This window comes from Spinacia oleracea, chromosome 4 (genome assembly GCF_020520425.1).
Source record: "Spinacia oleracea cultivar Varoflay chromosome 4, BTI_SOV_V1, whole genome shotgun sequence".
NCBI classification, from domain to species: domain Eukaryota; kingdom Viridiplantae; phylum Streptophyta; class Magnoliopsida; order Caryophyllales; family Amaranthaceae; genus Spinacia; species Spinacia oleracea.
In genome coordinates this window covers 144,590,976-144,663,064 of record NC_079490.1, presented here as the reverse complement: position 1 = coordinate 144,663,064, position 72,089 = coordinate 144,590,976, and the positions used below count along the sequence as shown (strand labels likewise).

Sequence of the window (72,089 nt, the reverse complement as noted above, 5' to 3'; positions counted from 1 at the left end):
TCTCTAATCCAGCCACTTAGGTCCCTTTAGATCATGCATTACAAACCTTAAGTAAGGTCGTGTTGACTTTCTTCCAATCGACTCGATCCCTAGCCTGCAAGTTGCATGGAAGGAAAATATATATGAGTACCAAAGTTTACACTCACGATATTGTCTTTACATTCCATTGAAGCATAAAATTAAAAGATATAGTTGCAGACTATAGAGATAATTAAGTACGTTGTTGACCTATAACGACCCAATGAGCCTTAAATGTGCATACGTAGATTAGAATGAGTTTTAGAAAGTTAAAGCTATGTATATTAGTCATGTAATAAGAATCAAATGAGTCCTTAGGTTCTTTAGTTCAAAGTTGGGAGCGGAAATGTCATTTTAGCTCTAAACATGACCTATAACGACCTAATGAGCCTTAAATGTGCATAAATAGATTCGAATGAGTTTTAGAAAGTTTTAACTATGCATATTAGACATGTAATAAGAATCAAATGAGTCCTTAGGTTTTTTAGTTCAAAGTTGGGAGCGGAAATGTCATTTTAGCTCTAAACATGACCTATAACGACCTAATGAGCCTTAAATGTGCATAAATAGATTCGAATGATTTTTAGAAAGTTTTAACTATGCATATTAGACATGTAATAAGAATCAAATGAGTCCTTAGGTTTTTTAGTTCAAAGTTGGGAGCGGAAATGTCATTTTAGCTCTAAACATGACCTATAACGACCTAATGAGCCTTAAATGTGCATAAATAGATTCGAATGAGTTTTAGAAAGTTTTAACTATGCATATTAATCATGTAATAAGAATCAAATGAGTCCTTAGGTTCTTTAGTTCAAAGTTGGGAGCGGAAATGTCATTTTAGCTCTAAACATGACCTATAACGACCTAATGAGCCTTAAATGTGCATAAATAGATTCGAATGAGTTTTAGAAAGTTAAAACTATGTATATTAGTCATGTAATAAGAATCAAATGAGTCCTTAGGTTCTTTAGTTCAAAGTTGGGAGCGGAAATGTCATTTTAGCTCTAAACATGACCTATAACGACCTAATGAGCCTTAAATGTGCATAAATAGATTCGAATGAGTTTTAGAAAGTTTTAACTATGCATATTAGACATGTAATAAGAATCAAATGAGTCCTTAGGTTCTTTAGTTCAAAGTTGGGAGCGGAAATGTCATTTTAGCTCTAAACATGACCTATAACGACCTAATGAGCCTTAAATGTGCATAAATAGATTCGAATGAGTTTTAGAAAGTTAAAACTATGTATATTAGTCATGTAATAAGAATCAAATGAGTCCTTAGGTTCTTTAGTTCAAAGTTGGGAGCGGAAATGTCATTTTAGCTCTAAACATGACCTATAACGACCTAATGAGCCTTAAATGTGCATAAATAGATTCGAATGAGTTTTAGAAAGTTTTAACTATGCATATTAGACATGTAATAAGAATCAAATGAGTCCTTAGGTTCTTTAGTTCAAAGTTGGGAGCGGAAATGTCATTGTAGCTCTAAACATGACCTATAACGACCTAATGAGCCTTAAATGTGCATAAATAGATTCGAATGAGTTTTAGAAAGTTTTAACTATGCATATTAGTCATGTAATAAGAATAAAATGAGTCCTTAGGTTCTTTAGTTCAAAGTTGGGAGCGGAAATGTCATTTTAGCTCTAAACATGACCTATAACGACCTAATGAGCCTTAAATGTGCATAAATAGATTCGAATGAGTTTTAGAAAGTTAAAACTATGCATATTAGACATGTAATAAGAATCAAATGAGTCCTTAGGTTTTTTAGTTCAAAGTTGGGAGCGGAAATGTCAAACAAAGAGGCAGGGCTGTGTTTGATGACATAAAACCTAATTAGAGAAATTATTAGAGAAGTGGAATTAATGCAACTATCTTACTTATAGTTAGAATTCTTGGAAAATATAATCTCGGTTTGTATTTGCAAGAACAGGCACATTGGTAATGTCTAATTCTTATTTAAAAGAAATATGTTCATATATCTCAACCAGTTTTTTCATAGCAAGCTAAGGGAGACTTGCAGCATCAAGAATGATGAGAGAGGGAAACAAAATGATCCACTTTTAGATTTGGAAATAGGAAATGGGTTTTTTAAAGGGTAATGATATATGCAGCTTTTAAGTTGTAAATAAGCATTTAATGCATTTCCTAAATTGAAAGTAATTTTAGGAATGCATGACAAAATCATGTGTGAATAGCTGTAATTAATGCTTAGTTTAGGTTAATGTTTCCATTTTTTATATAATCTAGATTAAAAAGAATTATAGAATGACAAACGTAAGACTGAAGTGAGGTAGATAAATACCTTACACTTTTTTGAGGAGACAAAATTATTGGAGGGATTTATTATAAGAAAGTCAAAACCATGTTGTAGATGGGATGAATTCCTCAACTAAGCATAGTTTATGAATTCCTCAACAAATTATGGGAGGCCTTTCCTCTCATGTTACAAGGAGGGAAAGGTAGCGCTAATGCAAAAAATAAATGAAAGTTGTAAGCACAATACAGTCAGTGAGAGGAAAGGCACGCAGCACAATACAGTCAACTAATTATTGGAGGCCTTTCCTCTCATGTTAGGCGCAACATAGCAAAGGTTCTAACTCCAACTAGAATAAAGATGTATTCCGCTAAGAATGGGGAGGAGGAAGGGAGATTCAAGCTCGTTCCATACTTCGATCTTAATAATCAGATTATAATGAAGGTCAATGAAGTTTTTTTATCTGAGACATGTCATCAAATTATCCAGAATGGAAACAAGAACAAATTGCTATCAGATCAGACAATCCAAAACCAAGACACTGTTTAACTCTTTAAACAGCAGGCAAAGCAACAATTAACCAAAATATAATAAAATTACCTGCAGTCTCTGGATGTTGAAGTTAGACAGTTTCAAGAACCGAGAGCATTAAGACTGGAGTATAATGGCCTTCATCTCAGCACCAACAGACAAGTCAGCACCATCACAGAAATCTCAGCTTAGTTCTGAAACTTTTAGGATGGCTCTTGCTTTCTCTAGAACATATAAAGCAATTAAGCAAAACACGCACCTAAGGTGACACTGTCAGGATCACCTTCTCGGCATCACCAAAGCAGTGGAGAGAGACCGTGCCTTCTTTGACTTACCATTATCTCTTATGGAGCAGGCCACTTCAATACTTCATAGCCATTTTGGCCACTTAAATCAACTCATAACAAGAAATAGGTAGAGATTCTAAATTCACTGAATCATATACTAACCACACAGGCACGCAGATAAAAAGGGAAAGATTTTCATAAAATGTTGAAGAACTTTGTGAGAAATATCTGAAAATTACACTTTTAGGAATGAAAGAAACGTATCTTACAAGGATTTACAATTTGAACAATACATCCCTGACTCACCTATTATGATGAGATCAGACATGAAATAAGTTAGAGATCTGCCCCTTCCCTTTCCAACTACACACGGGTTGATGGTGATCTCCAAATAATGAAATTTAAGTTGAGGCATAGTGACATACCAGCAGGTCAAACAGTATGTATCAGGTAATAATATGATAAGCAATTAGATGACCCAAAACCAAGACACGATAGAACCAGTAGCCAAGCCAACTACTAAGAACCGTATACTAACTAAGAACATAGACAGAACAAAAATATTGCCGAAAAATCCTAATCCCCAATTTTTCGCAATTGCAGATTTCAAACAACAGCATCAAAAAATTGTCAAGATTTCTACAAACAAATATGAAGAAACTATTCTATTTCCACTAAACTTCTACAGAAATTTAGTCATCGATTCGCAAATTTGACAGTAAATCCAAACAAAAATTGTAAAAAATGAAAACAAGTTAAACAGATTTAAGAAGAAATTGAAGCTTACTTAAGAAAATTGCTTGAGTTGATCGGAAATTTGATTGAGTTTCCGGCGCTTTTCTTGATGATCTTCTCAACAGCTTCAAAAATGTCACAGTATGAGTTTGCGTTGGAAGCTAGAGATGTGAAGTACGACGACCAGTTTGGAAGAGATGTCGCAGCTAGCTTATCTGTTTGGCGGTGGTTTTGATTTAAATTTAATGTGTGCCTATTGAGGCGGGCAAATGAAGGCCCCCTTCAACAGAAAGACCCTATTGAGGCGGGCAATTAAAAGCCCCCTTCAACAGCTTCTTTCTATTGAGGCGGGCTAAGAAAGCCCCCTTCAACAGCTTCTGTAGAAGCGAACACCACAAAAGCCCGCCTCAACCTGTTAGTAAAATATTTGACCCGCGTTGACTAAGTAGCTATTGAGGCGCGCTTATGTATGCCCCCCTCAACAAGGGGGCTACAACAGGGGTTTTTTCCACTAGTGTGTACAAGGCGACTCAAGACTCAACAACAAAGCAAGCAATCAAACATTAACACTTCATTTTAATACTTTAGGATTTGTGATCAAACATAGGACTCCAGTGATATTACTCCCATTGTTCCTTCTCAAAACACTGTTTAAGATAACCCGAGATTGCCAGTTAACAAGCGAGGTGTGCCCATAGCACGAATAGTCCTTAGTTCAATTCACATAGACTTCCCAAACATACTCTACACAGCGGTAGAATAAATAATGCACTGCGGCATAACCACTTGGCTCAAAGTATGCTAGACATTCCGTACAATAGCATAAACATAAGCTTGCATGTGAAACACTCAAACATGCATATAAATTTGGACAACATGCTTGACATAATTCAACGGGATTAATAAAGGTCACAACATGATTGTTCACAAGGCTTCATAAAGAAATAATATCTCATAACATGCTTGTTCACATATCAAACATGAATTCACAACACTTCAAGTCCACACGATTCACAACCAATAAACATCACATAATCCTCATGGAATAGGTGGTCACCTAGTCATGTACGTACCTTGAATACCTAAGTACGGGGGCCACTTTGCGAATCAAGACTTAAAGCTAGAAATCACCTCCTATAATTAAAATAAGGAAACTTAATCATTATCAATGTTTACTAAATTTTCAGCAATTTTTATAGATTCTAAAACCCTTGTTTTAATTAGGAATCAATCATACTTTATTAAATTAATAGTCTCAAATTGGTCAATTCAAGTCCTAGTACAAAAACGTTGACTTTTGACCTTAAAATCATTAAAACCAACACTTTAGGGCCTTATAATAAATCTGAAAAATTAAGTTAAATCCCATAATTTAAATTGGCATTAAATTATGTGAATCGATTGCCTAATAAGTTGGGATTAAAACCCTAACAATAAACAATCATAAAAATCATGTTTTGTTTTGGTCATAAAAATTGACCAAATTTAATTAATTATTAAATCTGAAAATAATAATTCACATAATAAAAATCATCCTTCATGAATTCAAATACGAAAAATATCACAATACGGTGTTCATAATCGTTCCCAGCAATTTAATAATCAAAATCATTAATAATATCATAATTTCAAAATACGGAATTGAAATAGAATAGGTAAGGAAGAAGAGAAATATACCAAATCGGCCTATAGCACGGTACAATCACGAATTTTATGTGATTGGGCGCAAAAAGATTAATCGGAACAAAGAACAATACATACACAACACACGAGTGGGCGTGTGTGTGAGTGCGGGTTCGAACAACAACAGCAGCAACGGAACGCACGAGCGCGGCAAGGCACGCGTGTGCGAGGGAAGCAGCAAGGCAAGGCCTCGGCTAGGCTGGGTTAGGCGCTCGTCGCTCGATGCAATAACCACAACAACACATCACAACACAACAAGACGTTGTGTCTGAGCGACGAGGGGCGAGAGAGAGCGAGCGAAAGAGAGTGTGCGAGAGGAGGGGCGAGAGGGACGCGTGCTGTGCGAGGGCACAAGCACGGGCAGTGAGGGCGAGCAGCGAGCAGAGCACGAACTCGTGCTTGCTTGCAGGTGAAGGCACGATCGAAGGGAAAATGGCGGACGAAGGAGAGGAGAGCAAGAGAGGAGAGAGAGAGAGTTCTGAAAATTAAAAGGGGATCAATTGTGAGGGAGGGTTATATTTATAGCTTTCCCATCCCTTGTGGGCTTAGGTTTAAGGGTTTGACATTGGGCTTTTGCAATTGGGTTCGGGTTAGGATTAAAAGCTTTAAGGCTATGTTGGGTTTACCAATTGAATGAAATTGGGCTCGGAATGTATTTAAAACATTACCCAATAAATTCCCGAACGAATGAAATAATAAATTCATTTAATTTATTTAATAAATTCGGGTTTTCGTAAACAATTAATAATTAAATTATTTAAAATAAAATACATTTAAATCATATTAAATGTAATTAAATTCATAAAATACTTTATAAATATAATAAAATATATTTATAAATTCCGAAAAATACGAGGTATTACATCCATATCATAAATGAAGTCACCATGGAAGTAGAGTGAAGAAGAAGGGGAAGATCTTGGGGTCCAAGAAAATGAATGTGGACTGAATTAGGAGACAAAGGAGTCAAACATGTACGTGGAGAGGAGGGAAGAGGAAAATGACAATTTTTCTCTTGGGGGCATTTTGTTCATTTTACAAAGTTAGACAATTTCTGAATTTTGGTTGTTATTTTTGGAAATTGATTGAAATAGAAATGTTTTATTAAAACAAAATTTTAAAATAATTATTTGTAAAATGTCACTAATGTAAATAAATTTAATTTTAATGATGAATTTATCGTTTAAAATATAACGTAAAAATGTTTAAATAACAGAATTTAATCATTTGTAAATACTATATTTTAGCTCGTGCTACGCACAGATTCTATTAAATTTTTAAGTTAAAATAAAACTCATATAAATTTATCAACTGCTATATTTTATATATTACATTAGATTAGTTTTTGATTTTGGATTGAATTTCACTTTAGATTTATTTTTTTAATTATTAGAGTGTTTGTTTTTGGATGAAGTTGTATATGCGTAATATTAGTAATTAATGGATTACAGATTACCCTCTTTACTACAGCTTACTTTGTTTGGCGGGCCCGCAATCAGAAGAAGTTCCAGACTCGTATTCCTGATCCTGCCATAGTATTCAAGGAGATTCAGTTGGTTGTTTTTTCTCGTTGCTTTATGTTAAAGAAACTCAGAAAGATTAGTCATGAGTTGTAATTTTTATTTATTTTTTGGTTTCCTAGTTTGCGGGGGTTGACTGTTGTTAGGCTTTTCCCACCTTGAGTTTTGGGGGTTTTTTTGCCGTTTAGGTTGTTTGTGTTCTGTTTTGATGTTAATACAAGTAAATATATTCTGGAAAAAAATATTAGTAATTAATTAATAAAAATATCTATGTGGTACCTAATTATTTATCTACGTGACACACGACTTTTTTAATTCAAAAATAATTTTGAAATCTTATTTTTCATTGGCCGAAACCATTAGCTTTCCTACGTGGCGCACTATTATTGGATTAGTGTTTGATTTTGGATTGATTTTTTTTTTTAAGATTAGTGTTTGATTTTGGATGAATTTGATTTTAGATTTATTTTATTGGAGGGAGAACGATTGGGTGCATCTTTTACCCGCCATATAAATGAGTGAAAAGTGTGTAAGCACTAGTCTTGAATTCCATATGCACTTGTGGTATTCTCCGCGTGACGATTGCTAGGGAAAATTGATGGTCGAATGGATTTGATTAGTTGACATTGATGCATATTTGTTGGATTTTGCCTTGAATCGTATCAATTGTTTTGAAATATGTTTGGGGTGAATTTTTGATTTATGTATTCATCGATGATGTCTTTGCTTAGGGACAAGCAAAGATCTAGCATGGGGGAGTTTGATATGTTCGTATTTTATAGTGTTTTTACCCCCGTTCTTCGTTGATTATTGGTTTTAACTGTGCTCTCCGGAGCCATTTTTAGTACTAATGTGCTCCTTGTAGTGTGTTTGTAGTTTCAGGTTCATCATTGTAGGAATTAGCATATTTGTGTGAATTTCCTACTCATTTGAATCACTACAAGAGATTATGTACTTTCGAGAGCACAAACATTGAGTTGGAAGAATTTTCAAGCAAAACGAATAGTGAGAGAAGTAGAAAACCGAATCTCGTCCACTCTTTTGATCATAATTCAAGTTATACAACTCTAAGTGCAGCGATTCAAATTGGGTTGGATTCTAGACTTTGAGAGTTTTCCAACGAGTGCTCACTCGTCTAATTCCAACTTATAACGAAAGAGATATGGTGTTTTGTGTTAGGTTATGATTCATATGACAGTTCATAAATCATGCGGAAAAACCATAAAGCCAGGAAACATATTATTTACACATAATCATTTAGCATAGTTTAGATGCATACTCTTTGTTGCGTGCCTTCCCTAGCTGCGCCCGAACCGAACAAGAACAAGTCTTTAGGACTCCAAGTGTCGTCCCTCCGTAGATAGTCCACAGCACGTCCGGATCCGCCTTAAGATTGACCAACTAGAATCGCCCTTAAGGTTCTAATATTTTCGGTTAGGTAGGCAAGAATATTGGCTGATTTTTCTGCTTAAAAATCTTAGTTTTGAATACTTAAAACTTGTGTATAAATAATGACCCCTAGGCCTTTATTTATAGAGTTATGGAAAAGGAATCGTAATCCTGGTAGGATACGAATTAATTGAAATTAGAATCCTACATGAATTCTATTTAATTAATTTATCCAATTAGGAATAGGAATTTAATCATACACTAACTCTTGTAGATTTAGGAATCACGCATGAGCACAAACTCACACACACACGGCAGCCACAAGGGCTGCCCATGCGCGTGCGAGCAGCAGCCCACGCAGCGCGGCCCACGCATCCGTGGCCTTGGCGCGCGCTGGGCCTGCCTTGCGGTAGGCCTGGGCGCTGCCTTGGCTGGGCTTGTGGCGCGCGTGCTTGCTGGGCGATGGCCCGGCTTCGTGCTGGGCCTTCGTCCGGCAGGCCTCGTCCGATGCTAATTCGTACGATACGCTTCCGATTAAATTTCCAGTTCCGGAATTTATTTCCGATACGAACAATATTTAATATTTCCGATTCCGGAATTAATTTCCGTTTCGAACAAATATTTAATATTTCCGTTTCCGGAATTATTTTCCGATTCCGGTAATATTTCCGATTCTGACAATATTTCCGTTTCCGGCAATATTTCCGATTCTGGTAATATTTCCATTTCCAATAATATTTTCCGATACGTACCATGTTTCCGTTTCCGGCAACATCTACGACTTGGATAATATTCATATTTCCGATACGATCCATATTTCCGTTTCCGGCAATATCATCGTTTTCGGAGTATTCATTTCTTGCCTGTGACGATCTTAGCTCCCACTGAAACCAAGATCCGTCGGTTCCGAATATTCATAGATGGAGTATTTAATGCCATTAAATACTTGATCCGTTTACGTACTATTTGTGTGACCCTACGGGTTCAGTCAAGAGTAAGCTGTGGATTAATATCATTAATTCCACTTGAACTGAAGCGGCCTCTAGCTAGGCATTCAGCTCACTTGATCTCACTGAATTATTAACTTGTTAATTAATACTGAACCGCATTTATTAGACTTAACATAGAATGCATACTTGGACCAAGGGCATTATTTCCTTCAGTCTCCCACTTGTCCTTAGGGACAAGTGTGCATTTCCTAATTCCTTTGTCGCTCGATGCTTGCTCTTGAACATAAGGTAAGAGTTGTCATCCTTATTATGTCCAGAGGTGTTCCTCGGTTTCAGAGTTCAACTGATCAAATAAACAGATAATCATAGCCTATGATTCATCCGAGCACGGCCATGCATTTCACAGTTTCTAGCTCTCCGAGTGGCCTTGTACAACTTTTAAGCATCTCATCCCGATTTATGGGAGGACAATCCCAATCTTGCGATCTTGAGATTAGACTTCGTTTGATAGGTGATTACCTGAGCGTTGCCTTTATAGCCTCCTTTTACGGTGCGACGGTTGGTCAACGTCAAAGCAACCAGTTCTCAAACAAGTAATCTCAAATCACTCAGGTATTGAGGATTTAGTGTCTAATAATTTAATGAAATTTACTTATGACAGACTTTCATCTCTTACAGTAAAGTTTCATAGGTCTTGTCCGATACTAGTCTTCCCAAAGTAAGTATCTATGCAAATGATTATGACATTGCCATGTCCACATAGTTCAAGAAACAGAACTACTAGTCATCTTGCATTCTAATCGTCTAACGTTTTCTATGCGTCCAATTTTATAGAAAACTCCGTTTAGGGACCATTTTCAACCTTTGACATTCAAGTTCACTTGATAGACATTTCTTAGTCACAGGACTGGTCCTGACAGTCTATCTTGAATATATCGTCAAGTTGAAGGGACTCATCATTTAATAAACCACAAATTAAATGGAAAAATGAATTCCTTTCATTTATTGTGAATGATTAACCAATAATGTTTTACAAAGATTTAAACTCTAAAACTTTAAAACATTAAACAGAGACATCAAAGCCATTCTCCAATATGCTTGATTCCCATAGCTGCAGTGTGCGAGTTGTGCTTCGCTTGCGGCAGAGGTTTAGTTAATGGATCTGATATGTTGTCATCAGTTCCAATTTTGCTTATCTCGACTTCTTTTCTTTCAACGAACTCTCGTAGAAGGTGAAATCTACGAAGTACATGCTTGACTCTCTGGTGGTGTCTAGGCTCTTTTGCCTCTGCAATAGCTCCGTTATTATCACAATACAGGGCTATTGGTCCTTTAATGGAGGGGACTACACCAAGTTCTCCTATGAACTTCCTTAGCCATATAGCTTCCTTTGCTGCTTCATGTGCAGCAATGTACTCCGCTTCAGTTGTAGAATCCGCAATGGTGCTTTGCTTAGCACTTTTCCAGCTTACTGCTCCTCCGTTGAGGCAGAAGACAAACCCAGACTGTGATCTGAAATCATCTTTGTCGGTTTGGAAACTTGCGTCCGTATAGCCTTTAACAATTAATTCATCATCTCCACCATAGACCAGGAAGTCATCTTTGTGCCTTTTCAGGGACTTCAGAATGTTCTTGGCAGCAGTCCAATGCGCCTCTCCTGGGTCTGACTGGTATCTGCTCGTAGCACTGAGTGCGTACGCAACATCCGGGCGTGTACATATCATAGCATACATTATTGAACCAATCAATGATGCATATGGAATCCCATTCATTCGTCTACGCTCATCAAGTGTTTTTGGGCACTGAGTCTTGCTTAGAGTCATTCCATGAGACATGGGTAGGTAGCCTCGCTTGGAGTCCGCCATCTTGAACCTATCAAGCACCTTATTGATATAAGTGCTTTGACTAAGTCCAATCATCTTTTTAGATCTATCTCTGTAAATCTTGATGCCCAATATGTACTGTGCTTCTCCTAGATCCTTCATCGAAAAACATTTCCCAAGCCAAATCTTGACAGAGTTCAACATAGGAATGTCATTTCCGATAAGCAATATGTCGTCGACATATAATACTAGGAAAGCAATTTTGCTCCCACTGACCTTCTTGTATACACAAGATTCGTCCGCGTTCTTGATGAAACCAAAGTCACTGACTGCTTCATCAAAACGTATATTCCAGCTCCTGGATGCCTGCTTCAATCCGTAGATTGACTTCTTTAGCTTGCATACCTTTTTAGCATTCTTTGGATCCTCAAAACCTTCAGGCTGTGTCATAAACACAGTTTCTGTTAAAACGCCGTTTAAGAAAGCGGTTTTGACATCCATCTGCCATATTTCGTAATCGTAATATGCAGCGATTGCTAACATTATTCGAATAGACTTTAGCATTGCAACTGGTGAAAAGGTTTCATCGTAATCCACACCGTGGACTTGTCTGTAACCTTTTGCAACCAATCTAGCTTTGAAAACTTCAAGTTTCCCATCCTTGTCCTTTTTCAGTTTGAAAACCCATTTGCTTCCAATGGCTTGGTAGCCATCTGGCAAATCGACCAAATCCCATACTTGGTTTTCAGACATGGAGTCTAATTCAGATTGCATGGCTTCTTGCCATTGCTTGGAGCTAGGGCTCGTCATAGCTTGCTTGTAAGTCGCAGGTTCATCACTTTCAAGTAATAGAACGTCATAGCTCTCGTTCGTCAAAATACCTAAGTACCTTTCCGGTTGAGATCTATATCTTTGCGATCTACGCGGGGTAACATTTCTAGATTGACCATGATTCTCACCAGATTCTTCTAAAGATCTCTGAGTTTCATCCTGAATGTCATCTTGAGCATTCTCTAGAGTTTGTTGTTCGACTCGAATTTCTTCGAGGTCTACTTTTCTCCCACTTGTCATTTTGGAAATGTGATCCTTCTCCAAAAAGACACCATCTCGAGCAACAAACACTTTGTTCTCAGATGTATTGTAGAAGTAATACCCCTTTGTTTCCTTTGGATAGCCCACAAGGATACATTTGTCAGATTTTGGATGAAGTTTGTCTGAAATTAATCGTTTGACGTATACTTCACATCCCCAAATCTTAAGAAAAGACACATTTGGAGGCTTTCCAAACCATAATTCGTATGGAGTCTTTTCGACAGCTTTAGACGGAGCTCTATTTATAGTGAGTGCAGCTGTATTTAGTGCATGTCCCCAAAATTCTAATGGAAGTTCGGCCTGACCCATCATTGACCTGACCATGTCTAGCAAGGTTCTGTTCCTCCGTTCTGACACACCGTTCCATTGTGGTATTCCAGGAGGAGTCAATTCTGATAGAATTCCACATTCTTTCAGATGGTCATCAAATTCATAGCTCAGATATTCACCGCCTCTATCAGACCGCAGTGCCTTAATCTTCTTGCCTAATTGATTCTCTACTTCACTCTGAAATTCCTTGAATTTGTCAAAGGATTCAGACTTATGCTTCATTAGGTAGACATAACCATACCTACTGAAGTCATCAGTGAAAGTGATAAAGTAGCTGAAACCACCTCTAGCATTTGTACTCATTGGTCCACATACATCTGTATGGATTAAACCCAATAGTTCATTTGCTCTTTCTCCAACTTTAGAGAAAGGTTGCTTTGTCATTTTACCAAGTAAACATGATTCGCATTTACCATAATCCTCTAAGTCAAATGGTTCTAGAATTCCTTCCCTTTGAAGTCTTTCTAAGCGTTTCAAGTTTATATGGCCTAATCGACAATGCCACAGATAGGTGAGATCTGAATCATCCTTTTTGGCCTTTTTGGTATTTATGTTATATACTTGTTTGTCGTGATCTAATAAATAAAGTCCATTGACTAATCTAGCAGATCCATAAAACATCTCTTTAAAATAAAACGAACAACTATTGTCTTTTATTATAAAGGAAAATCCCTTAGCATCTAAGCAAGAAACTGAAATGATGTTTTTAGTAAGACTTGGAACATGGAAACATTCTTCCAGTTCCAAAACTAGCCCGGAGGGCAACGACAAATAGTAAGTTCCTACAGCTAATGCAGCAATCCGTGCTCCATTTCCCACTCGTAGGTCGACTTCACCCTTGCTTAACTTTCTACTTCTTCTTAGTCCCTGTGGATTGGAACATAAGTGTGAGCCACAACCTGTATCTAATACCCAAGAAGTTGAATTAGCAAGTATACAGTCTATAACGAAAATACCTGAAGATGGAACGACTGTTCCGTTCTTCTGATCTTCCTTTAGCTTCAAGCAATCTCTCTTCCAATGCCCCTTCTTCTTGCAGTAGAAGCATTCGGATTCAGAAGTGGGTTGACTGACCTTCCTCTTTGCAGATTTGGCGCCAGTTTGCTTAGTTGGGCTGGCCTTGTTGCCACCTTTCTTAGCATTCCTCTTCTTTCCAGATTTCTTGAACTTGCCCCCACGCACCATAAGCACATCCTGCTTATCACTTTTGAGCGTCTTTTCAGCGGTCTTCAGCATACCGTGAAGCTCAGTGAGCGTTTTGTCCAGACTATTCATACTGTAGTTCAGTTTGAACTGATCATACCCGCTATGAAGAGAATGGAGGATGGTGTCTATAGCCATTTCCTGAGAAAATTGCTGATCCAGCCGACTCATATTCTCAATGAGTCCAATCATTTTGAGAACATGTGGACTTACGGGCTCGCCTTTCTTAAGCTTGGTCTCAAGAATTTGCCTATGAGTCTCGAATCTTTCGACTCGAGCCAGATCTTGGAACATGTTCTTCAACTCACTGATGATTGTGAAAGCATCTGAGTTGATGAACGTTTTCTGCAGATCCGCACTCATGGTGGCGAGCATTAGACATTTCACATCCTTGTTGGCATCAATCCAACGATTGAGGGCTGCCTGAGTGACCCCGTCGCCTGGAGCTTCGGGCATCGCCTCATCTAGGACATACTCCTTTTCTTCCTGCATAAGAACTATTTGCAAGTTCCTTTGCCAGTCAAGGAAGTTTTTCCCGTTCAACTTCTCCTTTTCGAGAATTGATCGAATGTTGAATGAATTGTTGTTTGCCATATTAAAAACTACAATTGAAAAGAATAAACAAATAAATAACCATTCACAGTTTCTCTTAATAAACTTAAATTCTAGCATACATGCATAATTCAATGTTTATTAAGCATTTTATTCAAGTTATGTGTTCCGGCAGGTGTGAATAAAATGATTCCAAGATCCTAAAATCATTGAAGAACTAAGCACAGTTTGTCGACTTAATCCTAGAACATCTTAGGTAAGCAAAAGCCTTTTGCTAATAGTCTAGAAACTATTCTTGGTTGATAGGTACGTCTAAGAACTTATTAGGTAAACCTATCGAATTTTGCCACGACATAAAAGGACTCCTTACTTATATCGTTGAGTTTCACCAAAACTAACATGTACTCACAATTATTTGTGTACCTTGCCCCTTTAGGACCAATAAGTAACACCTCGCTGAGCGAAAACTATTACTAGATTGATGTAAAGGATATCCAAGCAAGTGTATATTTTGGCATGGCACCTTTTAACTCAATTTTTAAGTTTGGAAGTTAAGGCTCTTACTATGTTGGTTAGATTTTAAGTGAACTAAAATCCTTAATCATGCAACATAATCAAGCTTTTGATCTCATGCATTTTAAGACATATTTAAAGCAATAAATAACTTAAAACATGCATAAGATATTTGTGATCTAGTATGGCCCGACTTCATCTTGAAGCTTTGACTTCAAAGTCCGTCTTGAAAATCTCCGTGGGAGGCACCATTTTCTTCAAATAGGATAAGCTATAACTAATTACAACTATTTGATGGTTCGCAGACCATATTTGAATTGAAAAATAACTTTGGTACTTTAGACCAATTACATTCAAATTAATGGTACGCAGACCATATTTTCTATCCTATTTGGGCCATACTAGTCACTTCATAACCTGCAAAACAGTACATATACAATATATACCATTCACCCATTCATTATCATGAATGGCCCACTTAGCTGGTTAGTAAAACACATTATGCATCACGTAAACATTTGCAGCAATTAATCAAGGGCACCAATAATCTACCAATTATTCAGTCCTTATTAATTCTAATCAAGTTGTTTTAACCTTAAGGATTTGTAGACCTAATCAAGAGTTTATGACTAAAAAGCGCTCCCACTTAAACCAATAAATTCATATGCTTTACCAATTTTAAACATAAAAATGTATTTCTAGTCCAACCGGAAACATACAAATTTAATTAAAATTTAAAGCTCATATCAATTTATAATTGAATCCAAAAATTTAATTTAATTTCAGTCGTATTTAAATTAATTCATGATTTTAATTTTAGTAAAATAATTAGAATAAATAACATTTATTATAATTATAATATTCAAAATTAAAATCCAAGAAAATAATTCAAATTATTAATTTTAAAATCAATTAAAATTACGTGAACTGAAATTTTCAAATTAAACATTCAAAACGATCTAATCGTAACGCAAACACCCTACGCGTTGCACGCCCATGGGCCGTACGCACACAGCCATTGCTGGCCATGTGCGCGCAGCCCATGCGCTCGTCGCATAGCTGCTGCTGCCCTATCGCAAGCCTCCGCACGCACTGATGCTCGCTGCGCGCGCCAGCGCTCATCGCACGCGAGCTATCGCTCGCAGTGCGCGCGCGCGACATCGCTCGCTGGGCGCGCGACATCGCTCGCTGGGCGCGCGAGCCATCGCTCGCTGGGCGCGCGACATCGCTCGCTGGGCGCGCGACATCGCTCGCTGTGCGCGCGAGCCATCGCTCGCTGGGGCGCGACATCGCTCGCTGGGCAGGCGACATCGCGCGCTGTGCGCGCGAGTAATGCTGGGCGCAGCGCTCGTGGCACGCGAGCTTGCGCTCGCTGCGCGCGAGGCTGCGCGCTCTTGTGCGAGGCAGCGCGCGTTGTGGCGCAGCTCGCTTGCTGCCCACACGCGACTGCCTTGGCTCGCCCTTCGCCCATGCCCATTCGTTCATTGCTCGTGGCACACGACACAAGGCAGGGCTGCTGCCTTGTGCTCGTGCACTACGCCCTTGCTCATTGCATTCGTGCCGCACGGGTGACGAGCTCCCTTGCTCGTCGTCGCATGCCCGCATTATACAACACCCCTTAAGGGTAACACGAAGCGTCCATTGCTTGGTGCGTGCAAGTTATATGAACGAATCGCATAAAAATTTAAAATTTATATTTAAAATTAATGACAAATTAATAAATATTATTAATTTCATAATTTTAGGGCGAAAAATCGAAAATTTATTATCCAATTGATTTACGATTGTTATGGATTCAAGTCTAGGTCATAAAAATTTAAAATTTATCGTAAATTTACAATTTTTATGGTGGTTTTTAATCATAGGTTTCTAATTAAATTACAATTAATTATGAAAATCAAATTAATTCTAAATTATTCTAATTTTCAACAAATTAATCATAATTACAAATTAGATTGCATAATTAACAAGACTAGGCATTCAAACTTGTTAAACATATGCAGTAGGTCAATCAAAAATTCAAGATTTATCAACAAGAATCGCAAATATTTAATTTAACATCTTAAATTTACGAAATTTTGCATTCGAAAAACTAAAACCTTCGAAAAGTCATAGTTAGGCTTCGAATTTGAGAATTCTGGGTTCGGCAGAAAAATACTCTTTTTGTCAAAATTTTAGAATGCCTTTTACATGCGGAATTGACACAAAAATCACTCGATTTGGATGAGTAACGAAGAAACTGCCGAAAAACTGCGTACGTATAATTAAATAAACGCAATTTGCAATTAATTAACAATTACGAAAATTAATCACCCCTTTTAATTCTTGCAAATTTGTAATATTTAACCATGTTCATGCAATTTAGATTATGAAAATAATAAGGGGCTCGTGATACCACTGTTAGGTTATGATTCATATGACAGTTCATAAATCATGCGGAAAAACCATAAAGCCAGGAAACATATTATTTACACATAATCATTTAGCATAGTTTAGATGCATACTCTTTGTTGCGTGCCTTCCCTAGCTGCGCCCGAACCGAACCAGAACAAGTCTTTAGGACTCCAAGTGTCGTCCCTCCGTAGATAGTCCACAGCACGTCCGGATCCGCCTTAAGATTGACCAACTAGAATCGCCCTTAAGGTTCTAATATTTTCGGTTAGGTAGGAAAGAATATTGGCTGATTTTTCTGCTTAAAAATCTTAGTTTTGAATACTTAAAACTTGTGTATAAATAATGACCCCTAGGCCTTTATTTATAGAGTTATGGAAAAGGAATCGTAATCCTGGTAGGATACGAATTAATTGAAATTAGAATCCTACATGAATTCTATTTAATTAATTTATCCAATTAGGAATAGGAATTTAATCATACACTAACTCTTGTAGATTTAGGAATCACGCATGAGCACAAACTCACACACACACGGCAGCCACAAGGGCTGCCCATGCGCGTGCGAGCAGCAGCCCACGCAGCGCGGCCCACGCATCCGTGGCCTTGGCGCGCGCTGGGCCTGCCTTGCGGTAGGCCTGGGCGCTGCCTTGGCTGGGCTTGTGGCGCGCGTGCTTGCTGGGCGATGGCCCGGCTTCGTGCTGGGCCTTCGTCCGGCAGGCCTCGTCCGATGCTAATTCGTACGATACGCTTCCGATTAAATTTCCAGTTCCGGAATTTATTTCCGATACGAACAATATTTAATATTTCCGATTCCGGAATTAATTTCCGTTTCGAACAAATATTTAATATTTCCGTTTCCGGAATTATTTTCCGATTCCGGTAATATTTCCGATTCTGACAATATTTCCGTTTCCGGCAATATTTCCGATTCTGGTAATATTTCCATTTCCAATAATATTTTCCGATACGTACCATGTTTCCGTTTCCGGCAACATCCACGACTTGGATAATATTCATATTTCCGATACGATCCATATTTCCGTTTCCGGCAATATCATCGTTTCCGGAGTATTCATTTCTTGCCTGTGACGATCTTAGCTCCCACTGAAACCAAGATCCGTCGGTTCCGAATATTCATAGATGGAGTATTTAATGCCATTAAATACTTGATCCGTTTACGTACTATTTGTGTGACCCTACGGGTTCAGTCAAGAGTAAGCTGTGGATTAATATCATTAATTCCACTTGAACTGAAGCGGCCTCTAGCTAGGCATTCAGCTCACTTGATCTCACTGAATTATTAACTTGTTAATTAATACTGAACCGCATTTATTAGACTTAACATAGAATGCATACTTGGACCAAGGGCATTATTTCCTTCATTTTGAAGATAGGAGATCGTGCAGTTTGACGAGCCGGTCGCCCGATGGGGCGACGACAACCCCTGGCACGACTCATTTGTTTATTCTTCCGTTTTTTTTGGGCAAACTATAAATACTAAGCTCTTAATATTTTGTAGAAATCTTATTTTCCGGACTTTTAGTTTATTCCTTAGTTTTATTCTCTCTCTAAACTTTGGTTAATTACTTTTATTATTCAATTAAAGTTTCATTCTTTAAATTTCATCCTTCATTCTTCAATTCGGTATTGGTTTATTTCTTATTTTATTATTCAATTTCAATTATGCTTTGATTAAATATGCTTGTTTGGTATAATATAAATATGTGTGAGTAGTTTATTTTCTAAGGTTTAGGGGATCCACGAATGTATGATTGGGATCGGATTGGGTTTATTATTGATTGATAATCGTGATTTCTATAGTCTGCTTCAATTGTTCGTCAATTCTGTTCGGCCGGACTATTTTGATTGAGTTTGATTAACCTTAGATTCTGCACCGAGAGGTATAAATCTGATGTTTATGATCAGTGACTATTAGATAGGGATTTATTTCTAGTAAATTGCGAGAGCCTGCTAGTTGTATTTCCTAAGGAATTCATAATATACGGGAGATGCATGTTTTCCTAGTTATGATTGTTAATTGTTTATTATTGCCCGTTGTCCAATCATAGTCTGCATTTATGGTGAACCGTTGCCCTAGACTCCCTTAATATTGTTTTTATTTTGTTTAATTATCGCCGTAGTCATAATACTCAAAATCAACCCTTTTTACCAGTTACTCATAGTCCAGACTTGTTAATTAGTAGTAGGAAGAACAATGTTTCTCTGTGGATTCGATCCTGACTTCCCTTGCTATTTAGTTAGTGAATTTAGGTTTATTTTTTATTAGGTGATACGACTTTAGCATGTCAATCACTTGAAACAACAAATTATCAATGTATTATTTGACCATTAAATATATCTAGTTTTGTATTTGTACAAATTATAAATGTTAATATTATGAAAATAAAGCTTTTGCGTGGGTTCGAAGAGGTGACCTCCTTCTCCCTCCTTCGACGCCATGGCATACACACGTTCAAAAGCTAAGAAATCCTCTAATGGAGGAAGCAAGAGTAAAAACCAGACTACACAGTCGAATGCAAAGGTCCACACCAAACCTAAGCCACAGTTAAACCTTGAGAAATCCCCTGTAATGGCGACTGATGACGATTTTTCGTTGCACTCAGAGGAACACCCAGATGTTCGAGAATTCGATTGTAATGAAATTTTGGCACCCAAAGCTGGTCTTCAACATCTACAACAGCAATCACAAGTGCGAGGCGATTTCAATGCCTGGTTGAGTGCCCTCCACAGTGGTAAGGATGTTCGAACCCATTTTCAATCAAATTCAAAATATGGCGCGAACAATGCTGTTTTGCCTGATTTTATGCCTAATTCGATGCTTGCACATGATTCTGATGTGACTATTAATGATGAACCCCCATTTTTGAATAACAATGTTGCTCAGTTGGAGTCATCCCCTGTTTTGGTTTCGATTTATTTTGATGATATTAAGGAAGAGGTTGAGTTTTGGGAATCAGTTGTTGTATGTTATGTGTTAGGGTCTAATCCCCCCCAGAATGTTATGGAGGGGTATGTGAAACGAATTTGGGGTAAACTTGGGGTGGATAAGGTGTCACAGGTGGGTTGGGGGATCTATCTGGTTCGATTTACCACCATGGAAAACTGTTCTAAAATCTTGAATAATGGCCCTTATTTCTTTGATTCCAAACCCCTGGTAGTGAAGCCATGGCCAGCTGATGAGAACTTCACTAAGGAAATTGTCAAAACTGTCCCAATATGGATCCAGTTGCTTGGGTTGGATGTGAAGTATTGGGGGGATAGAAGTTTATCCAAGATTGTGAGTCCTGTGGGAACAATGATGAAAGTGGACCAGGCAACCAAGAATAGAGACAGGTCAATGTTTGCAAGGGTGATGATTGAGGTCAAAGTGGGCCAAGATTTCCCTTCTGTGATTCATTTCCAAAATGAGAAAGGTGCAAAAGTTGACCAAAAAGTCAACTATGACTGGATTCCTCTCACTTGTGCTCACTGTGGGGGGATAGGTCATGACAAATATAACTGCACTAGGAATAAGAATGGCCATACTAAGAAGGTGTGGGTGAGGAAACAGGTACAGCCTTCACAATCTGTTGAACAAGTGGCTACTAGGGAGGTTCAGAATTCTACTGGATTCACTCAAGCAACTAAGTTCAGCAAAGTGGTGGGTCAACAACTTAGGTCAGTGATCACTACCAACTCATTTCAAGCTTTGTCTGTGTCTGAGTGTGAAAGGGAAACTGCAGAGGTGGTGCAAGGAGATGTGTTAATGGGTGTTCCATCATTAGGCAGGGGTGTGACAGCCCCTATGCCTAATGGATAACATCCTCTGCTGGAATGTAAGGGGACTAAATAGACAAGATAAGCAAAAAGAAGTGAGACAGATGATTCAGTCTCACAATATTGGTCTATTTAGTCTCTTGGAAACAACGGTGAAGGCTTCCAAGATGGGCAACTTATACCTTTCTGTTTGTCCTAATTGGTGCTTCACTTCTAACCTCAATTGTCACAAGAATGGTAGGATTGTTCTGGCTTGGGACCCTTCCCTATTTGCAGTGAACATCATTTCCATGTTAAGCCAGATCATTCATTGCTTCATTACTCCTAGGAACACAGGTTCTGGTTTTCTTTTGTTCCTTTGTATATGGGTTGAACACTCCTGCTGAGAGAGAAGAGTTGTGGGCTAGCTTAACTTCTTTTGCCACCAGATGCAATGCAGCCTGGGTAATCATGGGTGACTTTAATGCCATCATGAGTATGGATGATAGACTTGGCTCTCTTATCAGATTCAATGACATCAGGCCTATGAAACAATGCATGGACTTGTGTCAGCTTACTGAGGTTAAGACAGTTGGTAGACACTTCACTTGGAACAATAAGCAAGATGGTGAAGCAAGGGTGTATACTAGAATTGACAGAGTGCTGTCAAATTCCAAATGGGATGATAACTATCCTGCTGCAGAGGCAATATTTCTTCCAGAAGGAACTTATGATCATAGCTCAATGGTTTTGCACACTACAGTTCACAATGCTCAGAAAAAGCCTTTCAGATTCTATAACATGTGGACTTCTTCAGCTGATTTTATGCCTATTGTTGAAAACCATTGGCAGAAGTATGTTTATGGGTGCTGCATGTTCAGAGTTGTGCAAAAGCTTAAGTGGATAAAAACTGACCTCAAATCTTTGAACAAAAAAGGGTACAATGATGTAGAAATGCTGAAAATTGCCAGACACAAGGAACTTTTGGAGGTGCAGAACAAGCTGCACTCAGACCCCACTAATGTTACTCTCATTTCGGAAGAAAAAAGCTATGCTGATAATTATAGAATGGCTAATGATAACTTCCTGTCTTTCCTTCATCAAACAGCCAAGGTTCATTGGTTAGAGAAAGGGGATAAAAACTCTAAACTGTTCCATCAAAGCATCAAACAGAGAAGGAAGCACAATGCTATCCACTCTATCCAGAATTCTGCTGGGGCATGGGTAACCACTCCAGATAAAGTTCAGGAAGCTTTCCTATCTTTCTACAACTCTCTCTTCTGCTCTCAAATGGCTAACAGAACTAGTATTGACCCTATTATCATGGATAGGGGGGCCAAGTTAGCTGATGATCATAGAACTTTGCTACACTGTGAATTTAGTGTGGATGATGTCAAAAGAGTGTTGGATGCTATCGCTAGTAACAAAGCCCCTAGGCTAGATGGCTACAATAGCCAATATTTCAAAGCTGCTTGGGATACTGTTAAACATGATATACATGCTGCAGTTGCTAAATTCTTCAGAACAGGCAAGATGTTAAAGGAAATAAATGTTACTTCTATCACACTGGTGCCAAAGGTGAGTGTACCTGCCACAGTAGGGGATTTTAGACCTATTTCTTGTTGTTCTGTGCTGTACAAGTGCATCTCTAAGTTATTATGTGAAAAATTAGGAGCTGTGTTACCTGATATCATTTCCCAGAATCAGGGTGCATTTGTGGCTGGGAGATCCATTCTGCACAATGTACTCATCTGCCAGATTATTAAGATGTACAGAAAAAGTCAAGTACAACCCAATTGTTTTTTGAAGCTTGATCTCCAAAAAGCTTATGACACAGTGGAGTGGGAGTTCATTAAAGACGCTATGCAGTATCTAGGTTTCCCTACTACTTTCATTAATCTCATCATGACCTGCTTAACCACTACTCAATATTCCATTATGATCAATGGGGTGCCTTCAAAGCTTATCCACCCAAAGAGAGGACTGAGGCAAGGTGACCCCCTTTCCCCCTTGTTGTTCACTCTCTGTATGGAATATTTCTCTAGAGCAATGAAGACTGTTGGTGATCACCCAAGGTTCAAGTTTCACTCTAGATGTAGAACCCTAAAGCTTAATCACCTGTGTTTTGCTGATGATTTACTCATGTTTTGTAAAGGAGATAAGGAAGTGGTGCAACTGATGATGGATGGTTTTCTATTATTTTCAAAGACCACTGGTCTGGATGTTAACTCTGTTAAGTCATCCATCTACTGTTGTGGCATGAATGATCAAAAGGTGACTGTGATCACCACTCTAACTGGTTTCAAACATGGTTTGCTCCTTTTCAGATACTTGGGTGTTCCTGTTAGCTCTTGTAAGCTCAAGGCTAGTGACTGTGATCAATTGGTTGACAAGATGACAGCTAGGATTAAATTGTGGAGTTCTAAACATTTTTCTTTTGCTGGAAGAGCTCAACTCATCAATTCTGTATTGATGAGCATCTGTGTTTACTGGTCACAAATGTTCCTTTTCCCCAAAGCTGTGCTTAAGAGAATCAATGCCATTTGCAGAGCTTTTCTATGGTTTGGCACCTTTGACTGTGATAAACCTGGTTCTGTTGCTTGGGATCAGTTGTGTCAGCCTAAGACACATGGAGGGTTGGGTTTTAGGAACTTGCTCCTTTGGAATCAAGCTGCAGTAGGCAAACAGGCTTGGGCTATTGCTCAAAAGCAAGACAATCTGTGGGTTAAATGGATCCATGCTGTTTACGTCAAAGACCTCTCCGGGGATCAGTTTACTGCCCCTACTGCTGCTAGTTGGGTGGTAAAGTTTGTTTGCAAGGTGAAAAATTCTTTCCGTGAACATATTGGCTACCAGTGGCTTCACAGTGCCAAATATTCTATCAAAGAGACATACACTCAGCTAAGATGCTTGGGAACTAAGGTTCCTTGGCAAAAGTATGTTTGGAATAGGCTGTCTATCCCAAAGCATAGATTCATTATGTGGCTTGCTATGCTGGATAGATTAAAAACTAAAGATAGATTATTCAAGGTGGAAATTAGTACAGATGATAGTTGTCCCATTTGTGGTGTGCAAGCTGAAAAGGTGGAGCATCTTTTCTTTGAGTGTGAACTAAGCAAACAATGTAAACTTCTGGTGTTGTCCTGGTTAGGGGTTCAACTCAATAGGGTCACTATGTTCAGTCTCCTTAGGGGGATACAGAAGTATAGCAGAAGCAAGTGTAGGAGATTTATCATCTTTACAGCAGTGGCTAGTCTACTTTACAACATATGGAGGGCAAGGAATGCTGCTGTTTGGTCTTTGCATATCCCCACTGTTCAGTCAATAGTCAAAATCATTCAAGCAGAAGTGAAGGGTAGGGTGATGAACCCGTTAAGCAGTAAAACTAGCTCCAGGGATCTTGATTGGTTCCAATGTTTGTAATAGTTGTCTCTAGGCTTTCTAACTTAGTTTGGTCTCTTTGGCTAAGTGTTCTTAGCCTCTCTGTTGGCAGCAGCTGTTGAGCTGCTAGCTAGGTTGTAATACTGTTTTTGTGCAATCAATATAATCTTTATTTGCCTGCCAAAAAAAAAAAATATTATGAAAATATGTATTGTGAATAATCCAACAACGTTTTACATAAAAACGGAGGGAGTAGTCTATATAAAATTTACAAGTAATTTTTCAAGTCAAATTACTAACCGCTACCTTAAACGCTACCGTTCAGCTAGAGCTGTCAAAAACTGACCCGACCCGAGAAACCGACCTGTATTTTTAAGGACCCAGACCCGACCTGAGACCCAAAATGTTGTTCAAATAGGAAACCCGTAACCCGAACGTATCCAACCCGTTAAAATCGACGACCGATTTCGACCTGTTAATGCATGACCCGGATCCGAACCTGACACCGAAATATAACCGACAACATAACTGAGTCAACTGACCCTACCAAAAAATGATCCGAATCCGATTCACATCGACCCAATGTCAACCTGAAACCGATTATAACCCGATGAAACTTGTTATTGACCCAACTCGTGACAACCCGTTACCTGATTTTACGCAACCTGTTGACAATCTGATTTGTCATTGACCTAACTAAATAATAACTTAAATCAAGTTAATATGATTTTTTATAATTACCTAATCTAAAACAAATGAAAAGCGTTAAACTAAATTTAACCAAATTTATAAAAGTTAATTATAAGGTTTAAACTTGACTAGACCAGATAGTTATTGGACCTGGTCTTAACGCGTGGTCGATAGTGAACCCGAACTGAATTTTAACCAACCCGATAATATACGATCCGAACGTGACCCGAACACGAAATTAACTACTACAAGTCTGACTCAAATCCGACTTGTTAAGACCCGAACTTGAAATTGTATCCGACTAGAAAAGACCCGAGCGGAACCCCACCTATACCGAAATGACAAAATAACCCGACATGACACGACAAATAATCAACCTGACCGAACCCGACCTGCATCCAAGGAATAAAATGACACGATCCGACTAGATCATGACCGAGACCCGAGATAATTAGATCCGAACTCGACTCGAGTAACCATGTTAACAGCTCTACGTTCAGCACATTTACAGAAAAAGTTCCGTAACATTGACAATATACTTGTCTTATGCATTCACGCACAATAATATGAACATGTTTACGTAGAAAAATATCCGTAAATTTAGTTAACACATTGTTTAATCACTTTTGTATATGCACAACTTCAACGATCGACGTATTTCATCCATAACTAAAGACTCCTCCTATGAAACAACTTCCTCCATTTGCGATGTTTTGGCAACAAACAATGTCACAATTTCTCAATTCCAAATTAATTACATTTTCCATTTTTATGTCAACTAAACAACACTTAAGTAGGTTTCTAGTCAGTAGCGGAGCCAGGAATTTCAGGTTGGGGGGGCGAGAAATTTATGTCAGTTAAAAAGCCAGATCTGATCTTGGGTTGTTTGCATGAAACATTGAACATTTCACCATCGGGGCAACACAAGTTTGGCAATATATACAGGCATTTAATATTATATATATCAATACTTTTTTATCTTTGGGGGGGAGGCTGCCCCCACCCGCCCCCTGTCTCCGCTACTGTTCCTAGTTAACTTAAATAGTTAAAGTGTATTATCATACTAATCTAACATGATCAAATACGACAAGGTGTCTTATGACTTCGTAAAAGATAGTCAAATTATGATATACTTTCTTTTATATGTAAATAGTGTTAAGGCCATGTTCGGGAAAACTAGCGGTAACGAGGCATCGATTAGCGGTTGAGTAGCGGATAACTGTTAAAATAGCGGGTAACAGGTAGCTGTCAAAGGAGTGGACAACTAGTATGAGTATTCGGTAAAAGTAACAGTTGACATGGTAAAATTAATAAAAACTATATATATTGTTAAAAACGTAACTATAAGTTTATGAAACGCTACCCGCTTCATTTTAGCGCTAACGTTTGACAAAAAGTTACTCAATCGTTAATCGTTACCTTACAAATTTTACAAGTAACATCTTGAATAGGCCAAACGTTGTACCCTAACTCAGAAGCCTTTAGGTTAATGAGTGTAAACTAAAAACAATTTAAGTAAGGAGTGTATCATCTTGATTTGAGTAGCGTATTACCACAAACAAAGCAGAAGAAGATAAGTAAAACCTTATCCTTGGCAATGCCCAAGTAGTTCATCAACAACAAACAAATGGCTTCATCCACTCTTCAGTTTCTCTCCCAAACAACAACCCTTCATCTGCACCTCTTCCAACCAACTCAAGCTTTTCATACATTACCTTCATTTCCTCTAAAACATCGAAAACTCGACCTTATTTCAATAAAATGCACTACAAACTCCTCACCACTTGAACCAGTAGCAGACAGTTTTCCCACCCCAAGCCCAGAGAATGTAGCCACAACCCCTGCAGAGAACTTCCCCATTGACAAGAGAAGAGCATCCGAAATAATCAGGGACCGAAAGGCTCGAACCGAGCTCGTAAAACTGGAACCTCCCAACTTTGAGATAGGTTGGAAGAGGACTAAACCCATCAACCTAGAGAAGCCTACAGGGTATGTGATCATGGATTTTCTAGATAAGTTTGAAGGATTGATGAGTCGAGAATTCGGGTCGAAAGAGCTGCTGGTTAAGGCAGGAGAAATAGTAGCTGAAAGAGCAAGAGAAGAGGCAGAGGATTTAAGAGATGAAGGCAAAGTTGAAGATAGGATGGTCACTGAACTTTCCAGGGTTTTGAAGTTAATGGAAATGGATTTGGTAATGGTTAAAGCTGCTTATAAAGAAGAGACTCTAAATGAGAGGCTTGAACAAGCTAAGGCGAGGTGCAGGCAAGCTATTCTTGTTGCCAAATCTTTTTGATTATTTTTCCAAAAAAGTGACGCCAAATTCTGGGAATTGATAGTTCTAAACTATAGTTTCTTAGTTATGTATAATAGAGGAAATTCTGATCTTGCACCTAATTTCTGATTAAATCGCGCACAGTTTACTCATTGTTCAGAGTTTGACATCAGATATGCTTTAATACGACATAAGTTTACACCCTCTGCAGTTCAGAGATTTCTAATCAGGCAAATACAGTAAAATGGAGCAACAGAGAGTGTTACATTCCACTGATGTATACAAAAACCATTTACACGAGGTCAAGCAATCGAACTTCATCAGACTCAATTGAGTGTGGGGGGAAATGAGCTAATGCAAAGAGTGAAATGAGCGATCATATTCTTGATATCAAGTATAATGTCCTTATTGCCATATTGGCATCAAGGAAATACAACATTGCACAGGAAAGTTTGCCTGGCAAACAACTGCAGGCCTATTTCTGTAATTCATCATATCTTCATCAATTACCTTACTCGTATTTGCATTTTTCTTATGGATACTTGCCAAAATCCAAGTTGTCAATCGACTTTTGGGGACTTCAACAGGTTAGAGCTGTCCCATCTACAAGTCTACAGTTAGGATTAGTAAGATTCATTATCCGTGTGCAGAAGTGACACCATTTGGATTAATGAATTAATTGTATTACACTTATCTACGCAAAATTTGGACCAAAGATCTTCTTCTCAGTCGAAATGAACCTTGGGTAACCTCTAAAAGAGCAAGCGTGATAAGAAACGGCCTTCTGGTTCGAGACATGAGATATAAACAAGCAAGAGAGCTTGACCTCTTGCTGAATATTTTTTATTGGATATTTTCAATGATCCATTTCTTCTTCTCTTTTAAGTTCTCTTTTTCTTTTTCTTTTTCTTCTTTGTCTTCTCCTCCGCTTTGGGTTTTCCATAAGTTACACGACATGCATGGATCACAGAGCGAACATGGGGATCCTCTTTCGGTATTTTACTTAGAAACAAGGTGGCTGCTTCCATATCTCCAGCAACTAGATATGCCTGGTACATCCTGTATCAACCATACCAAATATGAGACGCATGACAACCAAGAAAACACGTGCATTGTAGCAAGTAAATTTACAACTGCTTAAGAATATAATATGTTAAAACGTAGACTGATACATGCCAGGTACTAAGAATGGAGCAGAGAACTATTCTAACATATTTTTGCATGGCTTCAGAAGAAATTATATCTGGCGGGGGTTGATAACAAATTGTCCATGATAGTGCTCACACAAACACTGCTCAGTGGTCATCATCACCAATATGTGTCTGTCTTTCTCACCCTCAGACCACAGAGTGAGGGTTATAGAACATTTGAAGTGGACCAATAGCATGTTTTTGTGCACAATGGGTTACATACTTACACATCCAGCAAGTAATAATTGATGGACACAAATATATTGCCCCTTTTTCTTAGAGTTTCTCAGAGTCAAACTTTTGGTTCACCTTTTCCATATCCAATTGATACTAAAAATAATGACATAAGAATAAATATCAATTGACAACACTCGTTTTGTAACATTTGTAAGACTTACCTTAAGTAACTTAAGATGTTGTAAGGAAGGCCAATTATCTCATACTCCTTCCAAACCAATTGAGCTATCTGCAGATCCTTCCCTTTGACACAAGCACTAAGGAGAAAATCCAGACATTTCCGTGAAGGGTGCAACTTCACATCTTCCTTGATAGCTTTTAGCAAGGCTATGCCGATTTTCAAACCAGGATTCTCCATATCCGCAATTTGAGAAAATACCTAAATAGACAAATAAAAGATTAATAACTGCGATTAAGAAACTCTAGGGTTAATGTACACGGTTAAGAACTCATTTCCAACGGAAGTGTCCACTGTCCACAGAGCTAGACATTCTATTTTCAGCAAGATGGGGCTGGAAGGAGGCGAGACCTCATCGAAAATAACTTCTCTGGCCAAATCATCATCCCGGAAATTATCAGAGAGTTTCTTTAACAAATCAACAGCAGGCCTATAGCAAGGGAAAAGGAATATGGTCATTAATGCAAAGTTCCTATGTGCTTGATCAGGGGAATGTAATTCTTTGGCGTCAACTGACCTTAAATCATTATTCCTAATGCAGTATAAGATAACTCTGCAGCAACCATCAGCCCAATAGTGTGGATCCTTCAATTCCTCAAGCAACTGAAGCATCAAATTCAATTTTCCTTTAGACTGCTGTCGTTCCTGCAATATATAAGTATAAGTATAAAATGAAGCAGTATATTTTAGAAAACGTTCAACACTCCAGAAACCTTACAATACCCTACCAAGAAGCAACATAAATCTAAAAACTCACAATGAGAGCTATAACAGCCTTTGGCTCCAAAGAGGAACCACTCTGTTTGATTTCCTTGTAAATGTCCAGGGCATCAGATATTTGCCCATGATTAGCAAGGGACGAGACAAGAACACTTTTGATTTCATTTAAGTTCTTTCTTTGTATCCCTTTATCTAATACAACCTGACATAATAAGGGCAACAAGAAGAGTAGTCAGAAAGCATAGTTAGTAAGAAGCTCATGTCACAGGACAACATAAATAGTACTGAAAATCCTTATTATTTACTTCATGGCAAGTAATGAGAAGACTCCATATCTCAAGGTTTATATCTGAAAATTACCTGTTTGTTCTAAAAGGTAAACCAACAATATTCCCTTTCTCAGGGCTGAGTACCAAAGAGCAGGGAGTGGTAGGATCTAGGATGGGACAAGAATCGGACCCTGCATAACTGCTGGGGGGGGGGGGGGGGGGGGGGGGGGGACGAACACCACCCTTACATTCCTGAATCAAAACAGTAATCACTTATTTGGTTGTTTCCAAACCATGAGACCATCTAAACAACAACATGAAATCCTAGTTTTCATTCTTTATTTTATGGGTCTGCAACCCAAAATTTGTATAAACTACTTCAAGATCCTAGGTAACATACAACCAAGATAAGATAATTTATTTCCTTTCAAATCGAGACAGACAATAGATAAATGCAGCAAGAAGATCTGGTCCATTGATGCCACAAGCATTATAAACAAAAAAACATGTCCTCAAATACAAGATCATAATTCTTAAATGACTAAATCTGCCACATGAACCAAAATATTACGCCATATGACACGTTCTCATACATGCTCTAGGAAGTAGGAACCTTGCAGTACGCTCTAGAAAGCCTGCATTTGGATTGATGCATATCAAAAGCTGACCAGCACAACGCCTAATTCTTCAATTTGCATTCAAATTTTTCCAATAAAAGAAAAGACAAAAAAGTTTGTCTAACATTTGGGTACTCGACATGAAAATGGGAGGGAGGTGTTCTCATATCCCACTCTCAAGATGTAGTTTCTTTGTGCAACCAAAATTTAAAGCTTTCACAGGAGCCAGTTGCTTGACTCCTAGGAGCACTGATATTTGGATGTTCCATAGACTCTCTGAAGCACATAGTTAAGCAAGATATCGACTTCCAGAGTTCATATCTTGAATTCAAATATGTATCACTTCAACCACCAACCATTGACATCATTCTTACATTTCATATTGGTCAGTTAATCAAAGGTTAACATCATTTTTACATTTTATAGCATGATTGCATATAAAAAAATAACAATAATTAATTAACAACAGAAGATCCGATCCAAACAGAAGTTTACCTCCTTGGCCTTCTCAAATTGGCCAGACGCCACATATGCATTTATAAGTGCCATAAAAATATGTTTTGTGGCTTGAACACCAGCATCCTTTAATTGTTCATAATACTGTGGACAGGATGGATAAATGGAAATTGGTAAGCAAAATTAAAGTTCAGTTATACAAAATAAGATTAATCTTATTGTCAAATTCTTTAAATTCTCCCTCCCCCGCCCCTGCAAAGAAGACAGACTTAGAAATAGCAATCTCCCATAAATGAACAAGAACAACAGATGAAAATATCATATGAGAATGTGAACAGTAACAAATAACAATCACACACCTAAATGCTCTCAATTGACACCTAACTGTCTTTTTACTGGAGCATAAAAAGAAAAATATGTCTGAAACAAAAAATAAGGTGTAACATTTCCAACTCAAAACTACATTCACAGATATGACTACGACTATAACTAAAGGATAAAAACATGAATAGATAACAGTATATTGGAGAATAAGAAACAGATAAAAACACACACATATACAAGAGAAACATTGTAGATGGATAGAAAGCCAACTCAGCATGTAAAATAAGCAATTCTTGATTATAAAAATTTAGAGGGAAATACCAATATCATACACAGCATTCTCATTTAAATAACAAAACACGTATGAGGAAAAAAAAAAAAACCTCTACGCCCATGACGTCAGATAGATCACAAAGCATAAAATAGAACTAAGTGACCAAAATCTTTATGGTGACTTCATGATTTGTAAGGAAATATTATACTCTTTCAAATCTGCAATACAAAATAAGACAACCTTAATAATATCTTCTTCACATGAACAGTTGCTTATCAGATAGCCGAAAGTCTGAGAATCTGGTTTGACATCTGCATCTTCCATTTCTTTGAGGACCCTCAGCACACCATCCATGTTTTTCTGCAGACAGGCACAAAAAATAGTTATCGCCAACATCCTACCTTAGTAGATGAACATCCAAATATCCAACGTAAAATTTGTAGGATCGTCAACAAGAAGTCAAAGTCGAAAGACAGAAGATAAATATGGTCAACTTAAACATACTAAGCTATTATCCTAGCAACGCTCAGATTGTGCAGGGGTGTGCATGGTGCTCTTGGTGCACCTGTCCCAAAACGCACATAAATAACAATAAAACGCAATAAAAATAAAAACCGCAAAAAAAAAAGAACATTAACAAAAGAACATTAACAAAAAGAACATTAACAAAAAGAACACTAACAAAAAGAACACTAATATTGACAAATCAGACAAAAGGTACAAATATAAAAAACAGTTATATTTTTTCTTGTTCTTTTAAGTTCTGGAAATGTTATTTTCCAACCAATTTACAGTATGTTCTAATTAAAAAAATAAAACGACGAACCTTTGATGAACTTTAAAACCAGATTTATAATTTTTCTTGTTCTTTTAAGTTCTGGAAATGTTCTTTTCCAACCAATTTATGTTCTAGTTAAAAAATAAAACAACGAACCTTTGATGAACTTTAAAACCAGATCTATATTTTTTCTTGTTCTTTTAAATTCTGGAAATGTTCTTTTTCAACCAATTTATGTTCTAATTCCGTTATTTTATTTATCAAAAGATATCTGAAAACAACACTATAAATATGTAAAAAGAACAATTGCTGATTCTAAAAAAGAACACACTGTTTTGATGCCACAGAAATAGAAATTTATAAGAAAAGAACATTAAAATTTAAAAAGAACATAGAATTAAGAACGAGAAAATTTACCTTAATCACCCGATGCACCTTTATCAACAGCATAAACCTCTTTGAATGAATAAAAAATTCAAAAAATAGCGAAATTGAAATAGTATTTCGCTTAATAAACTAGTTTTTTGTAAACGTAATTCAATTAAAATCACATTTCAGAGAAAGAAGGAGGAGAAATTTTGTTTTGAACTTTCTCTCTCATAAAATTTCTCTTTTGTTGGGAGAAACTAAAAGCTCTCCTCTTTCTCTCTCAAGAATGTGTTTCTAAAATGAGAAGTTATGAATCCAATAGGAGAAATATTATATATATAGAAAATGAAAAATAAAAAAATAAAAAAAAGAGGGGGGAGGAGAAGAAATACAAGCCATGTTCATGATAAGAACGGTGCACTTGTTTTTTTTTTTTTTGGGTTTTGTTGTTCTGTTCTTTTATGTTTATTAGATATAAATCTTAATGTTCTTTTATGTTTGTTCTTTTTTCAAAAAGTACAGTATTGAAGAGCAAAGGAAGCTTTTACTTGACCAACAACAAATGATGTTAAATCTTCAAAAACAGCTGAAAGAACAAGAAGAGAGGCTGAATAAACAGAGCAATTCCTCAAAAGAACAAAAAGAGGATGAACCTAAAAGAACATTATAAATAAAGAAAAAGAACATTATAAATACAGAAAAGAACATATCATGTAGAACACTTATTTTAACCATGTAAAACAACATTACCAATAAAAAAACGAACAACAATAGAGCATAAAAGAACATAATAAAGTAAAGAAAAAGAACATTAAAAATAGTAGAAAAGAACATATCATGTAGAACACTTATTTTAACCATGTGAAAAAAGAACAACAAAAAAGATAAAAGAACAACAAAAATGGTAAAAGAACAATTTGATCTGAAGTGTGTAATATCAAAAGAACAACAAGCTAAAGCAAAAAAGAACAAAGAACAACAAGCTAAAGCAAAAAAGAACAACATGTTCAATAATTATTTTCTGTATTATTACAATCGCTTAATACATATATGAGAACCAACATATAAAAGAACAAAAGATAAGACTAAAAGAACATATAAAATCGAAAAAAGAACAGAAATCAAAATCATCAGAAATATATAATCAAGATACATTAATCATCAAAATTATCAAAATATAGAATCAAAATACATTAATCAAGGTTTTTGAGAAATGCAGAAATCGAAATGATCAAAAAAATCAAAATAAATTGAAATGATGAAAATAATGAACATGGAAATCAAAATCATCATAAATAAGTAATTCGTTTTAAAAAATTGAAAAATTACCTTCACAAATCGGATTATCAGCAGAGAAATTCAAATTTGAAGAAGAAAAATCAATAGAATTTGATATTAAAGTAGAAAAATCAACCAATATCTGAGAATTTTCCATTACTTTCTCTCTCCTCTTCACAGTTTCTCTCTCCTTTCCATAGTTTTTCTCTCTCCTCTTCACAAATTCTGATTCGAAAATTATAAATCACAAATTCTGATTCGAAAATTATAAAAAAGAAGGTATATATACCAGAAAAATGGAGTGAAAAACAAAAGAACGAAAAAAAAGGGACAGAGCAGTCATTGTTCTTTTTTTTAACAAAAGAACAACGTTTGTTCTTTTTTTATCAAAAAAACAACGTTTGTTCTTTTCTTCTCCGGATTCAACAAGATATCCGCGTTTTATATTTATTGCATGTCGTTTGGACACCAGTGCACCAAGAGCACTGTGCACAACCCTGCACCATCATATTTGCGATTATCCTAGTAGGAGGGAATTATAAAATATGTCAAATAAAGGCCAAAGACAACAGAAAATTCAGCACAAGCACCACTGATACCCCCCCCCCCCCCCCCCCCCCCCCCCCCAAATACCAGAAATAATTATAAATCAAGAACACCTCAGATTATCTCACTATTAAACCATGTTCTCTTCACCTGATTATTGAACTGAAATATTATTACAAATAATCTTATACTGATTATTGAATAACAGAGCTGTTTTTTTTATTAGGGCAGAAAGCCATGCAGAAAACCTAAAGCACCCTTTCAAAGATGCATCTACAACCAATAACAAAGAAAAAGAGCACAGTAAAACCCTAATGTAGTATCGTCCATATCAGAACCCCCACTCCAAGTAAACTGGAGAGACAGACAACTAAGCTAAAATAAGAAAAACTCTCCAGCCTCTCAGAAAACAGAACTCTAAATCAAGACCCCATAAAATAAAATAAACTAAACTAAGAAAAACTAAAATCTAATTAAAAACAAAGAGAACTAAGCCTAAATGATTACATGGGATGCAAAAGGCAAAAACTAATGAAAATGCATAGATCTAATAAAGACCCTTAGCACCCTCCAAAAGGACGATCAAAAGACCCAAAAATGAATTCGATACAGAAGATGACGGCAGCAAAAAAAAAAAAAAAAAAAAAAAAAGCTAGTCGCAGTCCACTGTACAGAAATTAAAGTGCATCCAAGACATGGAGGAGGTAACATGTCAGCAGTGGTAACTGGAGCAAATGCAAAGGAGGCGAGACCAATGTGTGCAGCGGTCATCAGCCTTGAGCAGAGGTACTGACAGGTGAAAGGTGGCAGAGAACACTGGGGTAGCAGGCTAAGATATAATAAGCCAGATTGGACTATGTAACCGAGGCATATGCCAGACTATTGGCGTAATAAGATCTTAGATCAAAGAGGAAAACAGCCAACCATGGCTCCGGTTTAGGTGAAAAAATCGGAAAAGCCCCGCAGAAAGCAGGAAGGCAACATCTAATGGACACAAACTCCATGCTGAGGCCATGAAAGAGCTAGGAGCCTAGAAGAGAGGTAGTAGACCAAGAAAGCCATAACACCACTGATGAGCGACAGCCGACTGCCAAGGGAATCTTAAATCAGATAAACTAACCCCTAAAAACTGAGGCAGTGGATCTACAGAAAAAAAAACATATTACAGGAAACATAGAAATTGATTCTAACTCACTAAAAATTGTGCCAAGAGATAAAGCATGGTTTTAAATCAAGCATAGAGCATAATTTTGCTGAGAAACTGGCTTGGGCCTACTATCTTTTCATAGTTATGGGTGGCAGGATTTCTTAAGAGGACTTATGTTTCTACATAATGACAGGACTTGAAATCACTATGTTGACAGCAACAATCTTAATTATATATTATATAGCTTTTGTCTTATAACAAAATCCTATCAAGCAAGCACATGCTCAGATATTACCAAAAGCGATAATTATAACTCCAATATCACTAAGTAAATCAATACCTACATTCTAACATATTTCCTCTATTTTTTTTAGTTGTTTCACTTTGACTTAATATTTTAGATACCCATTTTGACCATAATTTAAAAGAAAAGGATACTCATATGTTGTAAATTATCCTTGAATTTGATTAAATGAATATCCTCAAAATCCAAAGAAGTTAATTCAACGAATATAAAGTTAATGATATTAACTGTCAAGGTTCTACATTGGAAAATGTGAAAATCAAAGTGTAACAAATAAAAAAAGGAGAAAGTATACATTTAGAAGGTGGTCAAGTGATTAGCTCATTCCTTTTATTCAGGATGGACATTAAGAGACAGGGTAAAATACGGGCCCGAACTCTAAGAAGAAGTCAAAAATCTTTAAGGAGTCAAAAAAATTTCTTAACCAATCTAGCTTGAAGAAATCAATTAATTTTCCAAATTAAAATCAAGCTTCCAGAAATCAGCCAAGGGGTTGATATAATTGTTGAGAATCCTCTGGAGGCAAAAGCAAAAATGTACCAGTCCAATTATCTAGCTACCTAGGGAGGTGGAATGTGAGTTAAATTGAGAAATGCTATAGTTTGCAAGCTGATATGAATACTTTGACTGTTGCATATTTAGAAAACATATATTGCTTATTTGCTTATCAAGGGAATTTGGTATTTGTTTGCAGAGATCGATATTTGTGGTGCATTTCATGTCTAAAGGAAAAAAGATCGAGGAATTTTTCGCACATGTTAAAAAATAAACCTGTCATCGGTAAAACTGAGATCCTTCATTTGCTTTAAATGAACGGGTGCCTAGGGTCATTTCACTCTAGGTTAAACGGGAAAATCTCTTTATAAGTTGATAGTGGGTCGATTCATTAGTAGAATTGCTTGTGAATAGATATCTCCTCTATTTATTAATGAATACTATGAACTAGATTCATATGTCCTTTGCTAGGATTTTAGCAGAAGTTTGTCACTCGCGAGTATTGATTTAAATCAGAAATTTGAAATTGGAGATCCTATCAACCAAAACAACTAATCATAAAACTGACTTCTAATGGAAGCCTCTTTACCAGGCAATGCATCACTCTTATATAGATTCTTCATATCACCTCCACTACTCGTGTCAAATACTCTGCATTCAACATCAATACAAACTATATACACTTCATTTTTCATAATTATGGACTACTCAAACATTTAGAGACATAAATGTTATTTTACATTTATTTAATTATTCGTGTCACCTCAATATGTTGTCAAAAACTCTGCATTCAAACATAAATACAAATACTACAAATTTCATTTTCTTAACCATGGACAAGTCCAATACTTGGGACACATGCATGCTATGTTACATTGGTTCTTCTTTCTATCTTAAGACCTGTGTCAGACACTATGACAGGTGTATTATATTTTACCCAATAGCTTAAGATCTGAACACCTCAATTATCTTGGACTCGTCATTCTCGGTGTTTGAAAAAACGCAAAGCGCACTAAAGCGATATGAGTCCTAGAGCTTAAGCGTAAAGCGCAAGCGCAAAGCGCGAGCTTCATCGAAGTGAAGCGCACTTTTTAAGAATTCAAGGTTTCTTTACCATTATGGATATATATCTTACTAAAATAACCACAAAAACACATAAACAACAGATTTTTTCCCCTATTGCTCCTTGTTTTAACAAAATAAAGCATATAACACAGTGCTTATCATGTAATATCCACTAGGAAATAAATATACTATGCTATTTTCAAAAGGATGTGTCATCTTCTTTTCTTTTTTTTCTTTTTTTTTCTTTTGGACTCTTGGCCCACTTTCTATTTTTAAGGATTAATAGGATATGGTCCATTAGACAATACCAACATATAAAATAAATCTTTTAACGTGATTTTTTTTTTAAAAAGAATAATTTCAATGAAGCTCAAAAAAGCGCGCTTTTTGCGCTTCATGCGCTTAAGTGCGCTTCGGTGCGCTTTTTCACAAACGCTTCGCTCAGACCTAATTAAGCCCTTTGCCCTAGAGCTTCGAGCTTCAGCGCTTAAGCGAGCTTTAAGCGCGCTTTTTTAAACATTGGTCATTCTTATAAAAATTAGGAAAATTTGTCAAGTACGGTGTATAAAAAAGCGCAAGCGCACTAAAGCGATACGAGTCCTAGCGATACGAGTCCTAGAGCCTAAGCGCAAAGCGCAAAGCGCACGCTTCATCGAAGTGAAGCGCATTGTTTAAGAATTAAAGGTTCTTTTACTATTATGCATACATATCTTACTAAAATAACAAAAAAAAAATATATAAACATCAGGTTTGCTTCCAAAAATATATTACTCTTTGTTTTAACAAAAATAAAGCATACACCCTCCGTATTTTAAAAAGAGATACACTTTGATCGGCACATAGTTTTAGGAATGTGAGTTGAATTTACTAAAATAAGATGAAAGTGGGGTAACGGTTAAAGTAAAAGGATGATGTGAGTAAGTGTAGGGACCACAAAAAAGAGAGAAATATTAATATAAGTGAAAGTGAGGACCAAAACATGTCAAAAAAGGAAAGTGTATCTCTTTTTAAAATACGTCCGTTTAAGAAAAGTGTATCTCTTTTTAAAATAGAGAGGGAGTATTACATAGTGTTTATCAAGAAGCTAGTGTCGGTTGTTGTGACTGTTGTCTTCTTATTTTCTTCTTTTTACTTTTCTTTTGGACTCTTGGCCCACTTTCTATTGTTAAGGATTCATAGGGTGTGGTCCAAAACCCAATAACAACATACGAGGTATAAAAAAAGCTTTCAACGTAAGGTAAAAAATAAAAGAATTTCAATGAAACGCCAAAAAGCGCGCTTTTTGCGCTTCGCGGGCTTAATCACAAACGCTTCTCTCAGACCTAATTAAGCGCTTTTCCCTAGAGCTTCGCGTTTCAGCCATAGATTGAAAACTCGGTATTGGTCGCGGTCGCTGGAACGATCGCGGTATCGCGGTAACGGAACTAATGCGTTGGTCGCGGACTTAGTTTTAAAAAGCGTGATTTTTGCGCTTAAAGCTCGGAAGCTCACAGCAAAACGCTTCTGCCAGCCGAAGCCTAGCGACATACAAGAAGAGCGCGCTTCCTAGCGCTTCGGTGCTTTTGTGCTTCCTAGCGCTTTTGCGCTTCCTGCAGTCTGGGCACTCATCAGATCACTCATCAGATCAGACCCTTCTTTTTTATAAAAAATAAAGCCATGTGACTCTAATCTTCTTTTTTAAAGTATCACGTGATTTCTTTTTTTTTAAAAGCAAATATTTGGGAAGTTTTTGAAAAGCCTAGTGCAATTTTTTCCCGTAGCCGGATTTCTCTAGCCTTCTCGCTGGATAATCCTGTCGGATTCTGAATTTTTCTTTCATCGTTTTGATTTCTATTTTTTTTTTTCATTTTTTCTTTCCATATTTTCTTCTTATTTTCTAAACTTTTGAAATTTTATTATTTCTTTCCGGGTGCGCTTCGCCTACGAAAAGCGTGCGCTTTCGCTTTGCGCTTAAGCTCCAGGGCCTTTTTGCGCTTCATTGTGCTTCGCGCTTTTTAAAACTAAGGTCGCGGACCGAGTTGCGGTTGTCGCGGTAGGAATTTGATTTTATGATTTTTATAGGTAATAAATAGAGATTAATTTTAAAAAAATATTAAATAAGATGTGTACTTAAAATTCATAATTTTTTTTGTTGGGTAAACAAGTTATTCTCTTGGTTACCTAATAAAAATAAATACGGAGTACTGCAGTAGGCAGTAGTACCTTCATCTAAAAAATAGTTAGTGTGAAAAAATTTAAAAGTTCAATATAAAAAAGGTGATTTTATTTCCCAAACAACATCACGTGATTTGGAAGAAAACTGAGAAAAGGTCCATTATTCCATTTTATGGTGGGGTCAGGTCAGGGGTGCTTTTAATAAAAAAAAAAAGAATTACTTGAATGCTTTGGTAGCATCGTCATCGACAACTTATTAGGGTAACGTATTCATTCATCTTTCTCTCACTCTCTCCTCATTGCGCCTCTTCTGCGATTGCAACTACTCAACAATGGCGGAACAAGCTTTTCATATTCTCTCACTCTCTTCTGATCTCCTCCTCGCCGCCTCCTTTGCTTCCTGTGAATCTCATCTTGCAACCACTAAACAATGGCGGAACAGCTACAACTTCTACCTAATTGCTTCCATTTATGTACTTATTTTCGATCTCAATTTTCTCCTTTAGTCAACTATATGGAGAACTCTCTGGAGCTCTCGCCGAAAATCTGAATTAACTCGGGCGATTTTAGTACGGAAACGGTCGAATCGGGCGATTTTGGTACGGGGAGGTCGTATCGGGCGAAATATCGCCTTATTTGAAAACAACGTATAACTCGTATCGGCAACTTGAAAATCCGAGTTAACTCGGGCGATCCGAGTTAACTCGTACGAGTTTTTACTCCATGGTTTCAGCGCGCTTTTTTAAACACTAGTCAAGTAATACCTAGATTATTAGTCACTTTGTCACTAACTACGTAGGACAAAAAAAGTTATTAATACTGCCTAGAACACCTTCACACGATTGTTATTGCTACCTAAGTCAACAATCCGGCCAAATTAATCGGAATATGACGTCATAAATGTTAATATAAAATAATTAAAAACAAAAAGAAAATTAAAAATACATTGATTTATAACCTAAGTTATCAATAATACTTAAATCGGCGAATATGGAGCAAATTATCGCAAATGTACACAATTATGACATCATTTTCCAGTCGATTTGACTTGGATAGCAAATTAGCAATAGTAATCATATGAAGGTTTTCTAGGTAGTAAGGACAACTTTTTCTCTCCAGGTAGTAAGTGAAAAAGTGACTTATGGTAGGTAATAATTGGCTAATTTTCCTAAAACGTAGCTATCAAATGAGGGGAAAAGTATCAAGTATGTAATATATTATATATGCATATACCACAGGACCTGAGATAAAAAAAAATATTAATAAAGAACTAGCGAACAGGTAGACTAAAATATCTCATATGTATTTTGAATGTGAAATAAAAAGTCTTTTAATCAAGATCAGGAATATGTTTTATCAGATGTCGTATTCCTGCAGCTATATCCAATTCTAGGACAAGGTTCAGGCACATCCATGTGCCTGAAATTCTAGGCCTTGCCGTGTTTAACACTTAGATATATACTCATATCCAAAACTTGGAGCCTTTAAATATATCCCAAGGTATAAAATAGTAATTGAATCTAAATAACATAGCAATGAATATAGGGTAAACAAGAACTAGAAAACAAGTCAACCAAAAATGTAGAGGCTATGCAAGAAAAGAATAGACCAGTGACTAAGGTGGGAAAAAAAAGTGGAGAGAAAATGAAGATTAGAGATAAAGGGAAACAAATGATGAGAGCGAACTAAGGGATTTTCTCTCTCCCGTACACCTACTTTCGTGATGAATACAGTAGTCTGGAAGGAAGGCGACTGAATTCATAGGCAAGATGAAACAAAGAAGTTATGAAGAATAATAAAGATATTATAATGCTAATATCAAGTTGCTTGAATTAGATTAGGTTTACAACAAGAATCAGATTTGAGTGGAAGAATTTGGGTAAGCTGGAGCTATTGCTTAGATAACAACATAAATAATCCACTCTCATACGAGTCATACCCAAGCATTACCTTTTTCCAATGCTGATATTATTCATGCCCAAATTACATTTTACAGATAAGGGACATGACTGTTAATAAGATGTTTGGATTGTCAGCAGTTTATGCCTTTATGGGCAGGGCAAGAATCAACATTACCTTTTTCCAATGTTGATATTTTTCATGCCCAATTTACGTTCGCTATTTGCTAATTTTCAAACATGGCATAGAGGGTAAGCAAGCATATAAATGAGAGGAGGAGGGCCACCAAAGAGTAGAAAATTCACCTCTCTGTAATAACCAGCCAATATAGCGTTGTACATACTTGCTGAAGGCGCTATCTTCATCTTTTCCAAATCCTTCAACACGGCATATGCATGATCAAACTACAAAGAACAACAAAAGATGAACTGGTCAACGGAGCAAAAGTAGTATGATAAAATATGGTAGATGGTGTGTATTGTACAAACTCACATCTTTCATTCTAACATTCAAGTTGATAATGCTCCTGATTGTCTCACTATTAGGCTTCAAATTGTGGTTGCAGAGCATTGAATAGATCCGACGAACCTATTATAATATGGGGAAAAAACCTTCAGAATCACCTACAAGACCAGGACAATAAAACAGGACAAAATTATGGAAGAAATATGTCAAATCTCGATAAGGGTTAATAACTATGGATGCAGCAACCAAACTATGCAAAAGACTCATAATATCACGGGTTAAGGCTGGTCAGGGGAAGTGGGGAACATATCCCTGCCCCTATAATTGCAGAGCACTGTACCCGTAAGACCAATTATTGAAAAAACTTCAGTTTCTACTAAATGAATAAGTAAAACAAATTGCACCTAAGATAAGGCCATAGCTTTTCTTTAAATCAGCACACATGTTCCACCAAAATTATAATGTTCTTCCACACATTTCACCATAAGTATGGCCACCAAGACAAGAATATCAGTAGCAAAGAAACCTCTCTGTAATACAACAGTATCGTTACCATATCGATCCAACCATCGCATTATTTCACATCAACTTAACAACAATTATTTAAATCAAACGACCTTAGCTGGCATGAATCCTACAGCTTGAAAGAAAGCGTACCAGTATAAACTCGCAGCTCCCCTCACAAGCATTACATATGGCATTGAGTGCTCCCGGCGATAAGGATAAACCTACTTCACACATCTCGTCAACTAAATCCAAAGCCATATGGACCTACAATTTTGTTACAGAGAAGGAAGGGAGGATATCAGACACGCTAAGTTTTTAAAAGAATTCTTGGACGGAGAAAAGCAAGAGAATGAGAAAGGGGAAAGGAAAATCAGTATGATGGGACAAAGATGCCATTAGAAGACTTAAAAAAAGAAAAAGCTGCCATTACAAGAATCATCTCAACACTCTGGTTTGCACATACCTTAGTAGAATCAAGACAAAATGTAATGAGATTCTCATATGACGAAGGTAAAAGTGCAAGATCCAGTTTTCCATGCATCTCTTTCAATTTCAAAATAACATCATCAACCTTCAAAGAGAAACATTAGGTATGCTTAGAAAGAAGAGCTTCTGGAAGTATATATATATCCAATCTTAGAATTTAAGGTTCATTAACAGCAATCACTTTCATGTTAAAGCCTAACATTTCATACTTTTGGAGGAAGTTAAAATCATAGCTATCACCATCAAATATTGGGACTGGAATTAAGCTGCTTAGTTCAGTAATTATTTCTCAATCAATGATGCAAATTTACTGTAAAAAGAGAGTGTCAACAACAAACGAGACCAGTCACTAGTCAGAAGCCACAGAACAATGTAGATTTCACGCCACATAGGCTAAGAGAAAGAAAGAGCCAAGCAGGCTACACCCATACAACAACCATAGAGAGGACTCTTGCTCAATGATTTGTCTATGTTTGAGAATTTAAAAAGTTTTGACACTACTCTCCATCTGCAACATCAAGTCTGCAAGTCCCACACAATGACCAGTAAATATACTCATCTTTCACTGAACTTTTTGTCTAGACCTAGTCACAAAGAGAAACTAATTGAGCTCTAACGACATTCTCTAGCAGGTTGTATAAGGTAGATGCAACAAGCTCATTAGGTGGTCACAGCCCAACAACAGCAGATGATGAAACAGCTGTACACAACGGTCATATGAGGCCACGTGACATTCTCACGTATAGCAGACGCCAGAAGAAGACAAATTAGTGCAGAATATCCTTTTAGGGATCTGTGTTTAAAAGGGAAGGGAATATTGGGAATAGGTCATCTTTTGTATATTGAGCAGTCATTGCATTTTGGGAGAGAAGTGAGCTCTCGAATTCTCACTGAACTATCAACTCTTACAATAATAATATAAAGAATCGTACCCTTCTCTGAATAGAAAGTCCTTATTATCTGCCATTCCTGTGTGTGTGTGTGTATTATTGTGATTTCAGGTGATTAAGCTACTGGTGTGTTCCAGTAGAAATTTAAAGGATTTTGCCCATTGATCTTATTTATTATAATGCCCGTTACATGTGAAAACTCAGGAGAAGTGTTGGGATGAAGAAATATTTTTTTTAAAATTACGTGATGGAAAAAGAAAAGGAAGTGCACTTGAAATAGAAGTGTGAAATTCAATGTGGTCCTAGAAAGGAACAGGTGAAATATATTCAGAAACAGGTTGAGTAATTAGTAGCAGACAGTGGCTGGCCACAATCAAGGGTGAATAGGTAACAATCTTTCTCTTGTAACAAGAGTAAACTTAAAGCTGCACACAACGCAATCCTTCTGCCCCGAAAAAGGTGGGAGCCTCTATAAAGGCATTGAGGTAATTTTGATACTGGTCGTGTCAAAGGACCTTTTCCACATTGCCCGCCGTTAACTATAACCATATCAAGGAGAAAAGCCATAGGGCAGTCATCAACTTAAAATAAACGAATTCCTAACTATCTCAAAGGGCCAATCTTGCCCAACTAGCATAGATTGCATCTCCAGCCTAACCACCAACCTTCAAAGAAGTTTTTTTTCCTCATATTTCATGCAGCCCACATATCTCATCGGGGCAGGATCAATAAGGCTCCAAGTAGAGCACGCTTTTCCCTGAAATACCAACCAACATCCTCCATAAAAACATAGCAACGTCTTAATGAAGGAAGCGATTACAAATTTCCACATCACTTCTTTCAAGAATAAATAAAACCAAATAACCAGCAAAATAACCCTTAGCTGTTCCCCATACCAGCTAAGAATAAATGGAATTAAGGAGAATCTAAGGTAGAAGTTCGAGCTTGAAACTGAAAGTCAAAAATTGACCTATTAACCCAGGAACAGATTTCAGCGTCAAAATTTATAAAGGGGCGTTGACAAGGACATAAAATACATTCTTATCGATACAGACTACCAGTCATTCAACAAAGCCACCGCAAAAAAACAAGTCCCGTAGTGAGAGATAGCCACCAAGTACTCGGTCCAGGGTCCCAAAATACAGGGGATATTTTTTATGGAAACAACTCAATAATGCAGGTTTATGTTAAAGACAGACACCATGAATAGAAGCTAACACTGAAAATCCACATACGTAATGGCAGACAGCCACCTTATTAGTTAGCCCAAGGCCCCCAAACAAAAGGGGTCAAGTAATGCAGATTAATGTTAGAGATAGACACCATGAATGATGGAAGCTGACAATCAAATCAAACCAGTAATGCTTTAAAGCCAAAAAGAAGTATTATATTCAGCAAGCACTAAGCATTAAGCACCATAGGTAGATAGCAAGTAACGAGCAGTTCTGTTCGAAGGAATGAAGAAAAAAAGCATTATGCACAAGAGAGACTTTATAAAGCTATCTGTGAACATAAAGAGAAGTCAAGTCATCCCTGTACACTATCAGCATAAAGGAGGTCACAAGATACAACAAATGCCCAATGATGGACCCAAAAGAAATTACCAGTAAATTCATGAGAAATTCCTCACCGTTGTATTTTTTGAGCTAGACGCATAGGAGTAGATCAAATCTGAAATACTTTGGGCCTTATGACCTGCAAAAATAAAAGATTTGAACATGAAAAAACGTAATATACAGCTAACTCAAACAAAAAACAGTTGCCCAGGCTGACAAAAGTTGACCTGACACGATAACCCAACACAAAATAAACGGGTTTGAGTCAAGAATTCTTAACCTGTTTAATTAACTAGGTAGACATGAACCCGACACGAAATTAAGCAGGTTAGGTTTGGATTTGAAATTTTCAACCTACCCGTTTATACAAATGGGTAGAACATTAACCCAAGCCTGACACGCATAACCTATACATTAAAGTAATAAAAGTTGAATATTTTGAAAATATACAACATAAATGCATAATTTGGTATTGTGCTTTCCTTTCCGCCTAACTAGCTAATTTGGCAGGCAATGTTTTTACTTTTCCTCCTAACTCGCCAATGTGGCGGTACAATTTTTTTTCTTTTCCGCCTTTTACCTTGAAGTCTTTTTATCTCTTCTACTCTTCCAACTATCTCACGATCAATAACGAAATACCTTATACCACTCATTCTCCTTCTCTTGGTAGATCAGTGAGCAACCAAATATCAACCACAACAATGTCCCTCCTCTCGTCAAATTTAATTTGCTTTAATCATATTTAAACCATGCGACATTTTTTCCCAAAAATTTAATTCATAGATGTATAAATTTATAGTACTAATTCTTCAAGGCTCTTAAGTGGTTGATATTTGTAATGTTAAAACTTTTAATCACTTCTAGATTATTTTTAAAAAAAATTAATTTCCTTTTAGTACAAATAATATAAGAAAAGATGTGTGGGCATACAAGAAAGGATGAATGTGGCGGAGATGCGCATGTTACGTTGGATGTGTGGGCATACAAGAAAGGATCAATTGAGGAATGAGATTATTAGGAAGAAAGTAGGGGTTGCACCGATTGATTTTTTGATGATGGAAAATCGTTTAAGATGGTTTGAACATGTAAAAAGGAGATCAAATGATGCCCCAGTTAGGAGGCTAGAAGGGGGGTGGCAAAGTGATAGGGTAGCAAGGGATAGGGGAAGACCTAAAGAAAACTTGGAGGAAGGTGATTAAGATCATATGAGTCTACTTGGGATTGAGGAAAATATGGCGTTGGATAGTACAGAGTGGAGGGAGAGAATATACATTGATGACTTGATTTGACCCTCTTAGTTTAATTCTTGCATCTTGCAAAACTTTTACTTTTTTTAAAAGCTTTCTCTAACCCCTTTTAAATTTTAAAGTCTCCAACAATCCAAAAGGAACGACTGTCGGTTAGAATTTCCAGCGGTAGGAAGTGACTGCCGGTTAGAATTTTCGGCAGTTGAGACTGCCGGTTAGAATTTCCGGCGGTAGTCTCTTCCTACCGGTAAATATTTCCGGCAGTTGGTTTAAGCCGCTGGGTTATAGGTCCGGAGGTTTATTTATGCGTCAGAAAATATCATCGGGTGTATGTTTTTCTTAGTTTGATTCGTTCTACATTAATATTCCGGTAAAAAATTTGGACAAGAAAAAAAAAATTGACTGCAAATATTAAAGTACCGTAAAGTAATCATCATTGCATAATTCATCATTATTATCTATTGATTTGTAGAGTATGGTGAATGTTACACACTTTTTAGAGTTGTTAACTTACAAGTCATTAAAGACAAGACTAATTATATAGTTTTTGTCTAGGAATAGGTTTAGATTAGAATAAGGATAATTTTAGGAAATTTAGTATTTAAATAATATTAAGGTATCTGCATTTAGGTAAAATACTACTTGCATTTAGTACCCTCAACTTTTTTTTCCTTTGGCTCTCTTTTTATGATATTTTCAAATGTATTATTTTATTTATTTGTCCTTTTTTTCGTTTTACTTCACTTTTTTTTCTTATTCCTTATGTTATTTTTCTTTAATTTTTTCCTCGTTTTACTTTCATTAATTTTACTTTCTCCCTCTTCCCGCTCCTTTCTTGTTTGATTGGTCAAATTGACGATCTCCTATATCGATTCATGTTAGCCGACCCCAAATCATTCTGGGACTAAAGCTTTGTTGTTGTTGTTGTTGTAGTAGTAGTAGTGGTATAATAATAATATAACGCGTAAGTGAGTAACATATTAACCGAGTAACAATAAGCGGGTTAGGTTTGTGTCAAGGGTTTTCAACCCGTTTAATAAATGAATTAAGTTTAGCTCAAGGGTTTTCCAGCCCTTTTACCTCCAACACGAACACAAAATCTGACACGAGATGACCTGTTTGACAACGCTATAGTTGGCCAAATCAGCCAAAAGAGAAACAGGAAAGTGCCAAACAAGGTCTAGTTTTTAAAAGCAAGCTTTGATCCTTTTAACCGATCATTCGTTCACTACCACATAGTAAATATTATAAAATCATTATTAGTAAATCAGTACTAAGACGAATCAAGAAGTCTATTTTCAATAAGTAAATTATTATATTCTTTAACATTCCATGGCCTCAAAATTTGATTCACTAAGAGTAGTCTCGATTTTATGGGACCCCTTCTTAGCGTGGGCCTATATGATAAATCAATTTAACCGGTATTACTCCGTCCACCACCACCAGGGTTACCTAATACGTAGTACGATTTAGTACGAAAACGCAATACGAATACGGAATACGAGAGGTGGTCGAATTGTAATACGTTTTGAGGTATTTTAAAATACGATTTTTGATAACATCATACGATATCTCATGTAAATTGAAAAAAAAAATTATTTAAGTTTAACAAAAACTCAAAAGTCTTGTGTCATTAAAACATCTAACACTAAAATTTACTTAAAAAATACGGAAATTTCATGAAATACCCCCGAGTTTTGTCATAATTCACCAAACGCTCATCAAGTTTCAATAATTCATAAAATACCCCTCACAAATGACTTAATACTCCCAATACCCCTTCATGACGTCATCATCCTCATAATCAACCAATTACGATCTAATTACCAAGCTAATCCCTAATTAACGCCCCCTAATCCCTAATTACCCACCTAATTCCCCATTAACCCACCCATTAACCCATCCATTAACCTACCCATTTCTTTTTCTTTTCTCTCTCCCTTTCCTGCTTCCATTAACCCACCTTCCTTCTCCCCTCACCTTTCTCTCTCCCCCCTTCCTTCTTCCAGGATTTTTCTTCCATGGACGCTGCCACTAGATGCTCATCCTCTTCTGGGCAAATCTGATAAAATCAACCTTGAATCAATTATGGTTTCAATTGATGATTAGTGTCCTCTTCGCTGCTTTCACCATCTTCACTATCATCATCTTCATCCTCCTCAACAAATTCAAATTTTAATTTCTAATTGGGAAACAAATTAGGCTAAGGATTTTCGCCCAAATTAGAGCAGCGAACTTGTCGAGTTCAATTTGCTTGTCGATTTTTGCCCAAATTAATTGATTTTCGATTTTTGCCCAAATTGATTGAATGTCTATTCTCGCCCAATTGATTGATTTTCCCCCAAATTGATTAATTTCAATTTCTAATGTAAAAAGTATGCTTGTCGAGTTCCCAAAGAATTGTCAGTGATATTTCGGAAGTAGAGGTACAGAGACGCCGGAAAATCTTAGAACTACCGGAAATCATACGACTGTTTGTGTTTATAATTAATGGTGGTGGTCGAGTTGCTGAGACTGTTTGTGTTTATAATTAATGGTGGTGGTCGAGCTGCTGATTCCACCGACTGTAGTAGGAGAAGCACATCCAGCAACAAGCCGACCGCTGAGGAAGAAAATGGGGGTGAGGTTGTGGCGAGGTGGTGGCGGCGGTGATGGGGTCGGGGAGGAAAAAACGGGGGCGCGGTGGTGGCGGAAGAAGGGAGAGGAAGAAGAGGCCGTGGCGGAAGAAGGGAGAGGAAGAAGATGGGTTAATTAGGAAAAATGGGTAAATGGTGAGTTAATTAGATGTTAATTGAGTTAATTAGGGATGATGACGTCATGGAGGGGTATTTGGTGTATTAAGTCATTTTGGAGGGGTATTTTATGAATTATTGAAACTTGATGGGCGTTTAGTGAATTATGGCAAAACTCGGGGGTATTTCATGAAATTTCCGTAAAAAATAAGATAAAATACTAAAAACAAAATGTACGAAGTCTTAAAACAGCCATCTCGTAAGGAGTGATGAATTATGATGGGGATAGTAAAGATTCCCTCAAAAAATAAAAGAAAACAAAAAAAATCAGCCAGCTGTCAGTCCCTTTTAAAAAAAATAATGATCAAAAATACAGGGTTCACCTCTCTCCTCGTAAAGGGTAAAAACAAAAAGGCTAAACCTAATTTTCCCTTCATTATCTTCACTTTCCTATTTCTTCTCCCTCCTCCATTTTCACGCATGAACTCGAGAAACTCGATTACTCCTCCTAAGTAACTGCAGAAACTCGAGATTTTTTCATGATGAAGCTTCAACAATGGCGATTCGGCGAAGAAGACTAGAAATCGATCAACTCGACTATTGGGTCGAATTAGAACGAATTCGTACTCGAATCAATACGAATCGTTCTAAACCAGAGTACAGTCGGATCTCCACCATATTAGGTAACCCTGACTACCCCCAATGACACGCCTCCAGAACCCATACCTCCACCTAACAAACCCCCCAACCTCTCCTACCATCTCCCTCCAACAGTCCAACTAATGTTCTCCACAATCACCAACCACATCAAACCCGACCAAAACCGTATCCCTTCTAGCCACATCTCTCTACTTCTATATCCCTCCACCACTATCAATGATACTCTACCAAAACCTAGTGCTCTCAGTATTTTTTTCCCATTCCCGAGTTCTCCCCACCCCAAAAACCCATTCTTCATGCAAGAGGACCCATACCCTCCCTCCCCCCCCCCCCCCCCCCCTCCCATACATAATTCTCAATAACTCCGAACATTCCACCAAACCTCTTCCTCCCAACAAACCTTTATCTCTCCTCCCCTTTATCCCATATAGAAACCTCATACTTCGAGCAAGAGAAACTTGCATCCCTCCCCTTCCCTTCCCTTCCTAAATCCTACCCCTCCCCCACGACAAAATCTTCCATAACCACAGAGGGAAAGTGCAAATTGGAACCAAATCCACCAAGAACCATAATCCTCTATAGCCACATCCACCAACAAAGTGAAGAGTAGATCTTACACCAAAGATCACCATGGATAAAACCACCATCAGATTTCGAACATTTGGTGCTACAATCCAACAATAATATCTCCTATATAAAGCACTAGTGATTGACTTGAACCACTAAATGGCCGATAAAATAAAACGTTGTAACTTTCCATCATTAGAGGTGTTGCCGTGTTGGGAAGGAAGAGTCAGTGGTCTGGAACTCTAGTGATGGTGAATGTGAGTTTTAGTTGACTTTTATAATAGTGTGGAGTTTGGGGTTTTGGTAGGCATAAATGGCGGTGGTGAATAGATACCAAGAAAGAAAGGAGAAGGCTAGTGTTCTAAGTACATGATGAGGGGTTGGGTGGGGAGAGAAAGAATGGAGGCGTTAAACGAGAAGAGGTAATAAGGAGAAACTTTGATAAACCAATTAAATAATGAAACACATTAGTTGGGAGTCTTGTGACTAGGTAAACAAGATTTTATGTTTGTGTAAAATAACACTAAAAGGACAAGTTGGGACTATTTCCAAGTAATAAAAAGGTTGACTTTTGAAAGGAGTATAGTCGTCCAGATCGGACTTTTCTAATCAATTTTTCTAATAAAAGAGGTAAGTGAGAGAAAGGGGGATCGGGATTAGGGGTAGTTCATTTCAGCCAAAGTTAACAAAAAATAGTTAATTATGTCGTTCTTCCACATTATACAAAGCAAAAAAAATACACTGTCATACATGTATGGGAGAAATTCTATAATCCACTAAAGGGAACAACATAACTCGTGAAGATCAAGATGAGCTCATCAATAATAAGGTGAAAAAAATAATCCAATTTTTTACCAAGAGTACCGACTAACAAGAAGTCATAATATTTCAGAAAAAACTCGACTTGAGTGCCAAGAAGGTTGTCTTCCCTCCCTTTCCGGCCTAAGTTTATTATGAAATCCAAAAGTGAAGAGATACAAGGTCATAACAAAAATGACAATGATCAAAAGAGTAGGAAGAGCAAATATTTTTTTTAAAATACATAGATCAAAATAATTAATAATTAAGGAAAATTATTTCGGATCATTGCTCAATTCTTAGCAAAAGCTTTTTTTTCAACCTGTGTGTGTGTTTAGTCAACTAACACATGAAATGACACAAGGTTGTGCATATATTTTCCTAAAAAACTATTATATTGATTAGTCTTTTGAAAGATGGAAACATAATACAATAAGTTAAGAAACAAACAAAATATATACCCCCTCTATTATATTTATCATCAGTCACTTTTTCAAGGATAAAATTCATCAATATTGACCATATGCTTTGACTAAGTGTCTAAGATATAAGAAATTCACTACCATGTGGAATCTTGTTAGATTTGTTTCAATGTGTATTTCCAAAATATTACCTTTGTATTTCCTCCGTTATAAAATATAATTGCTCCATGTATGGATTGCACACAAATTAAGGAAAAGGCATAAAGTTGGGCAAGTACATAAGGGCAAATGCAATCATTTTCCCATCAAACTTACTAAAAATAGGTGTATACCAAGTAATTCCAAACTTCCAAAAATAGAAAATGCAGCAATTATTTTAGAACGGGGGAATTATAATTTTTATAAATATGTAATTTCAATTATTAATGGTTAAAGATGCATATTGGAGGGCACAGTGGGAGAAACATCATGAAATATAAATTTGTTGTCAAGAAGCATCGAAGGGGTGAAGAAAGAAAAAGGAATAAATGGGAAAAGAAAAATAAAATTAGACAAAATAAAATTAAAAAACCAAAAGGTGACTCAACTAGAAATCCAGAAACATACCGCAATCTTTCAATACCAAAACAAACAACTCTGCAAAAGCTTCCAATGATAGCCGCCCCAGGGATCTGAAAATGCTAGCTACATTATCCAATGACGACACTCTGGTTATGTCTATGATGTCTAGCAACTGAAGAAGCTCCTTCTTCCTATCTCTTTCACACAGTGCCAACAAATAATTTTCTGCAGCACAAGACAAAACATAACGCCATTAGAAACCATAGGGAAACACCTTGGCATGGAGATTAAGATATTTAGTCAGTTGCCAAGACTTTAGAAAAGCAATAGTCATCACTCTGCATCTGATAAACAAGCAGCCATTGGTCCATAGTCAGTGATAGAAAACCCATTAAGACCCTAAAACCACCAAGACAATGGTACATTCATTCCATCAACAATTTGCCAAAAAAAAAAGAAGTATTAACTATGGACGTGTAGCTTGATATGTCATATAACAAAATGATATACCCTCCATTAGATGACAACAACTATTAAACAAGCAACAAAAAGTAAAAATAACAGGCAGAAATATATGTATACCTTCCAGCTGTGAAGGAAATAAAATGTCCTCATAGAGGTCGTATTAGGAACTCATAATTTGATGCAATAAAATCAAGCAGGAAAGAGATCGATTGACAACTGTCACATCCAAATGCAAATAGGAAGTAATTTTCAAGAAAAGTTCACAATGGACACAAACGAAAGAAGCCAAAACCTGTGAAAGCAAGAAACAACGCAATGAAAAAATTAAGCAAAGATGCTCACCGTGCAATAAGGATCCCATTTCACTCTCACCAGAAGAAATACGTTGGCAAAACTCATGAACCTTTTCTTCATTATTCATCTCAATCCAAAAATGCATCTCATAGTAGCCTAATCGTGGATGTAAACTAGGATCTTCATCTTTGATAATCTCAAGAAGGATTAAAAATTGATCATCCATATGCATGTCAATTAGTAACATTAAAAATGGGCCAAATGCCTCCTCTTCTATTGGAAAACCTCGTTCCTTCATTAATCGAAGCAGTCGGTATGCCTGCAAAATATGCTCCATCTGGACCTTCTCATCATTACAATTTCTTGCTGTCTCTAAGCAAGTTTTTATGAAAGCATTATACTCTTTCAAACCTGTCCCTCGACCTAATTTATATAACACGTCAAAAGTTGAACCTGATCCGACTTTATCCGAGCACAAATTAACCAACTTATCAAAACGTAGCTTTTGGGTGTTCTTGAAGATCCATTTATTCTTTCGATCCTGAGATAACTCTTTACGACGCAGTGGTGTGCTGCTATTGAACAAAGTAGTAAACCAAGGCAAGTTAGAATCATCCTCCAATGCTTTGCCATGACTAGCCACTTCAGAGGCAGATGGATCATCGAGATCCCAGTTTGTCATACCTAAAAAGACAAGGCATTACGACAGAGACTGTAAGTTTGTAACTTGATAGCAGTAAACAAAAATCCACCCTTTTTTTCTCTAGAACTAAATTGGAAAACTGTTCAAGAGTCAAAATTGTATTTATTTCTTACAGTAATGTGGGTCTGCCAAAGAGAGAAAGGGGGAGGGAGCGAGGGACTCATATTGGACAAGGGTCACAATTCAGATTTCAAGACCAAACAAATCCCAAATCATGGAAAAGTCACCAAGCATTATGCAGACAGCCATTAGCCAGTGTATAACATTAAACTTCTTATACAAAATCTCTAAGATTTGTGGCAGAGAACAAGAATTTAAGGGTTTCAACATTGAAAAGAAAAAAAATCAGAGTGGTGGACTTGGTTGCCATCGCAATAACAGTCAGAGTGTTGCAACAGTGGCATCTCTGTTGTCTCACATGCCAAGGACATCATGGCATTTATTAACAAATAGGACAATTTCCACTTCATCAGTACAGTTCAAGAGCTTTTAACCATATTTTTAATATTATACATTAATGTATAATTCTAGCATCTTCATTTGTTATTTGTGAAGAAATGCAAGTCTTAACATATTTACATACTAAATAGTAAAAAAATATAATTTAGAGAATCTGAGTAGTATGAATGAACATAACAGCTTTAATAATGGGTTGTAGTAACTGATGCAACTTAGGGTCTACAACGAATATAGCAGCTTTTTGTAAAAGTGTAAAACACGTGTTATAGGATGGCTTTTCACAAGATGGCATATTGAAAATATTTTACTGAAGGGCCTTCACATTACATTAAGCCTTTAACTTAATTATTTTCCCTACCTTAACAACTAATAGGAACCCATGATGAAATGGAGATACTTGTAGAGTAAAATATTCATACACCAACTAAGAAACAATATTTCACAACACATCTTTGATAAATCGAACATTCCATCCCGGCCCGGGCCTTCACGTCTGCCCTGTACTGTGCTTCAGCACCAGACGAGTAACATACTGAAACCATGACAGGGCGTCACCTTCAAAAGCCACCGCCGTTTCCATTTGTTCCTCTTTTGACAGTCTGTAAAACCTGAAATATCGCTCAGCTCGCAGTCGTACTGGACCAGGCCATGATGAGATACTTATTGCTGCTGATAGTAGTGAAGTGATGAGTTATCATCTTTGGTTCTCAGTTTAGCCACGACTGGATTAGCCAGTTTCGTAAGTCAGCGCCCAACCGGGCACTCTTCTGAAAGCGGTCTGCAGGTGTGCAGGAGATTTTCATTCTACTCCGTATTCTTTACTCTAATGTTGTTTCAGATGTTGTGATAAGAGATTTTATGGAAATTGTAACTTCTAAATTCTAATGCGATTACTGAATTGCATAATTCTGGATGGTATTACTCTTGCTCTAATAAAGCCATGGGAGAAGGGAGAGTGTAAAGCTTTCTCGATCAACAATCTAACTTTAATGAAGAAAGACAGTGAACCAGAAGTTTTTTTTTCTTTTATGATTTACATTAAAAAAAGTAAAATATTCAAATACTTGATCAGTTGATTTTCAGCTTCAAGACAATAAATAGTCAAGAACTCTATCCATAACCACATAAAGTAGATAGGAATGAGATATGATATAATTTTACTAAGTTGTCTATTTCTCTCAAGAATTAATGATTCAGAGAAGTTAACTGATTCACAATCATATTAAACAAACTTTTGGCAAACAGGTCAAGCCATGATATAATTATTTCATTGTCTGGTGATTCTCATCATACGGGCATCACATTATTTCCGTACCATGATATCGTAGAAGCTTCTGACAGTAATGACTCCCAAGTCCCAATTTTATGCAATCACAAATAGAATGAATGGCTGCTAACAGCCACATCAAATATCTAGTAAAGACAATAATTGTATTACAAAAGAAAATTAATTATAATACATATCACAACCGGACTTTGATTAAAAACATACCAGACAATTTTGAAGATATTCCATGCGTTTCATGCTCAATCGGTTCCCCTACACAAATAACAAGACTTGGATAAGTACAAACAAGATACACTCCTTATTTGAAAGCAATCTGGACATACTCATCATAGCTTCTGCCTTGATAAGCTTGATTAAATCACAACTCTAAAAAGAAAGTCATACATTGCATGATTAAGTTCCATAAACAACCACTACAGCACTCCATGCCACGCAAACTGTTAGAATATGGTATTTTGTTAATGAGAAATTCTTCATTAATGTGGGAGATTGTTGGATATTTATTTAAATAAATATTCATGTTAATGAAGCATATTTCTCTTAATACTATTCATGTATTGTATGATATGTGTATTACTATTTAGATAGAAATGTGGTAGTGAATTAGTGATTTAGAGAATTGTGTCTTTTCATTATACTTGTACCTTTTATTTGGATGTTGGTGTCTTTTCATAATACTCGCACCTTTTCGTGCTTTGTTTATTTTCCTGTATATATGCACCTTATTGTTGGTGGTGGATTGAAGAATAAAATCTGCATTAGTCTCTCTCATACTCATACATAATTAGTTATTACTCTAATATAGTTTGTTCGCCAGTTTCTTATAATTAAAATAACATTTTATACAGAATGAAACCTGTTTTATCTTGAGATATAATAGCTCAATAACCTTGGGTATCATAGAGGGAGCAAATTGTCTTAAGGACACTACATGATTTCGTTGGACTCGAGTTTAAATATTACGCAACTTATCAATTTATAAGTTAAGTATTGTTTACTTTATATAGTCGCTCAAATATCTACGGAATACTACACAACTAACCCACAGAGACTTAAGCCACTTCCACCCTTCCACAAAGTAAAAGTAAAATAAACTAAGTTACTCCGTATTTGGATTTTTTATTTCACCTCAAACACCCGCACCACATACTTGATATTCATAGATGCAAAAGGCCGCTCAACACATAAATTTTAACCTTATGTGATGTTTGGTTGACATGAAAAAAAAAGTGGAAGATTAGAGTATTGTTTGGTTGAAAAAACATGAGAAATCACACTTCCTAGGAAGTTCTACTTCCTACAACATGGAGGAAGTTGCTTACCTAGGTTCCCCTAGGTAAGTGGAACTTCCCATGAGAATTTACTTCCCACGTTTAACCAAACAATATCACTCACTTCTTAGTGAAAATGCTTATACATGGGAAAAGCTTCTTCCTAGGAAGTTCTACTTCCCACGATCAACCAAAGGACCCCTAAAACAATCCCGACACTTAAATGCATATGCACGTCTGATAGTAACTTAACAATGAGGCCGAAAGGAGGATGTGATGCTAGCAGGTTTCAACCCCTTGTCGAGTTACCAATCAAACAAGCCTTGCAATGATGCAAGCATAGATTAGAATCAATAATGCCTCGTCGCCACATTATATGTCCCGCCTCATATCCCATTTGTTAATCTTGTTACCATATCATCAATTTTAGTTCATTTAAAAGCTTGTATGAGCTCACATTAAAGGCAATTAGTCCATACATAGCTGACGAAATTACAAAGCATTATAACCAATTTGTATACATCAATAATTCATTTGTATACATCAATAATTCAGTTAAACTTGCATCAACATTGCAATTTGACACTGATATTATAAAATGGCTAAAATTTCATAAATTGCAGAAAATTAGCAAGCGAAAAAGGAGGAAAATGATGTGAGGCAGATGAGAGAGAACCTTCTGTAGCAGAATCGGCGACGGAGGGCGGATGATTCTTCTGGCGAGTCTGCTTGCGGAAAGACGATTTTACCTTCGAATAGGAAGAAGAGGAGGTATGAGGAGAGCGTAATTTCTTTTTTGAGGAAGTGATGACGGCGTCTTTGACAACGGCGGCGACGGAGGAGGAAGGGGCGATTCTTCTGGAGGAGCCAAAGAGGGAGCTCAGATGGTTCGCTTTTATGTGGGGCATTTCCGACCCTTCCACCCCTGCTTTGGCCTAGTGTTGAGCACTGAAAATGGTGGCCGTTGGTTTTTAACGGTGGGTTTTAAGAGGGGTTTTTGTTTTTTTGTTTTTTTTTACACCAAAAAAAATATTTGTTTTTCCATTTCTTCTTTATGGTTATTTTGGGATGTATGGGGATTGAAAGAGGCAGTGCATTGAGCAGGGTTTGGTTAATTGGGGCAAGTCTATTATTGAGATCAGAGGGCAAAAGCTGGACCCAATTCACCGACCCATCTCGAATCCAACCCAATAGTAAAGGGTATGAGTTAGGATTTTCAACCCGTTTAATTAAATGTGACAAATTAAATACAACCTGTTTAATTAAATGGGTTGGGTCAAATTGAAATTTCAAATTGAAAATAACTCGTTTAAGTTCAAACAAGTATGTAATAAATATCTGTAGAATGTTATTTGAAAGATTTTACTTCTCATCTTTCCTTCAACATTGAATAATTGTTTGTTTTGATTCAATGTCAAATACATATTGGAGTATTAGTTTTTGCTATGAGATTTTCCTCAAAAAAATCACCCCACAATTATATAGTCAAGTCAATTTATACTTCAACGGGTCAACTTTAGGTCAAGCCGTTTATAGTCGGGTTGGATTGGGTTGAGAATCTCAACCCGTTTAAATAAACAGGTTACGGGTTAGGTTGGATTGAGAAAATCTCAACTCGTTTATAAATGGGTGGACCTGAGTCCGACCCAACCGAACTCACAATCAGCTCTAGTTCCAAGACCGCAAGAAGATTGAAATGAAAAAGGGACTCGACATGAATTATTCACCTTGTGACTCAAAGTTAAGTTGATTTAACCGGTCACTAATCATCCATATATGATACTCGTAATATGAAATACAAGACACAGATCAATTTTATTTATGATACTTTTAAGCATGTGCAATGCACGGGTTAATTTTCATTTAGATACGAAGTATTACGTACGTAATTAGTAGAGTAGTAACTCGATCATATACTAATATTTAAGATACAAAAGAACTCCATGAGTTTCTATCAATCTTATCCCAACTTTTGATAAATTTTGTAAACCGATTATTTTTTATCGATTAATGTACATATAAGCTTATTTTGAATTGTTTATTGATTAAATTATATCTTTCATTTATCCTAAAATCTAAATACAATAATACCTATATTTATCTCAAATACAAAACTTAGGCTATTACGTAAGCTAATTAAGATACTAATTGATTTGGTCTTCTAACGTACAAACAAGTTTGTCAAAAGATTTGGAATTGTAAAAATCGTTCAGATTTGATTTCTTGATCGATAATTAGATAATCTAGTATGTATGCACGCAATTAAGAAGCGCGATCTTCCGGAGTTCCCTTATCAAATGGAGATAGATTCGAGTTTTTTCTTTTTTTACACTAATCCTATCAAAGATGGGAGCATTGGAATATCCTAACATTTCTTTTGAAGGAAATATCCCGCTTGACCTTTAGAATAATAAATAATCTAATCTAATATATATATATATATATATATATATATATATATATATATATATATATATATATATATAAAGGAGGCATATTTGTTGAAATATTAGAGCGCCACCTAGGATTACTAATGGTTTCGGCCAATGAAAAATAAGATTACTAATTTATTTTTGAATTAAAAAAATCGAGTGCCACGTAGATAATTAAATATGTGCCACGTAGATATTTTAATTAAGTAATTACTAATACATACAACTCCATCTAAAATCAAACACTCTAATAATTAAAAACTAAATCTAAAATAAAATTCATCCAAAATCAAACACTAATCTAAAATAAAATAAAATAAAATTCAATCCAAAATCAAACATTAATCCAACATTAGAGCGCCACATAGGAAATACAATGGTTTTAGCCAATGAAAAATAAGATTTCAAAGTTAATTTTGAATTAAAAAAAGTCGAGTGTGCCACGTAGATATTTTTATTAATTAATTATTAATATTACGCATATACAATTTCATCCAAAATCAAACACTCTCATAATTAAAAATAAATATAAAATGAAATACAATCCAAAATAAAAAAATTATTCTAATATAATATATAAAATTGGTATATATAAGAGTTTGATTTTAACTTAAGAATTTAATAGAATCCGTGCATCGCACGGGCTAAAATCTAGTGAATATTATGATAACAATCATGGATGTAAACAAGGAAAATGCTCTTATTATTTTGAATTTTGAATCGTTTTATTTATTGTGATAAAAAAACAATTTAATATACATATATAAAGGAGGCATATTTGCTGAACTATTAGAGCGCTACCTAGGATTACTAATGGTTTCGGCCAATGAAAAATAAGATTGCTAATTTATTTTTGAATTAAAAAAATCGAGTGCCACGTAGATAATTAATTAGGTGTCACGTAGATATTTAAATTAATTAATTAATTACTAATATATACAATTCCATCCAAAATCAAACGCTCTAATAATTTAAAAATAGATTTAAAATAAAATTCATCCAAAATCAAACACTAATCTAAAATAAAATTCAATCCAAAATCAAATATTAATCCAATATTAGAGCGCCACGTAGGAAATCTAATGGTTTCAGCCAATGAAAAATAAGACTTCAATATTATTTTTGAATTAAAAAGTTGAATGCCACGTAGATAAATAATTAGGTGCCTCGTAAATATTTTTATTAAATAATTATTAATATTTCTTACATACAAATTCATCCAAAATCAAACACTATAATAATTAAAAAATAAATCTAAAATAAAATTTAATCTAAAATAAAAAAAAAAATCAATTTAATCTAATCCTAACACTTTAAAACATACAAACTTCAACTTACTATTGCAGCAATAGTGTGATGCCAATTTTACCCCCACCCATTTTTGTTTACTACTTATTTGCCCTTATTTGCAGATCGTGCCACGTTCAATCTCATCCACCGTTCCCATTGCGCTACCTCTCCCTCTTCATTCTTCATCTATTCACTACTTCCCTTCCTTTTTTTTTAGGTTTTCACTTTCCTCTTCTCCCTTTCGGTGCCTCCATTTCCGATCTTTCCTTCCCTTCCCAGTTTCTTTTTCTTTGTTCTTCATTTCTTGTCCATGGTTACATACTTGCCTTCAACATTCCCCATAGTAAGGTTTCCAATAATACCTAATTGACGAATCAATTGGGTTTTGTTGTGGTTTTTTTGAATTGGGTTTGATTTAAACAAGCGAAAATAAGTAAACATTAATTTATTTTGGTGAAGGTTTGGGGGTTTATTTGTCCCTCAATCAATCAAGGTTTAACAAGAACGAGCCACAGTTTTAGCAAACCAGGCGGTGGACGATCTGGTAGAGGCTCTGGTGGTCAGCAGAGGAATTTTCCTGGCGATCGTGGAAGAGGTGGCGGAAGAGGCCCCACTACCACAACCCTCCCTCCGGTTTCGACAAGTTAGAGGTAAAATTATTGGTGTTTGAATTAGGGTTTTGTAGAGTGTTGGGCTTTTTGTCATTTGTTAGGGCATGTTATTATTTTCTGGTAATACTTTTTAGGAACCGATTAATTGATTAGAATTTGGAGTTCGCTGTAGCATAAAAATGAAGTCAATGTTTACAAGAAAAAAATTAGAGAATCGATTGACTGAAAATCGTGTTGAAGGATTTGGTCATTTGTTAGGGGATGCTGCTATGTTTTTATTTTTAGTGTCTTGTATTTGTGAATGGTTTTGACGAGGGAATGGGATTAAGTGATTGTTTGTTTCTCTTTAATTGCGGGAACTAATTCATTATAAGGTATTATTGTACCATTTTAATGGGATTAAGTGATTGTTTGTTTCTCTTTAATTGCGGGAACTAATTCATTATAAGGTATTATTGTACTGATTTCCTCTTTCTTTTTTTGGTCTCCAGTTATGATCAGTTATAAAAAGGTTAATAATGCTCAAGGTGGACAATCAAGAGGAAATACAGGACCTGTGAATACATCAGACTTCAATGCTGCTACTGGTTCCCTTTCTGTAGAGAAAGGTGGCCATGTACAGTCCACATTACATGGTGGGTTTATTTTCTGAAAAGGAGTTCAAATTTTCTTTCAACACTTTGATGGTTCTTTGTATTGTTATCCTTTTCCTGTAACATATGGTTATTTATAAGGACATTAACAAAAGCAATTGGTCCCCTGGTATAGTAAGAAATACCCGGATTTATCTTTTAATAAAATGGGTGAACTAGGTGTTGGGAAATCCATGTGCTTGTTTTTATTGTTAGATGCTTTAAGCATTAGGTAACTTAGTGAAGTGGAGTAATTGTGTTTCTCTTTAATTTACATTAATGGTGTCCGAAAAGTAATTCCTGATGGTTTAGCTCACTTGATTTTTCTTCCTTTAGTATATTCGAGGTACTTTGATTATTATTGTTACTCCTTAATTTCCATTTTTAATTTGTGATTTTACTTGTTTTTTATTTTACTGGGTTGAAAATATTATTCATAATTTGTATTGATTTCTGTAGTTTGTGAAATTTGTGATCTTTAAGGAAATATGTAGCTTCTATTATCATTACTATTATCCTTAATTTCCATTTTTTATTTTTTATTTAAATTGTTAATGAATTCGTTGGGTTGAAAATTTTGTTCATAATTCGTATTGACTTATGTAGTTTGTGAAGTTTGTTATCTTAAGGAATTATGTATTTGTTTAATATTGAGGATTAATATTTGGCTTTGCTGGGGAAATCATTGAATTGTATGCTTGTTAGGGTTTGGCACTTTAGTTTTAGTGGGGACTCTTGATCAATTTATAATCCCTGAGTCCCTGGTTGATTGTTTATTGTTTATTGGTTATTGGTTGTTGTATACCTTGGTTGTCATTCCATGACTGGAATGTTAATATCTTCATGTCTAAAAGAATTAAAATCAAGTTGTATTATTGTTTATTAAACTTGGGATACCCAATCTTCGGGTGAGATGTTGTGAGGTGAAATTCTTCCTCCGATTTGTTCTTTTATGTTTGTTTCCTCATTATGTTACTAGACATTTGCATTGTTGTCACTATGTTAGGAGATTTACATGCCATTAACATTGTTCTTACTATTCTATATATGTAGTATCTATTCGTTACAACAAACGAAGTCAATGTACTTTCTTGCGGGCATGCAATGCATTTGGAATGTGCTTAACAGATGGAGGTGCATTATCAGTTAGAAATCAAGGACCTTGACCTTTACATTTGAGTTTCTTGTTGTTGGTGCTAATCTTTTTGTTACAATGGTGAATCACCCTATTTATCTGGCGGCTGTTCATATTTTTACCATGATTTTTGTGCTCCTGCTCAATTTTCCGGTGCATCGGTTTGGGTTTCTTAATTTTATTTTTGTGTGTTCCCTTATTTTAGTCGAATTCTGATGAACTGGATCTCTTTATTTTTGTTTTTTTATTTTTAAATTTGTTTCTTTTTTGGTGATATAAGTGAACCTGATTCTTCGGGATATGTTGAGATTTAAATTGATAATTTGTTTTAAGTAATAGGTCAATATTAGTTCATTTTGTTTTTGTAGTTACGAGTTATGACTTCTAACGAGGGTTTTCTATTTGTTTGAAATCTTTTATATAATTCGCAACGGCAAGATTTGATGCTAAATAAGATCATGCACCTAAAACTATTATCTTTTGTTAATTTTCTACATAAATTCAAAATTTGAGAGTGACTGTTTTCATCAATTTTGCGGTTGAGGTTTCCGAATTGCAACGAGAAACCATTTTGACGAGTGAGTTGTTATTTTTGGTATAGAGGCTTAGTGCATGACCTACTTGGGTTTTGTTGATACCACGGGTTTTGTTCGTCTATTTTGCTACTTTTTAATTGAGAGTGTATGATTTTTCTTGGTGCTTCACATATTTCTCTACGTCTCCATAACTATGTTGTTGTTATAAGTAAAATTGTGCTTGTATTGATGTAGATTCAGAGGTTATAGGTTATATCATGATGGTGTAGAGATCTTGATGATGCAGTCAACTGAAAACACTCCTTTACGATGTCTTGAACACCTTAGTCTTGGTTAAGGGGATGGGGATGGAGCTTTTGAGTGGCGAGGGGACGCCGGTGGTGATTAATGGGAGGTCGGAATAAGTGGTGTTTATGGAGGAGGATTAGTGAGTTGCTAAGGTGGAGCATGGTGTTCTTATTAATTTTGTTTCCATGCCCCAAGGTGGTAATGATCTCAAGCGCATTCGTTTCAAGTATAATTTATGTTTTTTATGATTTTGGTTTTTGTTTGTGGTGGTTATTTTTTTTATCTGATGTTTTTATTTTTAGTGGGTTGATACTAGAAAAGAAATTCATTGAGGGGATATACTCATATACCTCCTTCTCTTGAGCATTGCTCTTCACCCTTAGTACTGTAAGTGCTCTCACTTCATCTAATGGCTTTCAGATTTTTATTAATTAATAACCTATGATGTTAACTGTTCAAACCTATGATTTTTATTAATTAATAACCAGGTTTTTAAAGAGAATCAGTTCAAGTGACTCTTTAACCGTAATTCTTCAAACATATCTATGAATTTAGGGAAATATATAATTAAACAAACATATTCAACAAACAAATAATTGAGAGAAATTATCTTGTGGGTTTTGTTGTTTTCTTTGAAAAACTTGGATAACATAATGAAATTTTCAATGAAGATGTGGGTGCTCATATATTCTCTTTACCTAGAGGTCAATAAAGGGGAAAGAAATACGAAGTAGAAGCTTTAGTGTGTGAAATCAAACGAGCTTGCTTTTCTTCTTTAAACAGCAAAATGATTTCCTTTTTCTTGTGGATATATTGTTGTGGGGCCGGAGTGGCAAGTTGTTCCCTTCATGAGGTTTTTATTATACTACTATTATTTCGAGTTTAAGCTGAAAGATATTGATGTTTTATTGAACTTGTGATCAAATTTTCATGAGTTGATTCTGAACATGTTGCAACCTTAATCATCTGCTGATATAGCTAATCTTAGTTGTTAAGGATATGTCAACTTTCATATTTCATAGTACTGAACAAACGAGGTTCATTTTGTTTTTTTAATGTTTCGTAGGTGAACTTAGATCTTGGTAACTACGAGAGATTCTTAGACATCAAGTTGGGAAATTTATTAGGCAAGCTAATTGACCGACACTGCATTATTTGTTACCTAACTTGTCCCTCAATCCTTCATTCCCAAGGATGGAGTAACCCACTTGACTATGATATTAAGTTGATGTTAATTAATATTTTCCTTCCTTTTTGATGTATGTGACAGTCTGTTATTGACAAGGAGAGAAGGGGAGATTATTTGGGGAAAACTGTTCAGGTCTTTTTCCTTTCTAATTGAAGATTTTCAACTGCTGCTGCTGAAAACTTCGTAGTCTGAATTATTTTCTTTGTACTTGTTAGGTTGTCCCACATGTTACTGGTGAAATTCAATCGTGGATAGAACCCGTAGCGCATACACCAGTAGATGGACAAGAGGGTCCTCCTGATGCCCGTGTCATCGAATTGGGCCGAACTATAGGTGCGTAATCTAATATACGTGGTTTGTCATGAACTAGAATGTTGCTTTTATAATAGGTTTGAATATTGTGTTTTCATGATGTAGTGGACATTGAATCCATGCCGTTTGTTGAGGTTCTTGGACAATTTTCCTATCGCTTTGGTAGGTCTTCAAGGACCTGTTGCACGCTTGTACATGGATATTTTTCGTTGGAAAATTATACTGCTACGTCTCTTCTCAACATGTTTTGTAAATTTCAAGGACCGCTACTAAATGTTGTCAGGGAGCAGGTGATTGAATCAAATACCAGTTTGTTGGATTTTTTTTCTTTCTGTTTGTATGAACTGGATTTTTAAGTCTGGGGTTTAGACATGTTCCTGGTATATGTAACTGATGTAAAACCTATTCTTGCTTTTAACAGAAGACAAAGCCAACCCAACACAGTGTTTGGGGTGCGAGGCCAGGGCTTGACGATAGATATTTTAGCTTGCCGCAGTACGATGGTATACACTTTTCTTTTCATGCACATATACACTTTTCTCACTGGTGATTTTTAGCTTAAACATCCATTATTTTTGTGCAGCCTCTTGATGAAAATGTGAAGGCAAAGCTCTCACAGTTTTCCCAACATTTGGCACATTCCTCCACTTCTTAGAGTAGGTGGTTTTGCTCTGTTATTGAATTGGGAAATCTGGTTTAACCTCTATCAAATCATTGCGAATGTTGAACTTTTGAATATCCTTTTATTTCCCTCAGGGTCAAAAGGCTCATGAATCTGTATTAAAATGCTCAACCTCTACAGGTTAGTCCTTTACCTTCATCTCCTATTTTCTCATTTTATTGTCAGTATACCCGAATCCCACCTTACTTCTGCTTGGCTCCATGCAACTTTGCGAAGAATCCAGTACTAGATTAATGGACTAGGAGAGCTCAACTCTGCAGCTTGTTGTACGAGCCTGTAAGTTCGTATTGACAATTTTTCTTATCTATATGATATTCTTGTATTAGCTAAAGCATCATTATCCACTATTTTTTTTTGTTTTTTTGTTCTCAACCCATTAGGTGAGGATAGCCATGGTGGAAAGTACAGTGGACTTTCAGATTCTTATCTATTTGTACTAAAGGTATTGCCTCCATCTTTTGGGTTGGGTTTTTGGTTATATTTACTCTGTTTACATGCATGTTGGCTATAAATTTTGAATTAATGGAAAATTTGCATACTTTAGAATTATTGTGTTTTGGATTCGCGATAGAGTGTCCAGAATGCATGTAAGCTACTCTAGATTAGAGCTAATTAGAAATTCCTAACTCTAGGGTTTGTCTAAAACCATCCAAGGAAGAACCAATGGTGAAAATGAAAATAAAAGAAGGGAAGCAGGGACTTTGGTTTTGTTTTGAGCTGGGTTCAACCCACCTTAGTAGGTATTGTAACGTTGCTATTTGCAAACAAATTCATTTTATTATGTTAATTTCAGTTCTGTAAATTTGCAAAACAATCGTTGCAGTGAAGATGTTTCGTACTAAGCATTTCTAGGCGGAGACCAACAACAGCCCTCTCCAAAAGCAACGTGCTCAAGTGGCATCTTAAACAAGTGGCATTAGAAGAGGTGGAGTTAGAGGGTAATGCCAAGGAGACTTTGGAGGTTACGGCAGAAGAGTAAACACTTTCAGAAATGCCTCCCTTTTATATGCGTGCAAGCTCTATTAAAATCCATGTTAAAATCAATATTATGTATTTGTGAAAGTTAAGTAGTACCGGAACCACGTACGCCTTTTACAAGCAACCATTGTTTATGCTGCATGGCTTTAGTATTTATGTGTTGGGTTTTTATTAGAGGAACATGGAACCAAATTTTATGTTCCGAGGACATATATAGTGCGCCATTGACCTTTGGGATCACTTATGACTTGTGTAGGGGTTTCTATATATGTAACCTATATCAATTAATAAGATACATTTCTTATCATCTACGGAGTACTGTATTCATGCTTTTACCTATTTCAATAGTGTAATTAGGCTTATGATTTGCATAACGTTTCGGGAGATAGTTTCTTATATTTTGGGGGAACGTGCGCGCTAGCGTACGTTCCAACAACTAGTATATAAAAGTATAGCAGTTGTTATATGTAGGAGTTTATTTTGACGTAACAATTTAATAGAAACCATGCATCACACGTGCTAAAATCTAGTATTATGTATTTATTCCTTGTAGTACATACTATCATGTACGGATTACCCATTTATTCTACGTTAATTTATGATTTCGGGGGATATAAAATAAATAGAAAATGATTTATGGTGATCGAAGGATATTAATGCGTTAATTTCTTATTCTTCCAAGGAAATTAGTGTGAGGGGGTCGAAAAAGCGCGAGGCTAATGCATGACCTTGTCCCTCGTGGGTGTGACGATTCTTTTTATTCAATCAAGTGTAATTGGATTTCCTGTGAGTATACACCCAATTGACTAGTAATATAGGAGTCGCCATTCAGTTTTTAACGACAATGAGAAAAACTGACAAAACCCGGTTATCGTGACATAAAGGGAGTGCAATTATGTTTGACCACAACGGCCGTAGGTTCCCTTGTGATCCCTGGTGTGGGGATCTCTCAATATACACCCGCAAGGTAGAGATTGAGGGTTCGGGGGACTGTAACTACCGAGAGGAGTAATTCGCTCGTCGATAACTCCAGAGGCAGGATATCCTTACTAGCTCAGCATAAATAATTGAAGGGACATGCGTTAACTATTAAACTAATCTGAGTTGATTTTAGCAATATGCAACATATAATACTAATTCGATCGTGATTATCTGATTTAAATAACATTAAGGGACCTAGCATGATAATCCGATTTCCCAAAGATATTATATTTGTTAGGCGTGATAGAGCAATCATATTAGGTTAGTTTAACAGTTCATAAAAAGGGTGAGGAAAGCGGTTAAATCATCGAAAAGGGACACATTACGACGCACCCTTGAGAGGTGCGTCACGGTTCTCAGAAAACTAACCACTTTGACTTTGCTATTTCTCCTTTTTATTTAACGAATCTCGATTATGGGACAGGATATGTTCTGTTCGATTTATGGATCGATTGCGACAGAACGCGTGAACAGTTTCGCAGCGAGAGGCTTAGGCTAAGGGGTTTAGAGTCAATACTCAGAGCATATTATGTGTTGTTGTGTGTTGTTTCACGTCAAAACTAGGGGTCTATTTATAGGGAAGAGTTCGTGGAAAGATAGAATTGCAGAGTTCTAATCCGCAAAGAATTAGGAAAAGAAACGTACCCAGGTATTTTCAGCGCCCAGGCCTGGGCGCCGAAGATTTCGGCGCCCAGAGCCAGGCGTTGAAAATAGGGTCTGGGCAGTTTTTTGTTTAGTCAGATTCGGATTCTAAAATCCGTAGAGTTTGAGATTAATTTGAGTCTTTTAGCGCGTATCAATTTGTGACGGAATGCGTCTGGGCCCGTTACGAACTCTAGGCTCGTTAGGATTTAAATTAATACGTAACTCTTATTTCCGAATCCTATTAGGAATAGGATTCTCGCAGTTTTCTATCTCATTTAGGATTTATGTTGGAATGCAACACCTAATTCTGACAGGTTTCTATCTTTTATGATTTGCCACTTTTAGAAGCTACCTTTTACGGCAGTTACTATTTTTAGCAGGTTTCCATAAATAGCAGGTTTCGGGTGAAATGAAGTAGGGAATCGAGATTCGTTTATTTTATAGGAGATGCGTTTTCAAGTGGAGTTTTTATGCTTTCATCATCGAACCTTTCCCTTGCGGGAATGGGGACAAAAGTAGGTGTCTACAGTTAGCCCCCACTTTGACTGAGTCTTGGAGTAAGACGATGGTCAAAGTATTAGACGGAGTGCGTCACACAAGCCATGGTGTATGTGACCTGTTTTGCGAGGGTCTCACGAGCCCCCGAGTGATAACATTTGACTTAAGGGTCATCACTTGAAGTGTCGAAATATCCCTCACGTGTCATTGGGATTTGTCAACTGATAGTATAGAAACTTCCTCACTTTGTCATTGGAAGGATCTAAAGATGCGTAGAAACTCCCTCACTTTGTCATTGGGAGTAACTACAAATGTTTTCGAAATTAAAGCTGTAAAGTGTAATTGGGCCTGGCCAAGCCCAATCACGAGGTAAAACGTTTTTAAAGATTCTCATTTTCAGGGCTAGCTAAACGAGAAAACCCCCTTATTTTTATAGGATGTAAAACGAAGGAAAATCCAACAAACCAATCCTTTAATTTTTGGAAAAAGGGAAAACCGATAAAAGTTATCGCTGCAGCGACTAAGAACCTGCGCTGTTATTGACGCAGACCCCGCCCGCTGAAGGTGGGCGAGCCTGTCCTCTGAGGGGGACCCCCCGTCCGATAGAAGTGGACGAATCTGTTTGATGTTTTTGAAAATAAGGACCTACGCGGTTTGTGACGTAGACCCCGCCCGCTGAAGGTGGCGAACCTTGTCCGCTGAGGGTGGACACCCCGTCCGATAGAAGTGGACGAATCTGTTTTTTGAAAATAAGGACCTACGCGGTTTGAGACGTAGACCCCGCCCGCTGAAGATGGCGAATCTTGTCCGCTGAGGGTGGACACCCCGTCCGATAGAAGTGGACGAATCTGTTTGAATTTTTTTTTTTGAAAATAAGGACCTACGCGGTTTGTGACGTAGACCCCGCCTGCTGAAGGTGGCGAGCCTATTTTAAATTTGAAGATTTTATTTTTCGAAAACTGAGGACCTGCGCGGCTAGTGACGCAGACCCCGCCCGCTGAGGGTGGGAGAGCCCATTTTGACTTTCTTATTTTGCCTATGTAGAAGGGCTTTTGTGATTACAACCTGTTGGTGGGTCGTAATATTTCCTGATTAGATGTGTCCTATAAGTGGGTCCACATTGTGTATATTTTTGTTTAACGATATTTTATTTTATTATTTTTTTATTTATTATTATCATTTTTTTTCTTCAAAATACCGTTTTTTTCTTTTTTGGGATACAAATAAGATAACGGATATCTTTACACAAAGTAGGGGGGTACGCGTGCCCGACATCGAATATTCGCTGTCTGGGAAGTATTTTCAGCGCCCAGGCCTGGGCGCAAGAATTTCTAACGCCCAGAGCTGGGCGTTGAAAATGTGAAAGGGGGACTGGTCTTTAAATTCGCGGACCGTCTCCTTCCTTTCCCATTTCCCCCATTTTCGCTCAAGCTCTCCACTTCTCTCTACTGATCTTTGCTCGTTTCTTTCACTTTTCTTCACGAGTTCTACTCCAAATCACTTCCTAGCCTTCCCAATGTAAGTAATTTTCAATAATTTCGAGTTTTTTTTGTCAATTTCAGTATTTTGTCAAGTATTTTTGTGCATGAAATTGATTTGGGGGTTTTTGATTTTGTGCCCCTTTTCTCCAATTAGATGGTTGGAAATGTTTCACATAACATGTTAATTAGTTTGTGCATGTTAATTTTTGCAAGTATGTTGATTTTTGTTGAGTTTGGGCATTTTCATGCTAGCCCCCAAGTATACCTACGAATCTAGTATTTTCTTATGATGTAGGTGTTCTTGGTATATTGCTTGCGTTCCTCATAATTCATGAATGACAAATTATGGAGGAATTTTGATTTTGCTGGAGTTTAATTTTTACTTAGGGAATTTTGCTAAGTATGAACTTAGTATCATGTTTTTTAGGGAACAAAAATTGTATGACTCCATTTCATGAGTGAAATGCACTCTTTTTAGGGATCGGTATGAGTGCCGATTTTTTCAAAGGTATAATGCCTTGTTGTATTGTTGATCAGCATGTCTGACGAGTCGTTACCCCCTCTTGGCGGCCACGAGGTGCGTGGCATGACGCGTCAGTCGACTGGCCCGGGTCCCCTATGGGTGGGCCCTGAGCTTTACGATGGTCGTGATCTACACTACGACCTAGAGCACCATGTGGCTTCCCGCCTTCACGCGAGGAGACAGACTACGGTTCGCGGCTATGTCGCCGCGACGAGTGAGACCGTTTTTAGCTATCTGAGCTCGGACGCCCAGGCCTTGGTGAGGGCGAGCTCACTGTTTCCGGTGGTTGAGACCTTCTGGGAGATACTGCGGCTCAACATCTCCCTGTCCTTTCTGCGGTCGTTCATGAGGTGGTGGTGGGATACCACCAACACCTTCCATTTTCCCTGGGGCGAGATGACGATCACTCGTGAGGACTACACAGTTTTGACGGGTTTGACCTTTACAGGGAACCCCGTTCGTCTGAGGTCGGACAGCCCATCGCCGACTGTTGCTGAGGGTACCAGGCTCCTGGGCTCGTGGATGGGTAGTAGGTTACCTTCGTACCAGCCCCGTGGGATACCTTTCGCTGACCTGATGTGGGCTTTGGAGCACGGGGTAGAGGAGTCGCCTTCGAGACAGGCTCGACTGTTCTACCTCCATTTTATTACTTCCACTTTTCTATCGGGTCCGACTGACACCTTTGACCCGAGGTGGATAGGCATGGTGGAGGACGTGTCTACACTGGGTGACTATCGCTGGGGCGATTTGGGCTATGCGACGCTTGTCGGCCAGATGAGTTTGTCGGTGCGCGTCTCGGACCGGAGTATACGTCACTTTGTGAT

The 72,089-nt window shown here is 36.8% G+C and overlaps 2 protein-coding genes and 1 long non-coding RNA gene across 3 annotated transcripts; 2 read left to right on the top strand and 1 right to left on the bottom strand.

Annotated features, from left to right (window-relative positions):
- The first annotated feature begins 26,645 nt into the window (after positions 1–26,645).
- On the top strand, positions 26,646–27,580 carry LOC110796328 (protein CHLORORESPIRATORY REDUCTION 41, chloroplastic). The gene has a single exon (XM_022001395.2). The coding sequence runs from the start codon at positions 26,737–26,739 to the stop codon at positions 27,400–27,402; it is 666 nt and encodes a 221-aa protein (XP_021857087.1). The 5' UTR covers positions 26,646–26,736; the 3' UTR covers positions 27,403–27,580.
- Positions 27,581–27,716: 136 nt separating this feature from the next.
- LOC110796327 (pentatricopeptide repeat-containing protein At4g04790, mitochondrial) lies at positions 27,717–58,097 on the bottom strand. The gene is made up of 16 exons (XM_022001393.2): positions 57,729–58,097; positions 55,986–56,033; positions 53,380–54,015; positions 52,618–52,797; positions 45,660–45,724; positions 43,117–43,224; positions 42,804–42,917; positions 42,174–42,269; positions 41,987–42,085; positions 31,887–32,006; positions 31,088–31,192; positions 29,744–29,908; positions 29,504–29,631; positions 29,338–29,416; positions 28,970–29,187; positions 27,717–28,440 (listed from the first exon to the last, which is right to left on the bottom strand). The coding sequence occupies exons 1-16, from the start codon at positions 57,958–57,960 to the stop codon at positions 28,263–28,265; spliced, it is 2,571 nt and encodes an 856-aa protein (XP_021857085.1). The 5' UTR covers positions 57,961–58,097; the 3' UTR covers positions 27,717–28,262.
- Positions 58,098–66,071: 7,974 nt separating this feature from the next.
- On the top strand, positions 66,072–67,351 carry LOC130460081 (uncharacterized). Its single transcript, XR_008919984.1, has 4 exons — positions 66,072–66,279; positions 66,376–66,435; positions 66,540–66,601; positions 66,953–67,351. It is a non-coding gene; the product is annotated as an uncharacterized lncRNA (long non-coding RNA).
- Positions 67,352–72,089: the final 4,738 nt, after the last annotated feature.

Coding starts and splice junctions, on each gene's coding strand:
- LOC110796328 (XM_022001395.2), top strand. CDS start 26,737: ATGGCTTCATCCACTCTTCAGTTTCTCTCCCAAACAACAACCCTTCAT.
- LOC110796327 (XM_022001393.2), bottom strand. CDS start 57,960: ATGCCCCACATAAAAGCGAACCATCTGAGCTCCCTCTTTGGCTCCTCC. Junction 45,725..52,617: donor TTTGGTATTGAAAGATTGCG/GTATGTTTCTGG, acceptor TTATTTTTGCAG/GTCATAAGGCCCAAAGTATT. Junction 28,441..28,969: donor AACATCTTAAGTTACTTAAG/GTAAGTCTTACA, acceptor TGGTTGATACAG/GATGTACCAGGCATATCTAG.